This window comes from Mesoplodon densirostris, chromosome 19 (genome assembly GCF_025265405.1).
Source record: "Mesoplodon densirostris isolate mMesDen1 chromosome 19, mMesDen1 primary haplotype, whole genome shotgun sequence".
NCBI classification, from domain to species: domain Eukaryota; kingdom Metazoa; phylum Chordata; class Mammalia; order Artiodactyla; family Ziphiidae; genus Mesoplodon; species Mesoplodon densirostris.
Window position 1 is genome coordinate 46330116 of NC_082679.1, and position 59262 is coordinate 46389377.

The 59262-nt window shown below is 48.6% G+C and overlaps 2 protein-coding genes across 5 annotated transcripts; one reads left to right on the top strand and one right to left on the bottom strand.

The window, feature by feature from the left end:
* Window positions 1-3484: 3484 nt before the first annotated feature.
* On the bottom strand, window positions 3485-34251 carry TK2 (thymidine kinase 2). Of its 3 annotated transcripts, XR_009530584.1 has the most exons (11): window positions 34092-34251; window positions 32866-32903; window positions 26598-26672; window positions 24419-24472; window positions 21780-21869; window positions 19466-19539; window positions 10486-10574; window positions 9831-9910; window positions 6467-6547; window positions 6015-6083; window positions 5254-5339 (listed from the first exon to the last, which is right to left on the bottom strand). XR_009530584.1 is itself a non-coding variant. In XM_060083503.1 (10 exons), the coding sequence occupies exons 1-10, from the start codon at window positions 34204-34206 to the stop codon at window positions 5241-5243; spliced, it is 795 nt and encodes a 264-aa protein (XP_059939486.1). In that variant the 5' UTR covers window positions 34207-34251; the 3' UTR covers window positions 3485-5240. The 3 variants fall into 3 exon arrangements, 2 of the variants coding, with proteins under 2 accessions (XP_059939486.1, XP_059939487.1); XM_060083503.1 differs by lacking the exon at window positions 6015-6083 and having other exon boundaries at window positions 3485-5339; XM_060083504.1 differs by lacking the exons at window positions 6015-6083; window positions 21780-21869 and having other exon boundaries at window positions 3485-5339.
* A 1762-nt stretch (window positions 34252-36013) lies between these two features.
* On the top strand, window positions 36014-48932 carry CKLF (chemokine like factor). 2 transcript variants are annotated; one of them, XM_060084201.1, is made up of 4 exons: window positions 36014-36209; window positions 41593-41751; window positions 46166-46261; window positions 48816-48932. In XM_060084201.1, the coding sequence occupies exons 1-4, from the start codon at window positions 36132-36134 to the stop codon at window positions 48930-48932; spliced, it is 450 nt and encodes a 149-aa protein (XP_059940184.1). In that variant the 5' UTR covers window positions 36014-36131. The 2 variants fall into 2 exon arrangements, with proteins under 2 accessions (XP_059940184.1, XP_059940185.1); XM_060084202.1 differs by lacking the exon at window positions 48816-48932 and adding an exon at window positions 46504-46626.
* Window positions 48933-59262: the final 10330 nt, after the last annotated feature.

Consider the following 59262-nt stretch of genomic DNA (forward strand, 5'->3'; position numbering starts at 1 on the left):
TTTAACCACTCTCTTGTATATGGGTCTTTAGGTTGTTTTCAATTATTTTGCAATTACAAATAATGCTGCCATAAATAACCTTGTACATATATACACTTTCATGTCCTAGAAGTGGGGTTGCTGGATTGCGATGTAAGTATGTATGTAGTGTGTCAGGTGTTATCCTATTTCCCTCCAGAAGGGGTAAACGAATTTGCATGCCCACCAGTAAGAGTGACTGTTTCCCCACAGCCTCAGGATGTGTTTCGATATATATCTTTGTGTGTTTGCCAGTCTGCTAAGTATCTCAGTGTTCTTTTATTTGCTTAGTCTGTTTGGGCTGCTGTTAACAAAATACCACAGACTGGGTGGCTTATAAACAAAAGAAATTTATATCTCACAGTTCTGGCGGCTGGAAGTCCAAGATCCTGGTGCCAGCATGGCTGGGGTCTGGTGAAGGCCCTCTTCCGGACTGCAGACTGCCAACATCCCCCCGTGTCCTCACATGGTAGAAGGGGCTTGGGAGCTCTGTGAGGTCTCTTTTATCAGAGCACTAATCCCATTCATGAAGGGTCCACCCTCATGACCTAATCACCCCACTGCAAAGGTCCCACCTCCTCACGCCACTACCTTGGACATTAGGTTTTCAACATATGGATTTGGGGGAGATACAAATATTTAGATCATAGCATCTGCATTTCTCTAATTGAGTGGATTTGAGTATTTTTCATATAAGGGCCATTTTTATTATCTTTTTTGTAAATTTTGTTTGGATATTTTTCTCATTTTTCTATTGGAGTTTTGGTTCTTTGTCCATTTTTAAGAATTCTTCACAAATATTAGCCCTTTGTGATATACATTGTGAATATTTTTTCCCACTTTGTCCACTGTCTTTTAACTTTGTTTCCACATGAGTTTTGTCATACACATTTTTTAGTCAGATTTATCAATCTTTTATTGTTCCTAGATTTTGAATTATAGTTACAAAGTTTTCCCTACATCAAGGTTTTAAAGAAGAAGAATTCATTCTTCTAGTACTTGCATGGTTTCATTTTTTACATTTAGATCCCTAACCACTTGGAATTTATTCTTGGGTATGATGTGAGATATGGATCTATTTTTATCTTTTTCCAAATGGCTACTCAGTCATCTCAGCACCATTTATTTAAAAATCCATCTTTACCCCCAATAATCATTGAGATGTCACCTTTATCATGTACTTGGATCTATTTCCGGGCTCTCTATTCTATTCCACTGGTCTACTTGTCTATTCATGCACCAGTACCATACTGTTTTAATTATAGAAGTTTTATAGTATGTTTCAACACCTGGATCCCAAAGGTAAGATTTATTTAAAACTTAGCAACTGGTCCTGCTCTGGGCCCCTTCCTCATGCCAGGCTGGTTATCCTCACCGCCCTAGGAAGTGAGCAATGCTCCCATTCAACAGATAAGACAGCCAACACTCACGAGGTGCGACAACACTCAACAACATGCCAAGTTTTCTTGGAACTCCTGGATATCCACTTCTAGAAAACATCAAGCTAACAGAAGTGGTCCCCAAAGGGTGGTTCCTGGACCAGCAGACCCATCATCACCTAGAAAGTCATTAGAAAACAAATTCTCAGGCCCATCCCAGATCTACTGAATTAGAAACTCTGGGGGTAGGCCCTGCAGTCCGTGTTTTAACACACCCACCGGAGGACTCAGATACTCTGAAGTTAGAGAACCATGAGCTAGAGCATCCCAAAGGACACAGAACCAGGAGTCATCAGCAGCTGCAGGCCCCCTAAAACAGTGCTTCCCAATGTGCTTCCAAGGAACATTAGCACATCTGGAGATCATTGATGTATACTCCCCAAATGGGAGGCTCTACTGTCAAGTGAGTTTGAGAGTCCCTGGCTAAAACAAAGTTTAGAAGGTGTTTTTATTGCAGGACTTCTTGACTTTATCTAGGCTAATGTAACTTGTGCATCTCAGAGAGAGTACCCAGGTGGTGTTTCCCAAATTTTCTGGACTACGGAACCCTCTTTTCTCAGAGCACCTATTACTATCTCCCAGGACACCTGTGTTCCACGGACCCCTGTCTTGGAGAAGAAAAAGCCAAAAAATGCAGAAATTCAAGAAAAGAGCAGTAAATGCCAATACCCATTCTGATTCCACGAGCTTGGCTTTCTCCTAGCTTCTGTTTAATGACAGCTTTTGCCAAGTTCACCATCTTACAGAAACTAGAGGAACACAGAGCTCACCCCAGCCTTAGGGGAGCCACAAGGTTGGGGTTATTAGGAAAAGAAAGCATGTGCCAGTGACCCTGGGGCCTCTGGTAAATAAGTAATCCACTGCCAAAGCCCAGAGACACTGGGCACAATATTATTGTTATTAGATTCTCAACAGTGGAGGGCTGACGTCTCCAAGAGCTTGTCAATTATTTTAATAACTGTAACTCTTCAGGGTGAAGAGGCCAAGAGGATGAGGTTACTCATTCCGCAGATGTGTGAGCATTTGAAGTGAGCTCCCCCATCCGGCCCCAGGCTCTAAGAAAAACGAGGGCGATGCAGATTCCATAGCACCCAGGGGTAGACAGGTTTTGGAAACATCTCCTACCTGCTCTCAGAGCAATAAATACCTCAATCCTTCCTTCCACAGGTCAGATGGTGGGAGCCTGCGGGAGTCCCAGGAAGGGTCTCTGACTGATGCATTCCCCAGGCAGGGGGGCACTTCTCATCTAGGTGAGGGGCTCAGGTGGAAAGGAAGAAAAGAGGCAGGAAGAGAAAAAGAAAGGGAAAAACAAGCTGGGTGACAGCACTTCCCAGGGTCCACGTTTAGCAAGGGCCTGCCAAGCCCTGCCACACTCCTCACGGCCATTCCTGGGAGTCCCTGGGGAGTGCCTCCCTCTGCTCGAAGAACTGGGCCCCGTGCCTACCACATGCCATCTGCCCTTTCCCTGCCCTGGTTCTCAGCAGTGTTCATAACTGCTCTGTGACCCCTGCCACCACCAGCCCTGCCTGCCACATCGGGGAGAGCAACCCTTGGTGCGCTGGGCTCTAGCCATTTCCTGTGGCACCTCTGGGCTGCGAGATTTTTGCGACAAGCCCCAGTCACTGTGGGTACATATAGCATCCTCTCCAAGATGCCGGGGTGGGAGGACAGACAGCTCTTATGAACCCGGACATCCTCTGTTAGGAACACGGTGTTTAAAAATTAAAACATTACCTTGCTGGTACAAGGATGCTGCAGGGACCTAAAATCACTGGCATAGGAAGCACTCCAAAATTATCACCAGGTTTTTTTGTTTTTGTTTTTTGCTGTACGCCGGCCTCTCACTGTTGTGGCCTCTCCCGTTGCGGAGCACAGGCTCCGGACGCGCAGGTTCAGCGGCCATGGCTCATGGGCCCAGCCGCTCCGCGGCACGTGGGATCTTCCCAGACCGGGGCACGAACCCGTGTCCCCTGCATCGGCAGGCGAATTCTCAACCACTGCGCCACCAGGGAAGCCCAATCACCAGGTTTTAAGTGAAGGATTTATTGGCTATCACAGAGCAAGATTTTTTTTTAAAATCACATTTCCCCCAAAACAGATGCTCAAATTGAGGGGAAATTGGACTGTTTGTTTGCAAAGGCCCAAAGATGGTCCCAGCATGTCCAGATGCCTGGCAGCAGAGGCGCTGCCTCCCCCAGGTTTCTAGTCCATCACCAACATCTGGGCTGAGAGACACATCCCCACCTGACTGCCACCCCCACCCTGTGCACACAGCCCAGGAGTCAGTCCAGCCAGAAAGGGCCAGAAGCCAGAGTGCTGCCCTCCTAGCGCTGCCTCTGGGCCCAGGCCACCAGGGGCACCTGTCACCTATGTAGCGTCAGAGAATTGCATGCACAGGTGCCACACTCACACAGAGGCTGGGACGAGGCCTTCCAACCTTCAGGTACACCAACCACCACTCGGGAAAGGCCAAGGCCTCTTTCCCCAAGTTCATAATCAATCCTTCCCCGTGTCTGCAACAGCCTTCTGGAAGCTCTCTCCACCCACCTCCAAAATTCAGGAGCTCCAGTGCTCCAAGAGCCTTTGCTTGCCAGCCCCAACTTTCCTGCCCAGACTGTCCCCGAAGAGAATGTTCTTCCTTTCTCTTGCTTCCTACTTGACTCAGGAGACAGCCGTCCTTCAGTGCATTGTTACAGCTGAGCGGAGATAAGATATTCTCTGAACTAATAAAGATGGTTCATGCCCTAGGGCCCATGGTGTCCCTTTGGATGGAAAAACATTTCAAAAAGACGTAAGGCCACTGTGTTTCTCCCCTGGGCCACAAACTCCCAGGAATTCCAAGGGTGAAGCTCCTCACACAGGCCACTATGGAGGAAGGGAGCCTCAGAAGCCAGGCTGGCAGCCCCTTGCCCAGCACAGCACTGGGCACACCAGCCTGGCGCCAAAGGCCATTGCCCTGCCACGGAATCGGCAGCAGCTCAAGCAGGACCTTCATCACCAAGGAGACCGAGCACCATTCAGGAGCCAAACCACGATTCTCCTAAGGACGGGGACGTCCCGGTGACGAGGTGGTAAGTACCACATCAGCCTCATGCTAGTGAACCACTGAACGCTGGGCTCGAGCCAAATACTGCACAATTTTGTGAAAGTCTAGAAATGCTAACTGTCCTCAGGAGCTGCTCAAATCAGGAGAAAATGATGCTGGCTGCATGCACCACTACCCCCCCCACACACACACACACTCCCACACACGTGTGGGGCTCTCCAGCAGGGAAGGCAGGGCTCTTGGGATGAGGCAGCCTGGGGCAAGAGATTGATGTTTGAGAGTCACCAGAAGTCTGAATGGTGCTGACTCCACTGTCACTGGCTGTGTGACCCCGGGGAGTCCCTTAGCCTGTCTGAGCTTCAACTTCCTCCCCTGGGATGTAACACCACTACCTCGCCGTCAAGGATGGTCTGAAGGGCTAGAGACCATGAGCCCAGGGTCAGTCAGGTGGCTCTTCCATAACTTAGAGGGATGCAGAGGTGGGAAACCACCGGGAGAAGCACCGGGGGAATGCAAGGCTGCGACACCAAAGGGCCGCGACAAACCCATGGGTCCCATCATGTCATTTACCCACGAGGGCCAGAATCCCAGGATAAAGACACTGGCAAAGGAGAGAAGACCATTAGGAAGACAAATGTGCCCAGATAGAAAGCCCTCCTGAGAGTGGATTGTTCCAAATTGCTCGTGAGAGCTAACTTGGCAGCAGCAGGCATTTCTCTGGCATGATCTTCCCCGTCCTATGGACCAAGCTTCCGATCCTCTGGAATTAGTATTCGGTGCCGGTTTTGTTCAAAGAGTTCTAACATTTTCTCCATGTCGTGGTCAGCCTCAATCACCTGGAAATTAAACACACAGGTCACAGGGCTGCCCCTGACCTCAACATCAGCCTCCCTTCACTGATGAAGAGAGAGAGACGGGGGCAGGCAGGATGAGGCAGGGAGAGGCAGGGAAGCCCAAGGTCACAGGCAGAGAAAAAGGAAGGTTAGGGCCAAACAGCTCCCGTTACTAGGTCAATCCACATTCTCAACTATATTTTCACTTAAGAATCCACGATAGTTGTCCCTGCGACAAGCTCATGAATGATTTTTTAATCATCATTTGATATCAATCATTTTTCTATAATGAGGGGAAAAAAATAAATTTTCTTTTAAAATCCAGTACAGTAGTATCTCACTTTCCAGCAACCTCACTGCCTGGAAGAGCCATGAGTACAGCGTTTGAGCAGCTCAGACAGATGTCTCCAAGGCCATGCACACAAGTTTGTGCACGGCCCTCCCTCAGATCCCACACCGTACACGCGTTCCTAACAGTCCGAGGGACCCAACGGCCTGCCTAAAGAAAGTCAGCAGCAGCAAATCAGAAAACGAGGGGACAAGGAAGTGGGGAAACACTGATGGGGCAGAAGCATCAACACAGTTAGAAATGGTGAGTGCCAGCAGGAGAAAGGAGGGTAAAAAGCAAACACGGGAATTCAAAGGCATTAGTAGTCTGGGGCAAACAGTCCTACACACCTCAGCACCTCCTAAGGGGGCATCATTGTGTGACAGACCAGAACAGCAACTGACGTTCCTTCAGATGCCCTGGGTCACCAAGAAAAGGTGCAATGAGGCTTTGGGCCTGCCACCCACTGGAGAAGGGACGGGCATGTCAGAAAGACCACCACCCCAAGCGGTTAAGGCCAAAACCCAGGTCCAGGGGCTCCAGCCATCTGGAACACTCCTTTGCTGACAATGCTGGATAAGTGAGATGCTACTGTGCCACCGGGGTAATGACATGGGGACAGGTCACCTTCTCTCAGTTCTGTCCAGCTCACTAAGGCTCAGTCCAGGATGGGGACTGTGAGACAGAGTCCCTTCCGCCCTCCCCGCTTCCTTCTTTCAAATTCTCCAGCTGCAGAGTGGCCGACATCCCCCGAGTCGCTCCTCCTTCTAGAAAAGTCTCCCGCCCTGTTAGGGGGGCTTACCAGAACAGGGGCCGCCACGGGGAAAAGGCTCCCTTTGATGAGCCACTCCTCGTACAGGTGGTGAATAGCATCCAGGTATTCCTGCCGGAGGGGGGAAAAATGCAAGGGCTGTCGGGAGAACATAGGGAGCAGACCTCTCCCCTCCAGGGGTCTCAGAGGCAGGTTAGGTGAATGTCAATGACCACAGGGCAGTGGCTTGGACTAAGGACCTACAACAGCCAACCTGGCTCGGGTGGACAATGATAAACGCGGCCAAGCACTCTGCCAGCCAGCCCAGGTGTCGCAACAGTCAGAAGCGTCCCTCTGGCCACCTGCCCAGCCCTCCAGCGCACTCTGCCCCTCTGGCGCTTTGGACGCATCCTCCCACCTGGCTGCTCTGGTTTCCTGCCCCTTCTCCATCAGCAGGGCCTCTGTTCCTTCACGGGGGCCTGGGAAGCCTCTGAACCTTCCCACCGTCCTTCCCACCAAGAGGACTGTGGCCCTCACTGGCCCAGGAGCCCCACTCGGCTGCTCTCACCCCAGCAGACAACTTGTAACCTATGGATCCTTGAAAGCTTAAGGGCCAACTTCAGAAGGAGGACAAGGTGCAACGCAAGGGAAAAGAGGCCCAGACCCGCCCCTAAGGCATCCATGCCTGCGTGTCCGGTAGGACTGGACGGCACTCTCCCACGAGCAGGCCCCGGCAAACGCTTCCTCAAGCAGCCATCTACCCCCAGCCCTGAGGCTCTCGGGTAAACCACACTGGTGCCTCTTTATCCACCACCACGTTCTCCCTTGGCAACAAGAGACTTGTCCTGGAGGCCTTGTCAGAACCATTAAGACAATGTCCTCAACAACGACTTGGACAACTCCAGATTTGTCCCTTCTTCCGAACATCTGGGTCACTGCACAGAGCTGCCGTGCCCCATCCCAGCTTGGTCCAGCCCCGCCCCATTTCACCCTTCCTCTAATCATTCCTGTCTCCAGATTTCAAAGCAGCTGCCCAGAACGAGGCCTGGGCCTTCACGGCTGGAATCCACCTTGCTAGTGCCTGGGGCAAACAAGGCTGGGTGGGCCTCAGGAGCTGGACTGGCCTTCTAGGACCCCAGTCCAGCCCATCCTGGGCTCAGACCCCCATGATATCCCAGTAAATGCTTGCCCAGCCTCTGTCTGTGTACTTCCAGTGGCATTCACATGGGGCATTCCGCTCAATATTAACTGAGCAACCCCTAGGTGCCAAGGCCTGGGACACATTCTAGGGATGCAGAGGGAATAAGATCTAATCTTAAAAAGTTCATGGTAGTTTTCTGAGGGGTGGGGAGCAAACACATAAAGAAATGTTTCAGAATATTTGTCCTAATGGCTGTGATCATAATAAGCACAGAGGTTGGGGGACCACAATAGAGGGAAGGTCAGAGAAAGCTTCTTGGAGGAGGTGACACCTGAGGCAAAAGAAACCACTAAGGCAAAGGTACATTTCTGTAACTCCCTGGTGAGGGGTGGGGGGAGGGGAGAGGGATCAGGAGGGGGGAGGAGGGGGAGGGGGAGGGGGGGAGGGGGGAGAGGGGAGAGGGGACGGGGAGAGTGGAGGGGGAGAGGGGAGAGGGGAGGGGGGAGAGGGGAGGGGGAGGGGGAGGGGGAAGAGGGGAGGGGGAGGGGAGGGGAGGGGGAGAGTGGAGAGGGAAGAGGGGAGAGGGGAGAGGGGAGAGGGAGGGGGAGGGGGGAGGGGGGAGAGGGGAGAGGGAAGAGGGGAGAGGGGAGAGGGGAGAGGGAGGGGAGGGGGGAGGGGGGAGAGGGGAGAGGGGAGGGGGAGAGGGGAGAGGGGAGGGGGAGAGGGGAGGGGGGAGAGGGAGGGGGAGAGGGATCAGGAGAGGGGAGAGGGGAGGGGGGAGAGGGGAGGGGGAGGGGAGGGGGAGGGGGGAGAGGGGAGGGGGGAGAGGGGAGGGGGAGGGGGAGGGGGAAGAGGGGAGGGGGAGGGGGAGAGTGGAGAGGGAAGAGGGGAGAGGGGAGAGGGGAGAGGGAGGGGGAGGGGGAGGGGGGAGAGGGGAGAGGGAAGAGGGGAGAGGGGAGAGGGGAGAGGGAGGGGGAGGGGGAGGGGGGAGAGGGGAGAGGGGAGGGGGAGAGGGGAGAGGGGTGGGGGAGAGGGGAGGGGGGAGAGGGGAGAGGGAAGAGGGGAGAGGGGAGAGGGGAGAGGAGGGGGAGGGGGAGGGGGGAGAGGGGAGAGGGAAGAGGGGAGAGGGGAGAGGGGAGAGGGAGGGGGAGGGGGGAGGGGGGAGAGGGGAGAGGGGAGGGGGGAGGGGGGAGAGGGGAGAGGGGAGGGGGAGAGGGGAGAGGGGTGGGGGAGAGGGGAGGGGGGAGAGGGGAGAGGGAAGAGGGGAGAGGGGAGAGGGGAGAGGGAGGGGGAGGGGGGAGGGGGGAGAGGGGAGAGGGGAGGGGGAGGGGGAGAGGGGAGGGGGAGAGGGGAGGGGGAGGGGGAGGGGAGGGGGAGGGGGAGAGTGGAGAGGGAAGAGGGGAGAGGGGAGAGGGAGGGGGAGAGGGGAGGGGGGAGAGGGAGGGGGAGAGGGGAGAGGGGAGGGGGAGAGGGGAGGGGGGAGAGGGAGGGGGGAGAGGGGAGGGGGAGAGGGGAGAGGGGAAGAGAGAAAGAGAGAGCATGTGTAGCCACAACTAGTTCTTTATGGCCAGAGCATGAAAGGCAGGGAGTGGAAGGGGATGAAGCCAATCATGCAGGATCTCGGATGGCATGCTACAAGTGGGGACTTTATCCTAGACAGTGGTGAGGCACTGAAGAGGGTGGGGTTAGGGAATTGCATGCGTGGTGCTCTGTACTGGGAACATCACCCAAGCAGCAGTGTGGAGGATGGATTTCTGAGGGGGATGTGGATAGTGAGGGACCAGGGCAAGGAGAGCAGTCCAAGCCTGTTAGACAGCCCTGACTAGAGTTGATGTGGTCCTGAGCCAAAACCCAGAAGGGTGAAGCACTGGGCAGACACTAGTGAGTTTCACCTCCCAGCCAGCCAGGCACTGTGCCAAGCACTGGCAATGCAGCAGCGAGCAAGTGGGCACGTCCTAGCGAGGATCCAGGGGACGGCACAAAGGCAAGCAATTTTCAGGAGGTGGACCAAACAAGCCCTGGGGACACCTGGGCGGGAACGGGAGAAGGGACGCCTCTGAGCCCCGGGGGTGCCCAGCATTGAGTCTGGGGCCACAGGAAGTAAAGCAGACCTGGACACCGCACAGGGTCTCCAGCTCAGAGGAAGTCAGAGTTCACCCTCCAACGTGCTCAGTTCCTGTTTCTCTCCCTGCAACAACAGCACAATGATCTCACAGAGGGTGGGGCCAGGATGGGATGAAGTTGCACCTTTCCCCGGGTTAAAGGGGCTCTTACCAGTGGAATGACCTTTTCCTCTTCCCTGCATCTCATTTTTAGCCTCTGGTAACAGGTCTCAGGAGTGGTCTGGAGATAAACTGAGATTTTAAAAAACATGTATGTGGCTTTAATTACTCTGTTCGTGGCTTGGAAGTGAAAGTGAGGGGTAGGGGGAAGGAAGGCGTGTGGGCAAGGCATGGAGAGAAACATCTGCCAGCAGCCCTGAGCAGGAGAGGCAGACCAGCTGTGTGGCCAAACAGGCATCTTGACCCTCATCCTGACTTTCATTCTCTTTCCATGTCACCAGCCCCACTGGGTCACTGTGAAGCTGAATAGGTTCCGTACATTGACAGAGCTTAGCACAGGGCCTGGCACCCGGCCTGTCTCAGTAACTGTCCAGGTTCTGTCCCTCCTCCCTCCTTTACAAACTAGAAAAAAACCCATCATATCACAATGGACCGAGGGGAAAGCAGTTTGAGGGACTGGCTAGGGTGCTTCTCCAGGAGGGACCAAAAGCCCCAGATTCTATCTGCCCTTTGGGAGAAGGCTGAGTCAAGGTAGGGGAAGAATCGCTCATGGTGAGGGCCCTGCCCACCACCCCCGCTGCTTGGGGCCCAGCCAACCACCTCCTCACTGGGCCCAGGGGAGGGAGGCCAGGGAGGGACTATCTCACCTATCAAGTCAACGGACACGTCGATGTTCCTCACAATCCAGTCAAACCATTCTGACAGGACCACATAGTCCACTTCAGGCATCTTCCCACTGTAACGAGAGTTGTAAGGGTTTTATTATCCCATGAGAAAGTTCCTGGGCTGTGCCATTCCCCCAAAACATCTGGGCACTGCTTTTATTGAAAGGGAACTGCCAAGGGCACCATGACATAGTGTGATCACATGATACTGGGCGGGTAGTGATGACAAGGACCCGAAACCTCCCGACCTCCTGCTGCCCAGGGACAGTTGATGGTATAATGCAGCAAGTATCTTGGCACTGCCCGAAGGGAGAATTCATTTGGGATTTGAACTCCAAGCCAAGGTAGGGGCTATGAAGCCTGTCCCCTGAGAACACGGACAGCGCTCAGGCTGGGAGGTGGAAGAGCAAACCTGTTTCACTTCTAGAAATTTATTTTGTGGAAATAATCGTGGATGTCCTCTGTAGCACTATTTAAAAAATAATGAAAAACTAAATCATGGTACATCTATCTAACAGAAAACCACACAGCAACTGAAAGATGATGCTATAAAATAAAATTTAATGACATGGAAAATGCTCATAATCAAATTCTCATTATTCAATGAAAACAGGAGGATATAAAACTGTGCATATAGCACGACCCAACCATACTTTCAAGAGTATTCATCCACACATTTTGAAAGGAGACTGGAAAGAAAACCACCAAAAGGTTAACAGTGCTTTTCTCTGAACTGTAGGACTACGGGAGACATTTTTTTCTTTATCTCTTTCTGTATTTTCCAAAATTTAACAACATACTAGTTCTCAATTCGGGGCGGGGGTGGGGGGAAAATGACTACATATTTAAAATGATAACTGAAAAAGAAAGAAAGGAAGAAGAAGCCCACAAGTGAGAGAGACCTGGCATCTGTCCTCTAACCTGGAGGAAATGAGCAGGGAAGAGCGGGAGGAGGGGCAGCAGCTGGAGGAAACAAACCAGGCAGCTGCGGGGTGACCCTCAAAGGCCCAGGGGAGGAACTCCTTTCAACATCCTCCACCCGTCTTGAATATCATCTTGGATCCACTCAGAACTGGGTTTGGCAAGGCGGGCTACGGGCGAGTGGAGGTGCCTGAGCTGTGTGCAGCTGGGGGTCTTCTGACTGTTGACTAAAGAAGGGGAGGCGGGGAAAAGAGGCCAGTGGAGCGGGTGGTTTGCAGCTGCCCCCGCCATGGGTGGTGAACTGACTCCCACCTGGGGGAGGGGGAAGGATGGGCGTGAAGGAAGGCGCTCTTAAGATGACAAGCTCAAGCAGCCCTGCCTGGGGGCCCAAACGATGGGGCGGGGCACAGACTGGAGGGGGACATCCTCCCCTAGTCCCTGAGACCACCAGACGCCCTCAGCGCAGAAGAGCTGTGCCTGGCAGAACCGCAGGAAAATGCACGGTGCCCGGGAGAACAGCAGGGGCAGACGGGCAGTTGTCGGCGCCTTGAGGGGTCTCAGGCATCAGACTTCAGCAGGGAGACCAGAGCAGACTAATGTGTGAGGACCAGCACCCGCCCCCACGAATAAGTGGGGGAGGCTTTGTAGGGGAGGGCAGAGGGAGGAAGTCCCAGGACACTGCAGAAGGGCCCAAAATTCAGATACTTAAGGTAACAACTTTGTGATCACACACAGCTCATGTGGTTGCCCATCCCCCAATTCTTTCCTCCTACCTCCTTAAAAGTAGCCCATGATCTATTCAGGGTCCATCCCACAGGCCTGAGTGTTCAGGGAAACCTGACCCCAGCCCAAGCTTCAGAGTAAACTACCTGGTCTGAGGGACGTCCTCTCCGCTGGCCAGGGTGAGTTGATCAGCCCAGGCCGAAGGGCCCAACCTGACCAGTGAGACATGAGAGAGGTTTGCTGGGGTTTATGGAAACCATGCTTCCTCATGCTTAGAAGAGAGAGCCACTGGCAAGACATCCACCCTCTGGCCAGCAATGAGAAGCCCGGTTCTGCCACAGGCATTGTGTCATCAAGAGGGAATCATATTGAGGACACCCACAAGACAGAGCAGGAAAACAGAGAGAAACAGCACTAGGGCCACCGAATGAAACCAACCCCAAAGCCTGCTGTTAAGACAGCCCGTAACAACCTCAGTGTTCAGGCCACTTTGAGCTGGGCTGCAGTTAGCTGCAGCTGAGAGTATTTGACATTCAGACACCAAACCACTCTTCTTGACATGTTTTCCTTCTCTGGAGCAAAGCTGACTCCGAGGGAATGAGGATTTGCCAAAAAGAAGCTGCTGATCAGCCCCACTCGCTCCACCAAACACGCAGCCTGGGCACGCAGCACAGACTGGCAACTCAAGGGTGTGGGCCGGTGAGCAGCACGCGTGGAGGGAAAGCTGCCCAACAGCCTCCTACGTCATGGACGCTGGACAGTTGGTGTGAGACTGCCCCTGAGGACTTCACCGGTGACGGTAAGGCTCAAGGGAGGTTCTGTCAAATCCCAGAGCTGGGAGGATACCCTTAGCTGTGGCCACCGAACTGAGTCACAATTCAGGACACAGGCAGCACAGTGTTAACTAAAACCAAACCAACTGACACCACACAAAGTGCTGGGGGCTGAAAGCCGCTGCTCTGCTGGAACTCGGCCCCAGGTGGTCTCAGGACACCTCCTGGGTGGCTCAGGAACCTCCCACTCCCACCTGGCCCAGGCAAACCTGGGAGGAAGCAGGTCCTCCCTTCCCAATGCTCTCCTTAGAGGTCCTCTAGGCGGCCCCGGGGCAGCCTCCTTGAGGGCAGGGTCGGCAGGCAGACCTCCAGAAAACCCTTCCAAGACTGCCAGGAGCCATGTGCTGGGGGGTCCAGGACAACTGGCCACCGGCTGAGCGGAGTGAGGAAACGGAAGCTGCCTTCCATGATTCTGAGGCATGTCAGGCAGCGGGCGCTGTTTTATCTGTATCTGCAGTTTTCCTCCTAGGAATCTGCCCGGCTCCTCCTGTGTCTGCCTCGAGAATGGGGCGCCCAGCACCACCACCAAGGCACTGCTTTTATTTCCACAAAACACACAGAGGGCAGCACCTCTCTGCAGACCCACCAACGGTGGACTGAGGGGGTTTCACGGTGCCTTCCCCTTATCCTAGGGGGGCAAAATTGAGGTCACGGGTCCACACGAATCCCGCTGTTTTGTCTGGCACGGTTTGCTGTTGCCTTCCCCCTGAGGCCCAGAGAGCATGGGTTAAAACTGAAATCACACACTCAAATGCCAGCCTCCTTGTACACATGACTTTCTTTTGTTTCTCACAAGACCTTGTGAGGTCAATTTTAGCCCCAACTTATAGATGAGGAAAACTGAGGCCCAGAGAAGCTCAGCCCAGCTCTGAGCCAGGGACCGAAGCCTGGCTCTCGGTGGCCCCCAAACCCATATGCTCCTGGCTGCACCACGTGCCCCAACCCCACCTGCCCCGTCTGTCAGCTGAGGGGGCTGCCCCTGGGCCCGTCCAGTGTCTCTCTAGCCTCAGCCTGAGGAAAGCCACCGCTCGCAGGCCCATGACACAGGCAGTGAGTCCCCAGTCCGGCCATGAGTGAGGAGGAGTCCAAGCCCCAGGGCCCATCAGGACAGCAGGAGGACCCGCCTGTTGTTCCAAACGCAGGGTCTTAATGGATGTCCGCAACCCGCTGCCCCAGGTGAGTCAGTGTGTCACTTCCCCAGCTGGGCCCCATGCAATTCCCTTCCTTCTATTCTTAGAAAACACCAACCAGGCAATCCTGTAAAACCTTTGTGTTCAATTAGCCCACAGGGTCGGGCCACACAGTGGCCTGCGTGGCCGCTTTAGCTGCCTGAGTCTTTGTCGCCACCTTCAGCTGTTCATTCCAGCACAGTGCCCACACCTCAGAAGTCCTTCAGGTTCTTTAAGTCTTTAAGGAGACTGTGGAACCAGAATCTTCCTTGGTGGCGATTAACCCCTGGTGGCATAATTGCATGTATGTTCTGCCCACCCCAAACTAGCTGGGGTGAGGATGGGGGCGGAAGAGGCGGGTCTCTCCCTGGAGGAGCTCCTCACTCGTCCGAGGCCCAAAAGGCAAGAAAGCCCTTCCAGAAATTTGGCTTTGGGGGATGCAGAATTGCAGAACGTGGGCTTTTCTGTGCACCCGAGCCTGCAACTGCAGGGAGCAAAGCCACGCCTACCGTCCTTCCTTCCATCCCAGTCCCTCCAGATTCCAAGCCAAGGCTGCAGGGGCTTCTGTGAAAGAGAAAAGGACCAACCCCCAGGCTGAAGGGGCAGCGGCCATGCAGCCCCTGCCTTGTGTAAGGGCTGTCCCCACACAAGCTCCCAGGCAAGAGCTGACACCCCACACAAGCCGTCTTGCGGTTCCCAGTACCCAGCCGAACTTCCACAGGTGGGAACCAAAACATCCTACTCTGGGTATGAGCAAAGGATCCAGCCAAACCCAGTTCAAGGCGTCATTTGGTTTAGGCTCAAAATGATGGTAATCCGTATTTGGGGGGCATGGAAACATCTACCTTGGCAGCACCACTTCACTGTGGAAGGCCCATTGCATGGAGAGGAGCTGGGTTTCTAACGAAAGTGACCAAGAAGAAAGCCCACGTCCCACCCTTCCTCCCACCTGTCACTTCTTTAGCTCTGGCTAGAAATGCTGTTTACTGCGCCTCCAAGAAGAAAACCTGTGGCCTACAGCTGCCTCACTCCTGACCTAGGGATACACCCGGAGACCCTGGAAACAAAGGTAATGCAACAAAACCCCCGACAACCGAAATCTGAAGCCACAAATGTGAAATGAAGAAACTGCAAGTGGTGCAGGAAGCTGAGGAAATCCTGCTCCATGAAGAACTTTCACTCTGGCTGGCCACCTGCCCCAATGCCCCCCAAGGTCTTGCTTTCAATGACCCCTAAGGCCCAGGTGAGGCCCCAAGGAAGCCACGGGGCAAAACTCCCAGGGGAAAGGACCATGACTGGCACAGACAGCCCCTTGCGGGCCACCTGGCTGCTGCCTTCTTCGGAGGCTGCCCCTCCAAGTGTGACGCCAACCAGCAGGATGATAGCTACCCGGGGTGCTTGTCTGCTAGAAATGCAGGCTCTCGGGCCCCACCCGGGAAGCAGCATGGGTGCATTAACAAGACGCACGGAGTCTGTGGGAGAAGCTGAGTGTAGGGCCTGGGTGGAAAGGGGCAGAGGCCTGGTCCCCCGGAGCCAGCACACTGGGGGCTCCCCTGGGCCTGAAGCCTCTGGCCTTACAGAGAGAAATCTAGATGTCTCACCATTTCCTCCTTCACCGCTGCCCCACAGAGCAGTGTGCAGGTCAGCCCCCCGGTCAGTTTCCTGCCCAACCAGGAAGGAGCAAGGCCTTCGAACCCCACGTGGTTCCTGATCTGCCAATCACGGTCAACAGTGCCCCCCTCAGTGCTGCCTGGAGGGTTCAAACGGAAGGACAGTAACTGCAGCTCCTGCCCACGGGTCCCTGCCCTGCCCCTCAACCACATGAGCCATGCCTACTCTCAGATAAGCTGCACCAGTCCCACAAGTGAATGGCCTGCACTGGGAAGGTGCCTCTTGGTGTCCCTGCCCTTGGATCTCTGCCGCCCAAAACTCAGGCTCTCTGGGGAGTATGGCTGAGTGAGGGGGACTCCCAGCCACGTGCTGAACACACCAGTTGTTACAATCACAAGGATATGTTATGGGATAGAATGCAAAGACTTCGCAGAGAAGTCTTCAAAGAAATTTCCAGTTAGTTAGCCGGCTGCTTCGGGTACGCAGGCTGGGAAAACCTGCAGGGAAGCGGCCGCCTGGGTGAGCGTTTCTCTGCCTTTGGAGACTTCAGGGAAAGGGTTTGAGGAGCACTGCCTTCTCCCATCTCCCTGAAACCAAAGTGGCGGATGGCCTGGCCCCCCAGGGTGCCACAGTGATCCCTCGGGCCAACCCACAGCCTTTGGGCTCCAACAAGTGATACCAGAGATCAGTCTCGAGGCTCCAACAACATCTTCAAGGAAATCCGTGCCCTCTGGAGGCTGTGTGAACTTAAAACAATTAGGTCCCGGGAACAGAAACAAGGATGCTGTGAATTTCTTCTGTGGTTCACTGTCCCACAGAAATCCTACCCACAGATGCCAGGCATTCTGGGAGGGCCAATGGGAGGTGTAAATATGAAGGAAAAGAGCCCCCCAAAATGAAAAGCTACAGCCTTTTCCTACCCACGAAACAGCCCAGGGCAAGGCCCCATTAAATGGACCAGTGACCTGGACCACAGCCACGGAGGTCAGGGAACAGAGAACCACCCATCAGAAGTGCTGAAATGAAGGACCATAGGTGTGAGGAACCAAAGCCCGGGACATCAGCTAAAATTTAAAACTGCGCCCGGAACAAGCAACACAAGCAGCTCCTGGGCAAGCTCACCAGACGTTAGGCAGCCTATGTGGGGAGGGGGGTCCAACTGGCAAATTTCGTGAAGACCACGGTGGGCAAGGGACACAAACCTTAACCAGGCAACCACTCCAAAGGCTTTCCAGAGATGGACAACAGAATCAGAGAGGAGACGGGCTCAGAGAGGTTCAGGAACCTGGTTGTGCTCACAATGTCTCCAGAGCCAGGATGGAACTGAAGTGCACTTAAGTCCACCCTCCACTCTCTCCCCTTGACTTCCAGTCATTCCATTCCAGGTCACCCTCTTCAAAAAGAGCCACTGGCTGCCACACAGAACTAGCCAGGCTGACTGCGACTAGAAAACAGAGACAGCCCAGCTACGCGAGGGTCACAGGGAATCCCACCCACTGCCGGGGTCCGCAGTAAATGAACACCGGAGGGGTTCCCTCGTCCTCCTCTCTCCTCTCCTCTGACCGTCCTCCCTGTGGCAGAGGCACTAATGAGCAGGAGCAAGGGAGGGCGAAGGGCTGTGTAAACCTAGCAGTGGGCACACCAGCCCCACTAGACACGCAGGCAGCCAGGTGCGGATGGGGCTCCAGCATCAGGAATGCTGCCTGCTGGAAGGGTAGAGCCCACAAGGAAGTTCTGAGGTCAAAGGACAAAGCTACAGTCAGGACTCGCCCTGGCTGCCAACCCCGACCCCATAGCACTGGGGATGCTTGGAGTGGGTAGGGGCAGAGGCTCTCACCCTGGGACCACACAGGCTCTAGGTCACGACCCTTGGCAGCTCAGGACCCAGGGAGAAGCCTTTTTGTGGCACCCTCAGAGGAAGGGGTATGAAACAGCTGGGGGCCAAGTTGGGCTGGAGACCAAAGACCAGCCACAGGTCCTGACACTCAGCAATAGCTAACAAGTATCACCCAGGTGCCAGCTCTGTGCTGGGTACCAGCTAGGCCAGCAAACCAGACATGCTCCCTTGCCTTCAAGGAGCTTATGGTCCAGTTGGTGGGACATGCAATAGACAAACAAGTAAATAGATACTAAGTTAAACCACATAAAACTGCCATTTTTGTAGGTCAAAATTGGTCAAGTGTTAACAATTTCATATGGTTCAACCTAATTAGAAGTTGTCTTGAATACCACAAGAAAATCAACAGAAAGAATTAGAAGTTGTCTTGAATACCACGAAGAAAACCAACAGAAAGAAGTAATTAAGAATAACAAGAGGGGCTTCCCTGGTGGCACAGTGGTTGAGAGTCTGCCTGCCAATGCAGGGGACATGGGTTCGTGCCCCGGTCCGGGAAGATCCCACATGCCGCGGAGCGGCTGGGCCCGTGAGCCATGGCCACTGAGCCTGCGCGTCCGGAGCCTGTGCTCCGCAACGGGAGAGGCCACAACAGTGAGAGGCCCGCGTACCGCCAAAAAAAAAAAAAAAAAGGATCCACCTGCCAACACAGGGGACGTGGGTTTGAGCCCTGGTCCAGGAAGATCCCATGTGCCACAGAGCAACTAAGCCCATGCGCCACAACTACTGAGACTGAGTTCTAGAGCCCATGAGCCACAACTACTAAAGCCCGTGCGCCCCAGAACCAGTGCTCCACAACAAAGAGAAGCCACCGCAATGAGAAGCCCACACACCGCAACCAAGAGTAGCCCCCGCTCACCACAACTACAGAAAGTCCGAGCACAGCAGCGAAGACCCAACGCAGCCAAAAATAAAGAAAAGAAAAGAAAAAAAAAGAATGAGAGGCTCAACCCACCTAGACAGGGAGGCTGGGACCACAGCTGCAGATGGGAGGGAACGGGGAGCCAGGGTGTAGAGAGTGGAAGGCAGATATCAGGACCAGCTCTGTGAGGGAGTGAAGCTCAAAGCTACCAAGAAGGGAGAGGCAGAGAAGAAGCTGCAGCCCATTCCCCAAGACCCCCAAACATCAGCAGTCAACTGAGCGCAGGAGTGGAGGACCCCACACCTCTGAGGCCACAGCACTGAGGGCCACCAGAAGCCCCCCCACCTAGGTCTGTGTGACAGAGTCTGCTCCCATGAGGGCAGAAGACAGCTGTGAGTGAAACCACAACAAATATCATGCACACTGCTGGACGGATTGCTCTAGTCGATCTGAATCTTCACCCCTCCCTGTCTCCTCCCACTTTTCCATGTAACCCACAGGGCCCTGCCCCCTCTCAGACTGGGGTGGGCTGGTGTGACCTGCTTTGGCCAATGGATGTTAGCGAACATGAAGCAGAGACCTGAGAAAGAACTACGGTGCTTTTGATCTGCCATCACCACGAGACGTGAATGCCCAGGCCAGCTTGCCCGTCCCAGGAGGAGGATCAGCAAGCAGATGAGAGATGAGTCACCCCAGTCACCCTCACCGGGCCACCCTAGACCAGCCAACCCCTGGTCATATCATTGAGCCAGCCAAGGTCAGCAGAGCCGTTGGGTCGACCGCCCTGGACGGCCAAGCCATCAGTGCAGACAGCTGTCTGTCACTGAGGTTTCGTGGTTGGTTGTTACACAGTAGGTACTCAGTATGTGTCAATTAGATAAAGAAGTTCCAATTTCATTTCTAAAAATTTAATAGCTTAAAAAATTATCGATTGTGCAAACTACGGTACCTTCTATACAAGTTTTCTACAAAAACGTATCTTGCGCTGTGAATCGACCGCTCCATCAACCGTACAGGCAATGTCTACAAGAAAACAAAAAGTGATTCACTAACTCAGGCAAAGAGGAAGGGGTCAGGAAGCCTTGAAGAATGCCTGTTGCTCCCCCTGCCTATGGTCTATGCTGAATACGAGAACTGAGAAGCCTCTGGAGAGGGAGGTGGACACCAGAGAACCGTGTGTCCCACGTTAGGCTCCCTGGGCCCTGGACCCTCCCCATACCATACCCTGAAGCTCAGTGGTCAGTGCAGCAAGGCCGGGTGGAGGGCCTGTCAGCAGCAGCCTCCTTCACAGGAGGGGTGAGGCTCCACTGGACTGTGGGTTTGGGGAAGTGCTAGAAAAACTGCCAAGTGCCCCCCGGGAAAGTGGTGGCAAGCACGAAGTGTGGTGATTATCATGGACCTAAATAGGATGCATTTGCTTAAGCAGAGGCAGAGCTCCGAGAGGGCTGGGCTGTGGCTTTAGGGAACCCCACCAGCATGCCTGCCAACTTCACCGCCTCCTCACAGGGCTGGCTGGGGATCACTGCAGCCCTCCAAAGCTGGAAAGGACTGTGCCCAGGAAGAGGGAGGACGGCACTGACGTGGCCCCTCTCTGCCAGCATGCACACACCCTCCACAGAAGGCCTTTTCCCTTTGTCCACAGTGTCCCATTGGGAAGCCGGAGGTGCTCTTACTCTTGACACCAAGTGGGCAAACACTGCTCTCACTCCGCCTGGCCCACAGCACCCAATGGGACCTGGACCAGCAAATCAGAGGCTGATGTAAAGCCATAACCCAGGAATTTCCGGACTCTCCTATTTGTCTATCTGTCCCTCTGCCTTCTTTTCTATTTTTCAGTCCTCTCCTTACTTATGACTCTCTGCTGCCCATCTTTTGCTAGGTCCCCATTTATCCCTCTCTCCTTCTCCTCCTCTTTCCTAGTCCGTCCATCTCTCTTTCTCTGCCTCCTTCCTGATAGATTTCCTTAAACAAAAGAACACACATACAGCCCATTATATTCAGATATACTAGATACAATTTACATTTGCAATCGAGTGCCCACTCAGGAAAAGTAGGGAGCATGCCAACCTCAGACCATACTCTGACATCTATCTTTTAGACAGATTTTTGGGGAGACAGAAATTCATATGGTTCTGCTCATATCTTTTTCTATTATTAAAAGACACAGATTTGTAGAAGAATGATAGCTATGGTTGCAAGTGCCCAGCCTTGCATCAAACCACTGAATGGCTGTGTCAGAGAAACTGGCTGATGGATCTCCCGTCTCCTTCAAGGAGAGCCTCCAAAGCCAGTCTCTTAGGTGGTACTTGCCATTCTGAACCACAGGTGCCAATCGGATCTCTCAGCCAGCCTTTCTTCTAAGAGACTCTGCCCCTATTCACACCCTGCTGATGGAAGGGGCCTAAGTGGACGTGTTTGCGACCTGCCTCAATACCTGACTGGACCAGGGCTGGACACCTGACCCAAGCTGAGCCAATCAGATTCTTTCTCTCAAGAACCTGAACTGAGAATGTGAACAAGCCTTGTGAAGGTTAGATCAGCAGTTCTCATGCAAACGAATTTGCAAATAAATAAGGGATGTGTTAAAATCACCTGGAGAGCTTGATAAAACCCAGATTGCTGGGCCTCACCTCAGAATTTCTGATTCAGCAGGTCCAGGATGGGGCCAGAAAATGTGCATTTCTAACAAGTTTCCAGGCGCTGCCGCTGCTCCTAGTCCAGGGACCACACTTTGAGAAGAGCTGAGTTAAAGGGAGTTGAGCCCAGGAGCGGTCGGGTCATGAAGACTCGGGCTTACATGGCATCAAAGCAAGTTCTTGGCTAGCTGAAGTTGGTGGGTGGGGGCACTGGAGGCTGGTCCTCAGAGAGCTGTAGGAACAGAGACCTTGGCCCCAGAGACAGAGGAGGTTGAGCAGCTCTGAAGGCCCAGCAGGGCTTCCTTGTGAGGTTTCCCTTCCTGGCAACCACATGCCACTCATGTGAAGAAAACTGTGTTTAAGAAGGTTGAAACCATGGGCTTCCCTGGTGGTGCAGTGGTTGAGAGTCCACCTGCCGATGCAGGGACACGAGTTCATGCCCCAGTCCGGGAAGATCCCACATGCCGCAGAGCGGCTGGGCCTGTGAGCCATGGCCGCTGAGCCTGCGCGTCCAGAGCCTGTGCTCCACAACGGAAGAGGCCACAACAGTGAGAGGCCCGCGTACCACAAAAAAAAAAAAAAAAAAAAAAAAAAAAAGAAGGTTGAAACCAAGCATCTGAAATGTACCTGAGGACGAGTGTGCTGGTCCAGCATGGTGAGCTGCACGTATGTCTGCAGCGTGAGGCCCCATCGACAGGCGTCCCGGTACATCAGACCCTAAAGAGGGGAGAATGCAGTGCTCTATCTGTAGGACTCCCAGCCCGGTCACAGAGTGGACAGAGACAGACAATGGAGCAGTTACAGGACAGCCTGGGAGCAGCTATAATAGAATCCTATATAAAGTCCCAGGGAGCATTCATTCAGGCATTCAATCATGTTCACTGAGCCCCTGCAGCCTGCTCTCTATCCGGCAGCCAGTGAGCCTGTTATACTACAGGAGCCAGTTATCATCACTCCCCTGTTCAGGACCCTCCCTGGCTTCCCACCGCATTCACAATGAAATCGAAAGCCCTTACCAAGGCCCACAGGGCCCTAGACAATCACTTCCATCTTCTCTTGTCTCTAACCATTCTTCCTTTGGCTCTGTGAGCTTCCAACCACATGAGCTTCCTTAGTGTTACCCAAACACCCAAGTGCGATTTCAACGCAGTGCCTTTGCTGTGCCTTCTGTCTGAACACTCTCCCCCAGATACCTGCACTGCTCCCTCCCACGCTTTCTTTAGGTTTCTGCTCAAATGTCACTTTGTCAGAGACGCCTTCCCAACCATCCTCTCTAAAACAGAATCCACCCCCTCAATCGCTCTCTACTGCCTGTAGATACAAAATACTTCCTGCTCCATGTTCCACTTGCTAATAATCCTATTCTGCTCTTTTCCACATTTTTGCTTCTTTTTCTCTTGGTGCTAACTAATGAAACTCCGGGGCTCTGCATTGAAAACTGCAAACTCCTAACTGCAGGTGAAAGAATCTCAGAAAAGTTAGGAGAAACACTCCCTCTTGCCTGACAGCTGCAGGAAAAAAGACCTTTCTGCATCAGAAAACCGATTCAGATCAAGTGATGAACTGAGACTTTTCACAAAACTATCAATCTTGCTCCTCTGTCTAGAGTGGAAACTTGTGTAAAAATATCTAATTCTGTTGTTTTTTTTATTATAAAACTGTCATTGGGGCTTCCCTGGTGGCACAGTGGTTGAGAGTCTGCCTGCCGATGCAGGGGACACGGGTTCGTGCCCCGGTCCAGGAAGATCCCACATGCCGTGGAGCGGCTGGGCACGTGAGCCATGGCCGCTGAGCCTGTGCATCCGGAGCCTGTGCTCCACAATGGGAGAGGCCACAACAGTGAGAGGCCCGCGAACCACACACAAAAAAAAAAAAAAAAAAAAAAACCTGTCATTGGCGATGCTCTTTGTGCCACGGATGCTCAGACTTCTGAGACTGGGACTGGGTCCTGTGAATGTCACCTCTAACCCCTAACGTCTGCAACTCTAGTTGTCTTACATAACGATCCAGCCCTGGTTCCTCCCGGTTTCCTAGAAGACAGGAATGTTTCTGAGCTTCCTTGTATGCCCACGACTGGCATTCCATCTTCTCCCCCTTGCTGAGAGGTGAAACTCTTTTCCCGTCTCTGGGATTCTTTATTCAAAAGCTCTGAGAGGTTTTGTCTTATTTAAATAATATCCTTTTACCTGCTTTAGATGCCTTCTTGGCTCCTGTCACCACCCACCGTATCACACACTTTTTAATTGCCTTCTGCCTCCCCACACTGGGATATTAGGGCCAGCAGAGCAGAAGCTTCAAGGCGTTCACCGCCCCAGCATCTAGAATAGTGTCTGGCACATGGCAGGCATGCAACGAATACTGGCTGAATCAATCAGTGAACAAGCAGCTACTAAGTGCTCAGCACTGTGCTATGTTCTAGCAAAAAAACGGTGAGCCAAATCAGACACAGTCCCTGCCCTTAGCGGAACTCAGAGTCTAAAGAACCACACAAGGAGATGCCAGTTGTGTTGCTAGAAATGAGGGGACAGCACAGCCTCCCCCTAGTCCAAGGTTCAAACCTAGATCTGTCATTTACCAGCTGTGTGACCTTGGGCAACCTATTTCAGCCACGGTTTCCTTACCTGAAAAACGAAACTAATCGTTCCTCCATCATGGGACAGGAGCCCAGAACCAACATCCCTTTCTTGAGCTCACTCTTACAGGACCCAGACTCCACCCACCTCTTTCAAGCAGCCAGAGTTGAGCCTTCTGAACGGGGAACGAGGTGGGGGGGGCACAGGCACATTACAGCCCCTACTTGCTAGGTCCACCCTTGGGAAAGCGGACTGGTAGCTTCAGGGTGAGCCTGAGGCCGCCCCTGGGCATTGGCAAGTGCAAACCCCAATCAGAGGTTTACCAAGGAAGCTAGTTACTTAGGGACAGGTCCTGGAGGGCTAGGCCTGAGGAGACCTGGGTTTCTTCTAGGAGAGGGTGGGGTAAGAATGAGCAGCAGGAGAAGGACCACCCGGTAGCTGGGGCCGACCACTTGGGATAGTTTGGGATAGCTGAGAGGAGGTCCCTGGGCTCCTTACATGCCCAGCCAGGCCTCAAAGAACCCTGGCCTCAGACCATCGACATGCTGCCATTTTCCCTTTGTCCCCTCCCTCTCCCCCACCACCCACCGAAGAGCAAGGACACGTCTGGACAGGGTGCAGGCTCAGGCACCAGCAGCGCTGTGCCTGTGCACTTAAGGGGCAGCTGGCGGTTCACACATAGAACACACTCACCAGAGGATTATGGCCTCGGACATTTCTCCACTTGGGCACGGGCTCCGTTAACACCTGTCAGGAAAGAAACCATCAGAAAGTTGCTGCTCCTCAGTTCTGAGCTCTGTGAAGGCTCGTGTTAGGGGTGGGATGGGGGAGAGAGTCAAGATTTGGGCGCCCAGGGTGGGCCAAAATAGTGGAGCAACCCTCCCTGCGAGGCCACAACTCCATGCAGACGTGGCTCCAGGCGCAGCTTCAAGAAATGACTTGAGAACCACTCTGTCCACCCCTGTATACGAGCATATGCACACGCCACTTCTCCTGCTGCCACGGGAGCTCCCCGGGGGCAAGTGGGTTCTCCCAATCCCCCCTCCATGTGTTCCACCCTGCCCCTTACTGCCCACCACATCAGGAAGGCAGGGAGGTGAGAGAAGCCAAGAGGGAGGCTGCTTCTTGCACTTCAGGCTGCAGCTTGCACCCAGCTTCCGGCCTGGGGGCCTCCAGTGACCTTGGCAGCGTGCTCCGCCTCCCCTTCCTCCCTCTGAGCTCTGTGTTGGGCACACTGCCGGCAAAGAGTCCTGTTTCTTTAGTAGCCTCCCTAAGCTGTGCAGGTGTGTGCTGGAAAGGATTTAAATGGTGCCCTTGGGACTTCCCTGGTGGTCCAGTGGGTAAGACCCTGCGCTCGCAATGCAGGGAGTCCGGGATCGATCCCTGGTCGGGGAACTAGATCCTGCATGCATGCCGCAACTAAGGAGTCCGCCTGCCGCAACTAAGACCCGGCACAGCCAAAATAAATAAATAAGTAAATGGTGCTCTTGGGGCCAAGCTTTGGAGAATATCCGGATCCCTCTGGGGACCTTCAAGTCCATGGGAGTAGGTGCCACAGGTCACAAGAGACCAAAGGAAAGCAAGGCATGAGCCCCCTGAAGAGTAACCTCCCCCCACCTTTTACCCCTCTGTGCCTTTGCTCATGCTGTTGTTCTGCCCAGTATGCCCACCTCACCTCATTTCACCTCAACTTTCATTACATGCAAAACTCCTATACATCCTTCAGAATCCAGTTCAAATATCCCTTCCTCTGTGAATCATTCCCTGCTCCTCCCAACCTCCCTCTCCTTCTTCTGCGTCTTCAGCACTCTGGTCCTATCCGCTGAGTAGCATATGCTGTACCACTCAGGCCCACCAGAGGCTGGGACACAGGCAGCCTTGACCTGTGCCCCATCTGCGGCACTGTCACTCAACAAATACTGAGCACCCACTGTGCCAGGTGCCACGCTAGGTACCAAGGATTCAGCAAGAGAAAAACCACCCCAGCCCTGCCTTCATGCTTTCAACTTTAAACTTACTGGGGAAGCAGACATTAATCAGGTCATCACAGAAAGCAACACATATTTTCAAACCCCGAGTAGTAGTACAAAATAAGGGTACAGAGGAGCCAGAAGAACCTACACCATGGAGGGTAACCTAGCAGGGGAGGTCAGAGAGCAGAGCTGAGATCTGAAGGCTGGGTGGTTTTCCTAAAGCCAAAAAAGCTCTGCATACTATAGAGCCAAACAAGGGCATGGCCCCTGGAGCAGACAGCCTGGGCTGGGACATGGCACCACATGCACTAGCCGTGCGACCCCGGCCAAGCCATGTCACCTCACTGAGCCTCAGTTTCCTCCTCTGCAACTGAAGTAATAACAGGACCTGTCTCATAGCGACTACTCCTGTAAGAATGAAATCAATTAGATAATATAACGACGTCTCAACACAGTGCCTGGCATAGAGTATTACCCTCATTAGCTGTTCACTCTCCTTGCTGATGGTATTGTTGTTGTACATTGGCTCCAAGGTGTTCAGTGAGAATACATGTGCTTCTGAAGTGTCAGGGAGAGTTACACAGCTCAGGACAGGTGTGTCGGGAGTCCCCCAGACGCCCGCCTCCCCGGGTTGGAGGACTCACAGGACTCAGCATATAGTCATACTCATAGCTAAGGTTTATTACAGTGAGAGGTTACAAAGCAGAATCAGCCAAAGAAAAGGGTGTGTGGAGCAAAATCTGGGGGGAAACCAGGCACAAGCTTCCAAGGGGCCTCTCCCTCCTCTCACACAGGACGCACTCCCCCAGCAGCATTTCTATAGGGCAGGTCCAGTTTGCACCCTTTATAAACGCACCAAGCTTTTGCAGGTTCCTTCAAACCTGGTGTGGAAGCCATACCTCGATGTCAGTTGTGTTGGAGAAGAACTCCAGGCATGTCGTCTTCCCGCTTGCAATATTACCCTCGACACATATCTAGCAAAAGACAAACGCATGTTAGGACCAGAAATCGACTGTCTGGGGGAATACCAGGAAGAATTTCTAGGGAAGGGGTCAGGTGAACAGCATAATTGGTTCAGCCCAAGACTTCAGTGTGTACACAAAAATCCCTCTGGAGGAAACCCCCAGGGTCCTGTTGTTAGTAATAGCAACCACCCGATCCTTCCCCTCAGTGGCAGGCTCCAGGCCCACCGCTGCTGGCCACCAGGCCACTGCCCTCCGGGACAGACACTCCCTTAGGTCAACCCCTAGACCCCACACAGCTTGCCCTCGGCCGCGCTAGCTCCGCCCTTCCCTAGCTCAACTCCTCAGACTGTTAGATTTTAGGCCTAAATGTCCTGCCTCCTTCACCAGAACCTAATGGCTTTAAGGATGGGAAGCATGTGTACGTTACCTTGAATCTGCACTGCTCTGTGCAGAAAAACATGCTTGGCCTGGACTGGAAGGTATGAGGACAGGAGAAAAGGACTAAGATGGGCAACATACAGCAATCCTGCACTTAACCTTGCCAGAACCTGAGAAGCGGGTTCTAACATTTTCACAGAAGAGAAAAATGAGGCTCTAGAAGGGCACAAGGCAAGGAGCAGAGCTTGAACGCTCACTCTGCTCACACCAAGTGTACTGGGGCGAAGGGGCTGTCTGGGCACTGGTGGGAGGAGTCTACCCATAAGAAAGACAAGGAGCCTCCTACACGGACCCCACTGCAGGGAAAGAAAGCTACTGAAGCTGTGGTTCAGTCTTACGTATGTGCTAGAATCACCTGGGAACTTTTAAGAATCCACAAAAGGAAGCCACAACCCAGGCCAATTCTGGCATGATCTCAGGGTGGGACTCAGGCCTCAGTACCTTGGAAAGCTCTCCAGGTGATTTCAACATGGAGGAAGCTGAGTACCACGGACCCATGGCAGGGTTTCTCAATGAATGGTCCGCAGACACCCTGCTCCAGAAGCACCAGCGGAGCACCCAGACCCTCTGAATCAGACTCTGGGTTGGGACCCTTGAACCTGCTGCCCAGCAATTCTGACAAGACGCTGCTCAGCCAGGACTGCTGGTGACATGGGCCAAATGGCTTTGGTTCCATCAGACCACGAGAGGAAATGGGCAGTTCCACATATGTGAGAAGACAAACTTGCCCTTGACAACACATATTACATGTCCCCTGGGGTACACACAGCCAGGGGGGACCTGTCCTGCTGCACAGTGACCTTTACACCCAGGTTGGAAGCACCCACAGAGAAACATGGGCCACTTAAGTGACTTGCCCCAGGTGCCAGGGTTGGCAGGGGAAAGAGCTGGAATTCACACCTAGGCCTGGCAACTCCCTTCTCATGACCCCAGTGGAGCCTCAGTCACACCCTGCATAAAACACAGGGGCACAGTGGGCTGTCTCACCTTGCCCCACCTCTACAAACTCTCGCCAGCAACTGGACTCTTTCTCAGTTGGCTGAGAAGATTTCCTCCTGCCTTGATCCTAACGGCTACCTAGGAGAGCTAAACAGACAATCGCAGTTCCAAGAGGCCTGGCCCTCCAATCCGGGCTCCCTGTCAGCTTACTCCTTCAGCACAAGAAAACACAGTGAATGTGCAAAAAGGGAGACCCCGTCAGGGCACCAGTGGCTTTTATTTTTATCGTTGTTCTTTAAAGGAAACAACTTTTCCTAGATATTTAAAAAGAGCTCAACCTAGACATCATTCTGCACAGAATGTTTCTTTCCTGTTCATTGCAAGGAACGTGTTGTTCAGATGAGACATTCTTCCAAAAATACATGTTCCTATTCCCACCACGAAATCCTGAAAGTTGGTAAATCTAGGGCCTTGGATTACCAACTGGTTTTCTCGTTAGACCAGGCAAGGCATGGAGAATCTCACCAAGTTCCCCTGTCATGGAGGGAAGAAAGAGGAGTCAAGCAAAGGAAGTCTTTAACATTTTTTAAAAGTGATGTCTGAAAATATTATAACAGGAGTACACGCCCAATGAAAAAGATTGAGAAAATCATAAAGCAGAAAATACTGCCCATATTCCCACCACTGGGAGACAAACATCACTACATTTTGGTATATTTCAGGCAAGTAGTTTTCTCTACACATTTCTCATCTTTGAGAGTCTTTCAACTGCTCATTGAAGAGAAGGCCTTGCACGTGCCAGGCAATGTGGATTCAGGAGCCAGTCCCAGCACCCACCGAGTTCATGAGCGTGAAGATGGGGAGGAAAGTAAGAGGCAATTACAAGAAAAGATGCTCACCATGCCATGGGAGCTCACGGCCAGCCAGGCCCACCACTCTGCTATTAGGCCTTGATTCCAACGTCCCATGATTAAAACTGATGCTGTGATGCACCATCTATCCTTATTTTTAAATAATAACATTTCATCTTTCCTGAAAATAGACTTTAAGCATTCTTACAGTAAGAAATATGGAGAACTAAAGGAAGATAATAAAAATCACTCATAATTCCAGAGATAACCATCATTTAAATGTTTAATCAGAACCAAACTTTCCAGAGGCAAATAGGTTAGAGCTCCAAAGCCCCCACTGGAAGAATCAAAATATATATTGTCCTATTAAAGACCCTGAGAAATCTGCCATAAAAAGGAAACTTGCCCAATGGCCAAAAAAGTGGGGTACGTGCACAAAACGGAACACTATAGTATCGCTATTTGGCAATAAAAAGAAATGAAGTGCTGACACATGCTACAATGTGGGCGCACCTCAAAAACATTTCACAAAGTGAAAAAAGCTAGACACAAAGACCAAATGCTATATGATTCCATTTTATAGGAAATATCCAGAAAAGGCAAATCCATAGAGACAGGAAGCATAGTAGTGATTGCCTGGATCTGGGGGAGTGACTGCAAATGGGCACGAGGTTTCTTTTCTGAATGACGGAAATGTTCTAAAATTAGACTGTGATGTTGCACAACTCCATAAATTTACTAAAAAAATCATTAAATTGTAAACTTAAAATTAAGTGAATTTGGGGGTATGTAAATCATAACTCAATAAAGCCATTTGTTAAAAAAAGGAACCCAGTTTAATTTTATCTAACATTCAAAGAACTAAGAGAATCTGACTTCCCACCCTCACCCCCCAAATTCTCTCTCCCTCTCCCTCATACACACCCACTCTTATGACCTCCCAACTTTCCCTTAACCAGACTGACAATTTCTTTCCTTTCCCCTATGAACAGTTATAATTTCATTTGGATCATACTTTATATTTTTTTATTCTTTTCTTTTTCATCTCTTACATACTGAGTACCTTCCTATGTCATTATTTTTCAAAAACATGATTTTGAATGGCTGAATGATATTCCATCATATAAGATATACCATGAATTATTGAAATCCCTGCTGTTGGATGTTACATTCTGTCCAGTTACTTTTATTTTATTATAAAACTGTGTTGTGACACCCATTTTTTTGATATGATAAGCTGTGTTGTGGTATACATTCCTGTACATAAATCCTTGTCATTGGCTCTGATTATCCCCTTCAACAGACTTCTAGAAATATAATCATTGCATCAAAGGATAAGTGAGTTTTTACAGCTGTTGATGCATGATGCCAAATTACCCTCTAAAATGCTGACCCAATTCACACCCCTTTTAGAAGGATGAGAGTGAGCCTATTACCATACTGTGCCAATACTGGGCATATCCCATCCCAAATCTTCGTTAATTTCATTGTTAATAATGTCTATAAAATTAGCCCCTGTGGGTTCTGTACTTTGCAAACATTGTCACATTGATCCTCACAACAATCACAGCTACGAATATTTGCACAGATGGGGAAACTGAGGCTCTAAGAGGTTAAGGACTTATCCACCTCCACTAAAGAGCAGAGCTGGGACTGGAACCCAGGTCTGAGGTCTGATCCACAGCTTTCATCCTTCCATCTCCCAAAGCATTCTTTCTCTGTTAGGGAGGTTGAGCACTTTCTTCTGTTTATTAGTCATTAATAAACTCACTCAGGAAATGTCTGTTCAGACTTTGCTCACCTGAAAACATTAGTCATTACTTTTTAACCCGACTTTGGAATTTATTTTGTAATTCTGTGGCGGTGACTCACTTCACACCTGCAGCTCAGCCCAGATATTCCCTGTCCTGTCCAATCCCATGGGATGTCCCATGGGCATCTCAATTTATCACCCCCCAACACCCACATATGGCTTCTCTTCCCATTCCTGTCCTCAGGAAAGGCTGCACCATCCACCCAGACACCCTCAAGGCCCTGGACATCTTCTCTCCTCACCCAGCAACTCAGCAAAACCTCTGGGCCCCACTTCCTACTCACCTGCAGAACCTGGCCTGTCTCCTTGGCCCCTAGTTAAGGTCTCTAACCCTCCCTGTGGGAGCAGCCTCACTGCTGGCCTCTCCCCCTCCAGTCCAGCCCAGCCAGGTCCCTCATCCCCTATCCATGGTCCACCACCTCTTCCTGAGACGCAAACCAGATCACAGCTGGTAAAGTCTTTCAGGGGCTCCGGGCGCTGGGATCTGTCTCCGGTCCTGCTTCCCAGCCCCCAGGCCCTCCCCAGCCACCTCTCTGGGACTGGCCACAAGCCTCAGTCTCTCATCCCTCTGTGACTTATCCCTGCAGTTCCCTCTGCTCCAACACTCCTGCCTCGCCCTCTCCTCCTTCTCCCAGGAGGCCTCAAGTCTCCCCTCAGTCATCATCCTCTAGAAGCCCTGCCCCTACTCCCTGTTGTTCCAGATCCACCATTGTCCTATTCACTGCCATCCCGCGCATCCAACCACAGGCTCACTAACAACAGGGGCTGTTGGATTCCCAGGTCGCCAGGTCCACACAGGAACTCAAAGGATTTGAATGACTAAGAGCAGCCCTGGGCCTGAACATAGGCTCCACACCACTTCCCATGGACCACTTACTGTGTGTCTGGGGGATAACAGACCACACCCAGAAAGCACCTAGGACAGGCCCGGCTCACAACAATGCTAGCTCAATAATTAACAGTACAATACTGCATCCATTCCCATCCAGCTCAACTTACCAACCCCTTCCCCCTGCTATGATGCCTATGCCATACCCCACCCCACCTCTAGTTGCAACAAACTTCCATAAATCTCAAGCATTTTCATCACCAGTCCTCTCCGTGTGACTTCACTCCTTCCCAGGCCCTCTCCACCACCCCAAATACCCCAGGGGGCCTCCCCACACCTCCTGCCTTCTGCATATCCCAGCCAAGGTACTCCTGCCCACACCCTCCAAGCAAGTCCCTTTCCAGCCATATCTACCAACTTCCAGTTCCCTTAAGGAACTGAGCCTCTGGGTCAACGGTGACTGAAATACTGCTCCCCACCGCAGCCAGCTAAAGTCTTAAACATCCCATGGGCATGTCCAGTTTGACCTCCTTTGACCTTCAACCTCACACCAGCCACAGTCCCACCCCAGAGCTAGCACCTCCAAGTCACTGCACTGGTAGAACCCTTGTCTGTGGACCCCCATGAATTCTTTTTTTTTTTTTTTTTTTTTTTTTTTTTGGTTTTTTTTTTTTTTTTTTTCCTTTGCTGTACACGGGCCTCTCACTGCTGTGGCCCCTCCCGTCGCGGAGCACAGGCTCCGGACACACAGGCCCCGCGGCCATGGCTCGCGGGCCCAGCCGCCCCGCGGCATGTGGGATCCTCCGGGATCGGGGCACGAACCCGTGTCCCCCGCATCGGCAGGCGGACTCCCAACCACTGCGCCACCAGGGAGGCCCCCCCCATGAATTCTGTTATCCCTCCCCCACCCACCGGTCTCAGCATTGGTATTCTGGGGGCAGCAGTCAGCAGACCTGCCCTCACAGCCAGGCTGCCACCCACTAACCCAGTCAAACTAGACTTCCACTTTTCAAATCCCTTTGTAATCATTCATCAAGCTAATAGTCCAAATCCACCTAAAGGCTATGAATACATGTGTTCTCCCACCTGTGTAGATTCTCAGGAAGGACATACCAGAAACTAGTAACAGAGGTGGTCTCTGGGGAGGGAGTCTGGGGCCCAGGAGTGGAGACAGACTTCCTTATCCCTGGAGATACTCTTGTATTCGTTTTTTTAACTATGTGCACATATTCCTTCACTCCCCTCCTCCAAACACGTGTGTATTATGCATGTGTGTTTATTACACATATATAATCCTACACTGGAAAGAGTGCACATAAGAGGGAGACTTACCACAGATTTTTTCTCTTTTTCATTTTCTCTACGTTTATCTAGAAAAGAAAGGAAATCAATTTTTTAACTTAGTTTTAAATAGCTCACTCTTGGGCTTCCCTGGTGGCGCAGTGGTTGAGAATCTGCCTGCCAATTCAGGGAACACGGGTTCGGGCCGTGGTCTGGGAGGATCCCACATGCCGCGGAGCAACTAGGCCCGTGAGCCACAACTACTGAGCCTGTGCGTCTGGAGCTTGGGCTCCGCAATGAGAGGCCACGACAGTGAGAGGCCCGCGCACCGCGATGAAGAGTGGCCCCCGCTTGCCACAACTAGAGAAGAAACGAAGACCCAACACAGCCAAAAATAAACAAATAATTTTTTTAAAAAATAGCTCACTTTGTCCTAATTTTCTAAGCCACGACAAAAACAGTAATTTTTATGCTTGCTCCCTGGCCTAAAAATGTTTTCCAGTGACACCTGGGACCCTCCCTAGGTGGACGGAGGCAGGCCCACCGCTGCTATCTATCTGTGTGACACTGAAACTGCCGCCGGGGTCCTGTTGGCACGTCAGGGCCCCAACTGTGCTTAGTATATTCTGCTTTCCATTTTCCACACATTTTATATTTATGATCCTCACTGATGGGTGCCCAGCTAGTTAAAACGCAGTGACCTCCACTGGTAGCTCCGGGGTAAGAGTGGTTGGCGGGTGGGCCACTGAAACCCAGGGGTGGGTTTCAGCACAGGACTCAGGCTTTTCCTGCAGGCCTGGGGCTGACATTGCGGCCCACCCACCCCACAGGGGTTCTCAGGTGCCACTGAACACCCCGAGGCCAAAGAACGCCAGAACTTGGCCACAACAGGGGCTCTCACTTCTGAAGGGGAGGGTTTCCACTCCCAGCGGGACAAAGAGCGCACCGAGCCTAACCCACCCACCGCTCGCCAGCATCTCCCCCAAGGCCAAAAGAATGGGCCCAGGAACCTTGGGGGAGGGGGGTTCTTTCCGCTCTTTTGAGGGCTCCCCAGCTCCGAACAAGAGCTGGGCCCGGAGCCCCAAGGCCCCACCCTCTCCCTGCCGGCTGGCGTCTGCGACACCAGCCCCGCCCCTCCCCCCAGGCCGACCGAGGAAATCCTGGCGCCTCGGAAAAGGGGTTTCGGGTTCAGGCAGGTTCCGCGATCTGAGGGGGCGCGGAGCGGGGCTGAGGGCCGCCTCCGGGACGCCAGCGAGGGGAACTGAGAGACGCGTTACCCCGAGGCCAGGCCCAACGCTGCGCCTTTGGCAATCCCGGGCTGGAGGCGGGGCTCCCGGGCCTGTCGCGGCGCAGCACCCACGAAGCCCAGCTCCGCAGCGGCCGCAGCAGCATCGCCCCGCGGGCGAATCCAGCGGGCCCAACCTTCCTCCCGGCACACTTCGGCGCGAGCGCGGCCCAGCGACTGGGCCCGCCTCCGCGCACCGCCTCCAGCCCCGCGCCCGCCCCGCCCTGCCGGCTCTTAAAGAGACCCCGTCTCATTTCACCCTGTCTCCGAGAAGGTGAGGGGTTCGCCCTTTGCAGCCTGGAAATCTTCCCGCCAACGAGACGCTGGCAGAATGAACCCATGATTTGGCAAGACTCGGGGCATGGGTGGCCAATAACACCAGCGACTGATTGGTTAATTAACTATTGGAGATTAGTTAATTGAGCATCTGTTGTATCCAGGCACCTGGCACGCAAGGTGTCATTTATTCTTCCCAACAACCGTATAGGTGGATATTCTCAATCCCATTCTCCGGGCTGAGCTGATCCTTGGAAATTTAGGTAACTCGTAAAAAGTGATCAGAAGCATTCATTAAGGGGGGGAGCTGGAATTCAAGCTCATCTATCTTGCTTCACAGCAGCACTCTTTCCTCTGAACTTTGACATTTCCAGGGTCTGGACTGTAAATATATTAGATCCTTCGGGAAGTTATTAAAAAACAAAAAAGACAACAGGCCCCAAATGGAGTCGCTTATGCTAAGCCCCACTCACCAAACCAAGACTTAATTATAGTTTTGGCTCTCCAGTCAATCAGGCTTCGTCTGATCAGCACTAGTTAGGTGACCTGCCTGATAGACCCCCTGCCATCCCCTAAAGAAAAGTAACCTTGCAATAACCAACTTCCTTGTTCTCGCTCCCTTCTGTCTATAAAAGTCTTTCATTTTGTACAGCTCTTCAGAGCTCCTTTCTATGTTAGATTGGGTGCGATACTGAGCAGGATCCTGTGGGGTTCCTGGGCACAAAAGCCTTTCTATGTGCCCCATCTCTTTGATTATAGGAAATAGGCTTCATTCAGCCTCTATGACCTTCCCTAAATTCTATCTGGCATATTCAAGCAGCTGCTAATTAGGGAAGGGAGGGGATGCAAGACAAAGGAGAAACAAACAGTCAAGAGAAACAATAAAAGAGAGAGAGAGAGAGAGAGAGAGAGAAACAATACTGCAGACTTCGGGCAAGGTCCTGGCTCCCCATCAAGCAATATACACAACAATATGTTTGAGCTGTTTTGCAGATACTGAAACCCCCATCAGATGGGAGAAGTCAATGGTTAAGGACGGTATGCTGCCCACAAGCACGCAGACCCCAGACACCTTGGAACCAGAAGGTTGATGATGCTGACTGCCACTTACCTCACCACCAACCAATCAGAAGAATGTCCAGGAGCTGATCACGCCCTCTTTGAACAATTACTGTAAACCTTCTGACTAACCTCTCCAAGCTGGGACACACAGTTTTGAGGGCATTAGTGTGCTGTGGCCCCCTTTGCCTGGCAAAGCAATAAAACTTTTCTACTTCACCCAAAACTCTGTCTCCGAGATTAATTTCGGTGGCAGGGTACAGAGGCCGGATTCAAGTTCAGATGCCACCGATTTGAATCCATTTTTGTTCAAATAAAATCTTAAAATTTTCAATATGCCTCAATTTATCTTTTAACAAAGGCACAACCAACGTTCCCACTGGACAGACGACTAGGGGGTGGGGAGAAGCTGGCTTGCTTGGCTCCCCTCTAGGTCTGAGGGAACGCTGCGCGCGAACCCTGGCTTTCCGCATAGCGGGGCCCACCAGTAGGTGGCGGCGGACAGGGTCTGGGTGGCTGCCGCATGTACCCTAGTGCGGGCCGAGGTGACCTGCGCATGCGCGCCGCGAAGGAGGGCCGCCTTCAAGAGCGGCTCGAGGCAGCAGCGGCCGTTGCAGCTGTGGCGCGAGGCCCGGCAGAGCGGTCCGCTGAGGAGGGGGACTGACGGAGAAGTGCTGCTTCTGGGTCTTTAGGCGAGATGCCGACGGTGAAGCTGAAACCGAAGCACCGGCCCTTCTGCTTCAGCGTGAAAGGCCAAGTGAAGATGCTGCGGCTGGTGAGGGCGGGGCCTCGGGGTGAGGGCCGGTGTCCCTGCGCGCTCCCCCGCAGGGAGGTAGGGCTGCAAAGCACGAAGCCAAGCCGATGCCCTGTCCTCTCTTTCAACCTTGTTGAACCTCTGTTAAGGCCTTCCTAGAGGCAAGGCATTTCGCTCTGCACCCTGAGGGTAGAAGGAGAGAAACAGGACGCTGTCCTCCCCCATCAGGGGCTTTACGGACCCACTCATAAAGCAAAATCCGCACACCTACATGAATGGCCCACACTTGGACCCACAAACCAGGTACCCAGGTTACCGGGGGAGGCAGCTGCAGTTGTACCACTCAGATGCCAACAAGATTAAAAACAAAAACAAAAGCACCGAGGGGTTTCAGTGGATGCTGTGTTTACTTGCTAGAACTCAGTAGTTTTGATGTGAGTGAGCTCAAGGCTGATACAGTCCAGAGCGAGGACGATGGAACTCCTGGTTCCTGGGGTGTCAGACATGCCAGGAGCATTGCAGCCAGTTCTGGCAGAGGTTGGGAGAGAATGCGTCGTCATTTGGAGGAAGGCGACCTGGCTAGTTAGAGAAGTGGAAATTATCATAAGAGAATATGTTGAAGGAATTCAAGAAGAGAAAAGGGGAAGGAAAAAAATAATTCTTAAAATTTAAAGAGGCGACATATAAGGAGAGGAGGTGGAAAGTGAAAGGTTACAGGGAAACAGTCCTGCTTATTATGAGGAAGAAATTTTTTTATTGGGAAAGTTGCCAAAATTAAGTGGCCACTTGGGAAGGCAGTACATTCCCAGACAGAAAAGGTAGCAGGCGCAGACGAGCACTTAGCATGTTGTGATGGCGATTTCAGCTTCCGGTGAGTGGGCAGAACAAACTGCGTGCAAGGTCCTTCTCACACCGAAGTCTGTGATTCTGAGAAATAACTATGACGTAATGCAAGTCAGAACGCATGAAAGAAGTTGGGAAAACTACTCTGGAGTTCAAAAAACGGAGAGATTAGCTTGGGTTGGCAGTAAATAATCAGGAAAGAAGGGACCTGAGGGTCTGGGGTTTTATGCCAGGTACTGAAAGCTTTGGAACACTGGAGGAGACATGGGATTTTGTGAGAAAGGTTCCATTTTTAAAAATATAATTATAAATCTTCATTATCATTCGTATATGCTTCAAAGTATTCTATAGTGTGAATGAAACACATTTATCATTCCTCTATTTCTGGTTTGATAGTCTCCAGAAAGGTTTCATTTTTGATATATTAATTCCCTCAACAAAATTTTGAACATTTAATGTATTCCCAGCCCTGAGTTAGGACTTGAAACAACAAAGACACCCAAGACAAAAGTCCCTGACTATGGAGTCTTTCAGTATAGTCAGAGAGAGGCACACAAGCAGATAGCTGTGATGTGTGACAGGATGAAGTTAGAGCACAGAGTGAGGCATCTAACCAAGGAGGTGTCAGGAAACTTCCTAGGGGGACATTGGGTAGGGTTTAAGGGACAGCCACCTGAGCAAAGGCGTGGAGGCCAAAAAAAAAAAAAAAAACCCAGCATGATTTATGAGCAAACCATAAGAAGTTGAGTTTTGCCTTATTTTTTTCAGCCAACAGATATTTATTGAAAGCCTGCCATGTGCCAGGCACTGTTCCAGGCTCTTGAGAGATATCAGGGGACAAAGCAAAGATCCCTGTCCACATGGAGTTTACATATTGGGGTGAGAGGGCAGGGAAGACAAACAAACAAACAAACAATAAATAAATAAAAAATAAATAAAAAATGAATGAATGAATGAATGAATGAATGGTGTAATAGTCTAAAAGGGGGTAAGTGCTGTGGTACAAGAGAAAACTAAAGCCAGGTAAGAGAGTGTAAGGGAAGGTAGGGTTGGAGAGGAAGATTGCAGGAATAGAATGGTCAAGTTAGGCCTTGTTGAGGTGACTTCTGAGCAAAGCGTTGAGTAAGATGAGGGAGTTAAGCTATGAATATCTGAAGGAAGAGTGTTTTAGGCAAAGGAAAATCGAGTACAATGGCCCTATGGCAGGAATGTACCTGAAGGGTTCAAGGAAAAGCAAGGAAGCCAGTATAGCGGGAGTGGACTGACATAGGGACACAGTGGGAGATGAAGAAGGTTTTGAGTAAAGTTGTATATGATCTGACTAACATTTTTAAAAACTACACCAGCTGATATGTTGACAATAGATTGGGAGGTGGGGGCTGGTGGGGACAGGAGGTTTCCTGCAGAGGCAAGGGTAGAAAAAAAGGAGATGAGTTGGGGCTATTGCAGTAATCTGGGCAAGAGATGATAGTGGCTCAGACCAGGTTGTTAGCAGAGTAGGCTATAAGAAATGATCACATTTCGGATGTATTTTGAAAGTAACCCCAACAAGATTTGCTGATGAACCAGATGCGGTGCGAGAGAGAGAGGAGTCCAACATCACTCCAAAGTTTTTGGCCTAAGCAGCTGGAAGAATGGAGTTGCCATCCACTGAAAGCCTGTGGGTGAAGTAAATGTAGGCAGAGGATCAGAAGTTCAATTTTGGATTTCACTTTAGAGATGTCTATTAGACATCCAAGTGGCAATACTGAACAGGCATTTGGAACATACAAGACTGGATTTTAGGAGAGATTGGCACTGCAGAAATAGAAGTATTTAAAGTCACAAGACTGATGAGATCATCAAGAGATGAGTGTACATAGAGCGGAGAAGAGGACCATGGATGGAGCCCCAGAACACTTCAACATTAAGAGATTGGGGAGGAACTTCCCTGGTGGCGCAGTAGAGAAAGCCCGTGCGCAGCCAAAAATATAAATAAATTAATTTTTTTAAAAAAGGGATTGGGTAGAGGAGGAAGAACCAGCGAAGAAGAATGAGAAAGCACAATTAGGGAGGTAGGAGAAACTAAAAGTATGGTGTCCTAGAAGCCAAATGAAAACTTTATGGAATGACCAACTGTGTCAAATACTGATGACAGTTCAAGTAAGGTGAGGACTGAGAATTGAACATTGGAATTATCCTGTGGATAAATTGTGAACAACTCTTTGCTAGAGAAGTAGACAGGAGCTGAGTCATGGAAGACTTTGAATACCATGGTGAAGGTAGACTGTATTCTAAAAACCATGGGGAGGGCTTCCCTGGTGGCGCAGTGGTTGAGAGTCCGCCTGCCAAGGCAGGGAACACGGGTTCGTGCCCCGGTCCGGGAGGATCCCACATGCCGCGGAGCGGCTGGGCCCGTGAGCCATGGCCGCTGGGCCTGCGCGTCCGGAGCCTGTGCTCCGCAACGGGAGGGGCCGCAGCGGTGAGAGGCCCGCGTAACGCCAAAAAAATAAATAAATAAAAAATAAAAACCATGGGGAGCCATTGAAGGGTTTTAAATAGGTGAAGAATTGCACACATTTTTATTTTAGAAATTTTACTGTAGTATCTTTGTCACGGTAATTCAAGGAAAATATACTGAAGGGCAGTAGTTTTAGGGACAAAGTGGATTCCCAAAATGCTTAGGCATTAAGTCAGCAGGACCCGATGATTGGTCAGTTGTGAGGAGTAAGCTGGAGCAGTGATCTTAGGTTTCCAGGGGCAGGTGAAAAGATAGATGGTCATATCACCAATTAAGATAGTGAATACAGGAGGAAGGAGCAAGGTGACAGTTTTGCACACGGTGAATTAAAGATTCTAAATGGCTATTTCTGTGTGAGATGTTGAGGATAGACCTGGGACAGAGACCCAGATTTGTTGAGTGGGTTGTGGACAGAATCTAAAGGAATGCCATCATTTTAAAGAGATGGGCAAAAGGAAAGCCCACCAAGAGAATAGTTTCAGAGGTATAAGAACTAGAAAAGGTGACATGGGAGCCAAGGAGTGGAAAAGTAGGAAAAAGCCAATGGCAAATAAGTCATGGGGGTCCAGTAGGATAAGGATTGGAAAATGTTTGTTAAATTTAGTAATTTTGCAATCATTGATGATCTTGGCAAAAGCAGTCTACATAGAGTGGTGAAGAAATGTTTGAGGTATTAGTGGAATACTTAAAAGCTAACTGAAAACAAAGGCCAGGAGTTAGGAAAGATATGAGCTGTTAGTATGGATTAGGGGAGAACCCAGTGTGACTGAAAGCATGGGAACTGTTAAGAAAATGGATTAATCACCAGTGCCAAATTCCAAGGTTACAGAAGATGGGGACTGAAAAAGTGACCCTTGATTTCATAACCCATGAACTCAAGACCCTGGTTCAGTAGAGTAAATGAAGTGATTTGAGATGACATGTTGCTGATCGTAATTATATTAATTATAAAGAATGAGTTATTTAGTAACTAGTTACATTTACTGTGTAAGCAAACTGACCAATTTAGAAGTTTAAAGGTAAACTACTTTTACACTAATAAAGTAATTGAAAGAATTATGAATAAGTAGCCTATATAGATCTAAGGTTAAAAAGAGAATGTGGATGCTGACAGACTGATCATAAAAGTCTAGCCACGGAAGAGTCTTGACAAAACCATTTTCCAAGAACACAGAGACTTTGGATAGAGCTGTATCTCCTAAGAACATCATGACATTGACAGACTCTCAGCTTATTTTTTCCTTTAAGTCACTTTTCATTTCTGTTTTCTATATCTTCATTTGGAAATGAGGAAATTGGATTAGATTAATAATCTTCAAGGGTTTTTTTTCCACTTAAGTTTTGTTAATTCTGATTGCATTATGTTTAGATAAGAGGAAGTGTGTTAAAAAGCGAAGCATCAGAATTGTTGGGGTTTTTTTTTCCTTTTCTTCCTCACAGGATTCTTTAGAGAATTGTTTTTCTCTGACAATTTGTTTTCAACCTTCCTCCCCAGCATTTTTCATGGCAACATTCTAAGTTTAAATTTGACAGCAGATTCCAGATTGTTAAGAGTTAAGGAGTGATGAGTGGATGATAAGGAATTATATCAGCCAGTATACAGAATTTTTTGAGAAGCATTACAGGGAGAAGTAGAAAATGGGAATTTCTGTGGGGAGCAGGGTGAAAGGAAGGTATGTGTGTTTTAAGAGAAGATAACCTTAGATATGTTTAGAGGATGATGAGGAAAGGAACTAGTGGAGGAGGAGAGATTGAAGGTACGAGAGGGAAAAGGAGATATTTAGTGGAAAAAGATCAAGGGAACAGATGTGGGAAGTGATGGTATTAGGTATACAAGTGGAGCAATTAATTAGACTTAAAACAGAGAGGGATACCTAGTTCTCTAAAACACGAAAAGACATCAACATCCATACATTTTAGTCTTCCTCTTTTAGATGTGTGTGTATATGGAAGAAACCCATTTATTTCGTTATTTTAGAAATGATCATTTTTACAGCTTAAACTTGTATTCAATAATCACTGAATAAATCATGTTTTTTTTCCTTTCATGTTTTTTTATAGGCGCTAACTGTGACATCTATGACCCTTTTTATCATCGCACAAGCCCCAGAGCCATACATTGTTGTCACTGGATTTGAAGTCACTGATACTTTCTTTTTCATAGTTTTATATATACTCAGACTTAATCGATTCATTGACTGTATATTTCGGCCTTTGCTTGTAAGTGTTCAGTTTCACTGTTAAACTTAACTACTTTTTCCTGCCATAGAGAGACATTTTAATAAACTCTGTTCTTTAGTTTTCTTAAGCCTTTAAGGAATCTCTGACAGGCTTAGGAAGGAGGAACTCCACCCACTGCTAATGTGCTCTGGAGAGATTCTCAGGGAACCAGCGCAGCCACGGAGCATAAATTCTCCTCTGAGCTCTATCTATCAGTAGATGTGGCTGACCTTTCAGACCTTTCTTTCTAAGGAGAATTCACGTAGGTGTAGATCTTCAAAAGAAATTTAAATTTAAGATCATGGTTAATGAAATTATACAGCATTCTTAATCTTTACCTCCTTTTTAAATGCATGTTGATATGACCTCAAAATTGGGGAATAGAAATGGAGACAGATACACAAGTATCTACATCTTACACATCCCTGATCACTAAATGGAAAATCAAAATAATTTAGAGGCTAAAGCACAACATTTTCTTACTTCAAAATGTCTGTAATCATTAATGCTACATAATTTTTAACTCATCTTGTAGAACCTTATTTAGTAGCATATGGACTTTACCTGCCATACTCACAGCATTAGGAATAACTGCCCAGTGGAATGCCCAGGTGGTCTGGAAACTTTCAAAATAGGCAAGTTGAAGATACTAACTAAGGGATACTTGGCCCTTCAGCCTGGACCATAAGCTGGTTCTAGGAAGAACTGAGTGACTTCACTGCTCCTCTTTCAAGTCTTAGCCCCAGAATCCTATCTCCATAGGTCTCCTTTCTGAGACCCCTACTGCCCTTCCACCCTTTGGCTGGACTGGTAGCAGCATTTGTCTCATCCTCTTGGATTCCAGAGTGCTGATATCCAAGCTAATAACCCGTATTAAGAAGAGAGGACTTTAGAGCTATTCTCAAGCCATAAGCATCCCTTAAAGTGGTGCCTTCTGGAACCACTTTTGAAGACCAATGATGAGCATTTCAGACTAATCACAAGCTGAGAAAGCCCCCAAAGTGGAAAGCTGGGAAATAGATAGGATCTTCATGGCATCTCTCCAAAATCCTCCTTGACCTACACTTTGGAGCTGGACCTGACTGAAGTATAAGGTCTGGGACAAGAGACTACAAAGCCTTCCTCAGTTGGCCCTCAGGGTACGTAAATGTGGCAGAAAGGACTAAGCTAAATTATCCCAAGGATTTCTTCAAGGAGATGATGAACATGGTCCACATCCTGTTAATCTTGTACCCAAAAAGTCATATAGTTGCTCTTCACACTCTGCTTTTCCAAAGTTAATGAAACTAACACATTTTAGCATTTATTTCTCCTCAAACTGTAGTAATTCTCTGGAGCTTCTTACACGTCCCAGTAATAAACTTGGAGTCCTAAAGTTAACAGAACACACTGAGAAGGAGCGTGGCCTATGTATAGCACACTGAAAGTAGTCTCCAAATCTCTGAGGCTCACACTTGGCTGATACTGTACTCTTAGAAATGGTGCTATATTGGTCAACTAAGTTATTACTCCATCATGAAACCCAGATTCCTCTCTGCTCTTGATCTCATGAAATCATTTATTCAACAAATATTAAGTATCTGCTAATCCCAGATTCTATACTAGCTTCTTTGATAAAACAAGACACAAATCCTGCACCTGAGAAACTTTCAATGTGGCCAGAAAGTCAGATAGGTGAGCAATCCAGTATAACAGGTGCTGTGATAGGTGTATACCCACATGGTATGGAAGGGAAGGGGACCAAGTCATAACAGGCTTGCCTGAGGAAAACTACGCCTGCGTTGAGGGCTGGAGGATGAAAAGTTAGCCAACTGATATGGGGCTGAGAGAGCTTTCCCAGTACAGGGAGCAGTGTGTGTGAGGGTCTAGGGGAAGAAAGAGCTGGACCCTCAAGGACCTGCAGGAGTTCTGAGTGGCTGTGAAGAAGAGAGGGGCAAGAGTGGAGGTTTGAAAGGCAGTAGGAGGTCAGAGCATGCAAGGCTTTTGAATGCCCTGAGTTTTAATCCAAAGGCCGCTGGAAGCTTTGGGAGGTTTTTAAGTAGGAGAGTGACATGATTAGCTCATATCTGAGGAGATCGCTGGTGGCAGTGTCGATAACGGCTTGAAGAGGAGCAAAACTAGAGGTAGGTCTCAGAGACTGCTTAACAGTCTCTTATCATAATCCAGACATGCAAATGAGAAAGGCCTAAATTAAGGTTAAAATGGTAGCTGGTGAAAAAAAGTGTTGATGAAAACTGATAGGACTGGGTAACAGGAAACTCAAGGATAGCTGCCATTTAAAGAACTGTCTTAAGAGGGTAATGAGACAGGAACTATAGGAGGAAGGACAGCTTTAAGGAAGGGCCAAGGAGAGTGGTATGTAATGAGTTCAGTTTGAGAAATAGAAGGTTTTAGTTGCTTATGGGGTATTCAGATGGAAATGTTCAGGTCTGAAGCTTAGGAGAGAGAAGTCAGAGCTGCAGCTTTGGGAGTCATCACCTCGTGATGGTAAATGAGCTCTGGGAAAATGGCTCGGAGGGACAGTAGAGCAAGATAAGGCAAGACTGAGAAATACCAACATCTGGCGTGAAAAGGAGGAGTGGTCTGAGAAGGACAGGAGAGGACCCAAGGGAGACCCATGTCCCAGAAGCCAAGAGAGGAGAGCATTTCAAGAAGAAAGAAGTGGTGAATAATGTCACAGGTAAAGGAAGAAAGCCCAGAAAAAAAAAAAAATCTATATTCACTGACTGTATTAATAGAGGCCCCCAGTGACCTTTCCCAGAGTGGTTTGCCTTGAATGGACAGGTGACAGTAAAGCAGTGGGATTGTTAGACTAAGCAGGGAAGGACACAGCTGTAACTAGAGGGGCCACCACTGAGTTGAGGAAACCTGGCCAGCGACAAAGGAGGGTAATAAACAGTGAGGTCCCAGCAGAGTGGTTGACGGGAATGGGGCCAGAGCACGGCTGGAGAAGTTGTCTGTGGTTCTAACAAAAGTGAAGGACACAAAGATGGCTGAAGATTCCAATTAATCTGTAGGTGGGGAAAAGGTAACCTGTAAATACTTCTATCTGATGGCCACTGTCTTCACTGATTAGGAAAGAGCTTGGTTGTCTGCACACAGATTTGTGATATGTGTCGTTGTCCCAAAGTTGCAGTAACTAACACAGTTTGTAGAGCAGGCTTCCTCAGTTCCCCTCAAGTGCTCCAGTGACAGAAAACACACAAAGTGAGCCAACCCAGGGCTTTGTGGTGATATGTAAGTACAGGCTCAAAATTTCTGTGAAATCTCCATTTTTGTAATTAAATTTATATTCTACTCCATGGCATACTGATGTTTGGTTTTAAAAGAAAAGCAATGCTTTCAACCACCATTAAGGATCGCTGATGTTCTGGGACAGGTGCAACCTTTTTTTCCCCCCCTGTGATTCTCTGCGCTCCCTAGAACACCATTTTTATCTGAAGCCATTCATATACACTTAGCTGAATGACTAACAGGAGGCAGGGCTGCCTGTCTGAGGCAGAGGTGTGGTCTATTGCCTTGAAGCGGAGCAAAATACCCAGCGCAGAGGAGCACTAACCTAGAACTCAATATCTCCTGCTAATGAGGACTTTTTTTCTGCCTGAATGTATCTAAGCTTACCCTGTCCCTGTTGAACCTCTTCCTATTTTCTTTGTAATAACTACTTTTCTAAGTTTCCAGAGTTTTGAAGTTTGATATTTCTGTGTTAACAATTCCTTCTTGCTACCGTTATCTGCAAATATACATAAACTTTTCCAGAATAAAGACAATTTAACTTTCCCCCAGTTTACATCCATTCAAGATGTAAGTTGCACCTCTTAAAGCCACAGTTCAGAATGAAAATGCATCATTTCAAGAAATTATTAAATGAATGAGCTACATCATCAAAAAATAATTGCATAATTGGCCAGCTGTTGCATACAGATATGTGGGAGCTTTTTCCTGAAAATTACCACTTTCTCCAGCTCTGTTTTATGAATTGCATTTGGAGTAACATTCTAAAGTTGTTTATTTTATGCTGTAGAGTACTCCACACTTTCTCTTAGATTATTAAAATTGAGCATCCTGACTTCCCAGTGTACCATTCTACTTTAAATGTTCTGCATAATACATCATCCACTCCTAACCAGATGAGTTCTCCCTCCAACTACATTTAAATTAAAAAGACATAAGCCTGTTAAGGAGTTAAATGATTGGTGTATCATAGGTTAAGAGACCCATTAGGCATCATTATAGGCCAAATACAATATATGTGTCATTTTACTGCAGCAGTTTGATTTCCTAAAACTAAATAAAACTATTTAAACTAAATAACTTTGTTTTAATAAAATGGAACTTTCGAAATCTTTAGGGAGCTGATTCATTTTGTTGGTGATCTTCATGTAAAGCTGACCTTTCTATTCTGTGTTTTCAGGATATTATCAACTCAGTGGTTACAGCAGTATTCATGATAGTTATATCTGTGTTGGCACTGATCCCAGAAACCACAACATATATAGTCCTTGGAGGGGTAAGTGGAGGTCTTTCTGGTTTCTTCCTTCAGGTTTGATCAGAATTCAAATATACTTGAAAAATAAATACAAGAACAGAAAGCTAGACTCTATTCATCCTGAGGCTTCTATGCCAGTACACAGTACCTAATGGCTTAATACTTTTGTGTATGAACACGTGCCCTGATTAATGTCAAGGAATATGATTTCACACTAAAATTGAAGTTAACCAAATAAAGAGATTCCTCCATATTTCTCATAGATATGTAGGGCTAGACTAGACTGAGAAAAGCTACTGGAATCAGTTACAGTACTGAACTCTCAGAAACCTGATGTCAAGAAAAAAACAAACCATGGATGAATTTCAGAGCTCTCCCTTTTCAAGAAAAGGATACATCCCACTTGCTAAGGTGAGACAGACTGTTCTGAGCTCAGTTATTTCTTGTCCAGATCCTGCTTCAGACGGAATTTAATAGAGGATGTGTCATCGTAAGGGAATGGTGGTAGGAAGCCTTGTAACTAAAGGATTATTTTGAACACTGCTTGAAGAGAAGCAAATCAGTTTAATTTGGAAGGCAAGCCAAAACAAACGAAGAGTCAAGTAATTTAGTTAAAGTTCCATCTGATATTCTTCTTAGATTTCTTATAGGGGGTTCAAAATCATTTGGCTTTTCTAGGTTCTGATTTAGAGAAGTGAATTATTAAGTTCTTCTTAAATACATCTCCCTCCTACTTCCTTGTCTTTTCATAGTATGGGCCACTTAGGAGAACTGGCCACATATGTCAGAATCCATGGCTTTTCAACTCCTTCATTAGGCCCAAAGCAACTTCACAAGGGATGGGAATTACTCTAGAAATGACATAGTGCTGTAATAGCAATTTCTCCTAGTTGTCTTTAAAGATAATTATGGAGAAAGGGGAATGAGGCATAGGGTTTACTTTCACTCACTTATTTACTCATTCACTCATTGATTCATTCTTTAAGTGCACTTCGGTAGGTGCTGACAAAGTATACAGCCACAAGCCACAGTTGGCTGTTGAGCACTGGAAATGTGGCCGGTCTGAATTGAGATGAGCTGTAAGTGTAAAATACACACTGGATTTCAAAGACTTACTATCCCCAAAAGAGAGTGTAGAATTTATAATTTTATTATATTGATGACATGTTAAAATTACATTCTTTTTTTTTTTTTTTTTTTTCGGTATGCAGGCCTCTCACTGTTGTGGCCTCTCCCGTTGCGGAGCACAGGCTCCGGACGCGCAGGCTCCGGACGCGCAGGCTCAGCGGCCATGGCTCACGGGCCCAGCCGCTCCGCGGCACATGGGATCCTCCCAGACCGGGGCACGAACCCGCATCCCCTGCATCGGCAGGCGGACTCTCAACCACTGCGCCACCAGGGAGGCCCTAAAATTACATTCTTTTGGATGTATTAGGCTAAATAAAATATATTATTAAAATTAATTTCACTTGTTTTTTCTTTACTTTTTAATGTGGCAATTAGAAAATTTTAAATTAATTATGTGGCTTACATTGGTGACTCACATTATATTTCATTTAGACAGCTCTGGACTAGAATGTGAGCCCTATCCTCAAGTTGCTTAGAGCCTAATACAGGAGACAAAAGTGCAAACAGCTGTGTCTGGGCTGTTAACAGAGTACTGTGGGGCACAGAGAAGAGGAAGCAGCTACTTCTCTCCAGCAGTGGAATTGTGGTTTGCCAGAACTAAAGGGGAGGAAACGGGGATGGTTCCAAGTGGAGGAACCAGCAACATGCTGTGTACCAGAGTCATGAAAGCACCAGTAGGAGGTACTTATCGTGGTCAGAACCTAGGAAGCTGCGTTTGAGATTCAGGATGGAAAAGGGACAGTGTCTTAAGCCAGAAAGCCAGATTTCTTGGCAGTTGGATGGAGCTGGTGAAATAACACTGACATCCCATTTCTCCAGCCCCGGCACCAGTTCTCAAATAGCCATCAGAGTACCTAAAGACCAAGTTCTAGTTTATTCCCTTTACTTCAGTTTGTTTTCCTGAGGCCTATTTAGAATCCCACTCCTTAAGTGGATGTAGCCCACTTAAGTAGCCCAGCCTTTGAGAGTTCACTTTGGGTCATCTTATCACTCCAGTTCTCCAAATCTCTTATCACAGCTACTATCACCATGGTTAAAGCTTGCGCTGGTGTTAACCTGACCTTTTCTCCAGTACAGTTTGCAATAGAAAGTCAAACAGTTGATCATTGGGTATAGAAATGTTGATTAGTAACTAAATATCACCGGCAGGGCTTTAAACAGTATATCCAGGAGCCAGTCAAGAGATCCAGACAAGTATTTGTTTCAGAGCCCACACCACCTCAATATTGTTTCTGCTCACTTATATTATCTTTCCCTTTCTCTAGGAAGGTACTGGGAAAACTTGGGAATGAGAAGAAAATGATCTCTGAAGTCTCTTCCCATTTTACTATTAAGTGACAGCGTAGGGAGCAATCCTGGTGCCCTCGCAGGAGAGGAAGCCAGTGGGCAGACCACTTAAAACCTGTGTGACCATGGCCACAGCAGTGACACTGTGTCTTTGTTTCAGGTGTTTGGACTCCTGGCCTCGGTGGTCTGTATTGCCGACGCGGCCCTTATTTACCGGAAGCTGCTATTTAATCCAAGTGGTCCTTGTCAGAAAAGTGCTGTTCATGACAAACTATAAGTTTTGTAAATTTATATTCCTTTTTAGTTGATGCTAATTATTAAACGTATCTCTTTATTCTAACACATATTTTCTGCAGTTCTCATTTTAATCTCTATATGGGAGCTAGAAGAAGACACTTAGGAACTGTGGGCCCAGCGCTGTAACTTCCAAGGGAGCGCTCGAGCGCCTGAATCTTATGGGATCTGGTTTTCCCGTTCCTGGGCCCGGGAGGCAGAGGAGAAAGCGCCGCGAGCGCCCGAAATGGTCTTCAGAGCCCGCTCCCCGGCTGGCTGGCAGCACGGAGGTGGTGGCGCTGAGGGGACCTTGAGTTCCCAGGCTAGGCGGCGGCGTCGCATCCCAGTGGCTACGAGGGCGGCTGAAGGGCTTGGTTTGTCGGCCGGCAGCCAGAGCTGAGTGCGCGCGAGGGAGAGCCGGCCGCCGCCGTGCAGGCTCAGAGCCGAGGGGCCCGTCAGACACCACCAGGCCCGGGGGTCCACCATGAATCCTGAAGACGACAACGCACGTTCGGGGGACTCGAAATCCGGGGGGCGTCCCTCCCGCTCAGTAAACGTCGCCCGTGCGGCGCATCCCGAGCGCTCGGCGCCATCCGCAAGCTCGGTGCGGGACACCAGCGCGGCGCCCTCAGCATCCCGGGGGCGCACTGCACCCACACTCAAGCCCACTGCACAACCCGCGATCCCCAGCCAGCGGGAGAAGAAGGCCATACAAAAGCGCGCTGAGGGCCGCGCCAAAGTCCCGCCCAAATTCAGGGACAGCCTCAAGCGTTTTCTCTTCTCGCCCACAGGAATCTTGAAGATCATTAGGCTGGTGAGCAGAGAGAGCTGGTGGCCCGCTGGGCGGATGCGAGGGCGGATATAGGCCGGCTTCGGCCTCAGGGAGTGAGTGATTCCCAGGGGCGCCACCTGGGGGAAACTTCCCTAATTCCCTTTGCCGGTCCACGTTGTTTCGCCTCCCCTTTCTTCCTCCTCTCCCTTTGCTCCTCCCACACACTCTACCCTTGCTACTAAATTTGGCACGCTTCCCTCCACCCCTCACTTTTATATTCCTCAGGTTTCCCCTCACAAAGGGAATTAGGGAAGCAATGGAGATAATAACAGCAATGTGTACATTAGCAAACAAGAATAATAGACTTGACCAATAAAGTTGATAAACCACTGGCCAATATAACAGGAAAAAATGGGGTAAAAGAGGACATATATTTAAAGTTAGAAACCAGAAAGGGAAAATAATGCAAACCCCGAAGAAACTGAAAGGATTCACAAGGGCACTTTGTAAAACAAATAAATGTGAATAATTGGATCAAAGAGTTGATTTTCTGGGAAACTATAAATTACCAAAACTGATCCCAGAACAGAGAAAAACCTAAACAGACCAATATAAGCACGGGGGAAAATGAGAGTATCTTTCAGAAATGTGTTAGGCCCAGGCTTTTTCACAAGTTAACTCTTTTCAAACCTTCATGGGATGCAATTCTGATACTATTCAAACTTTTTCAAAGAACAGAGAAAGAAGAAACATTTCTGAGCTATTTTTACAAAGTCAGTGTAACACTGATATCAAAACCTGACCAAGGTCAGAAAAAGAAAACTAAATAGAAATCTCACTGTATCAAAGCAGCAGTATTCATATATTAACAGAAAATACTCCTCAGTGCTTCTTCAAAACACACCATGAAGAAGAAACATAAGGATGATTCAATATTAGGACTCTATTAAACTAATCCACCGTAAGTAAAAGAAGAAAAAATTAGGACACTCTATCAAATAGGGTACAGAACACATTTGGCAAAATTCAACATTCATCTCTGAGTGAAAAAAAAGTGAGCAAGGGAAGAAGAGAGAGACCAGTTAAATAGGAATACACAGATATTTCACCGACATTATAAAAATAAACCCAAAAGTCAGCATCATATATAATTAAACCTCAGAAGTATTCCCATTAAAATGAGGAACAAAGAGGATGCCCACTAGTCACCACAATCAGACAGGAAAAAGGAATAAGTATGAATATTTGAAAAGAAGAGGCAAAATATATCATTTCTTACAGCTGATATGATCAAAGATCTAAAAAATAAAATCAACTGGGAAACAATTTAGAACAAGATAAATCCTACTAACTCATTAGTAGAAATGAGCAAACAAGAACTTAAAATAGAAGAAAATATTTCTCTTTACAATAGCAATCAAGATGACAAAATATCTAAGATTAAATGAAATAAATTTGAAAGACCTATATGAAGAAAACTTTAGAACTCTATTGAGAGATATTTTTAAAACCACTAAAATAACTGTAAAGATATACTTTGTTCTTGAAGAGTTAAGACTAAATTTTGTAATCTTTCCATATTATAAGTTAAAGGAAATCCCAATTAAAATACCAATAGGCTTAGCTTCGGGAACTTGACCAAGACAAAAATGAGAAACATAAACAACCTGTGAATGAGTACCGAAAGGGGGACTAAGTCAGACAATAATACAACATAAAATGAGTTGCTTGTAATTTCAGAAGTACTAGAAAAGAAATCAGCAACTCAATAGAAGAAAAGAGTTTCAAAAGCATCCCGAATACACACGAAAATTTAGTATATGATAAAGGTTGGATTTCAGATCAGTGGTGTTTCCCAGTAAATGATGTTGGGATAATCAACAGCTGTTCAGAAAGAAAGAAAGCTGGGACTCTACCTCACTCTTTCTATCAAAATCAATATAGGGCCTCCCTGGTGGCACAGTGGTTAAGAGTCCGCCTGCCGATGCAGGGGATACGGGTTCGTGCCCCGGTCTGGGAGGATGCCATATGCCGCGGAGCGGCTGGGCCCGTGAGCCATGGCCGCTGGGCCTGCGCATCCGGAGCCTGTGCTCCGCAACGGGAGAGGCCACAACAGTGAGAGGCCCGCATACCGCAAAAAGAAAAAAAAAAAAAAAAAATCAATATATATTTACTTTACTTGACCTGTATATACACAATTCTTTCTGGTATGAAATATACACTGTTAACAGTGATTACTTTTAAGGAGATAGACTAGGGTTGGGATGAGGGAGGAGAAAGAAATTTCTGTACTGTGTGCAATTTTTGTGTGTGTTATTTCATTACTTAAACATGTAAGGAATTTAAAAAATAATATGTATGTGCAAAACAATACAGGCAACTGCAATATAATCAGATTTACAGTCTGACCGTTTATGATTTTATTTTGTTTTTTTAATAGCCCATTTGCATTAAAACAAATCCTGTTTCTTTTACTGCAGGGCCTTCTCATAGGGGCACTAGTTAGTTTCATCATTGCTGAAGCCCAGGAGTCCTATATAGCAATCACAGTCCTGGAAACCTGCATCGTTCTTTTTTTCATTCTAATATATATGCTAACCCTTCACCACTTGATGACTTATTTACATTGGCCCTTACTTGTCAGTGTTTATTTTCATAATTTTCATATAAGCTTTGCCCTCAGCCCCACAGTAAAGGCTCTCCTCAAGGGAGCGCAACAGAGAGATCTCTCTGGACAAGGACATAGCTGAGCTATGACAGAGTGTCACCCTAATCCCAGAGAGGAAACCAGCCTAAAGCTCAGAAAGATTCCTTGAACCCCTCTGTCTATAGGACAACCAACACACACACCTGCTTCCATCTCATTACTGCCCTAAACACGTGGTAATTTTCAGCTGGTCCTAAAGAAAATTTTACTCAGTATATTCAGTAGTATATTGCTTGTAAAACGGCACATGCTTCTTCTACTTGTCAAACAGCACCCTCTCTAACAGATTACAAATGTCCCTCCGAAAAAGCATGTTTCTACAACATGGCTAAGTGGCAGAAAACTGTCACGTATGCCCTGAAAGAGCGCAAGAGTCAAACTTTTCATGTGTCAAGGGCCCACCTTTTCCAAAGGGGTGCTGTATGGTGGAGTATTCAGGAAAAGACACTGCATAGCCTTCTTCAATAGCTTTTTCCAGAATTTCATACTCTTTACGAACTGAAAAATTCCCAAAGCTAATTCTTCAGGTCTCAGAAAAATCCTTTTTATTCCGGAGTCTGAGGCTCGGTATCCTCACAGACTGGAGAGGAAACATAGTTTTGTCCAGATACAGACATGGGCCCAGTTCCTGGCCCTACCACCTTACTAGCTGTGAGAACTTTAGCCTCAGTTTCCCCATCCGGGAAATTCAGAGAAGGAAAAGTGTGATGATAAGAGCTGTCTATAGGGGTCCTGTAACATTTAAATGTGTTTAAAGCAAAGATCACAAAAGGCTTGCCACAAAGAAAGTATTTGCTACCAAGTGTGGGTCAGACCCCCTGTGGCAGTTGGGTGGCTTTTACCCTTTTATCTTTTGCACCGCGAACCATCCTAACTCCGAGCCCATGCATCTTCCACATCGTACATTTTTATGGTACCTTTTTTAAACTGTAAGGTAGGATTGGTTGCTATTGAACTAAAACTCAAAATACTTTCTTCAAGCGTCTGAGGGATTTTCTGAAAAGGCTACTAAGCTCTCTCTGTCCCACAGAGTGCTGAGCAGCAGAAAGCACACGAAGCAAACTCTGAGCAGCTTTAATTGGACACGTGGAAGACCCTCTCAGTTATGGAGAGCTATAACCATGGAGAGGTTTCTGAGGGAAAACTAAAATGGAAATTTTTAAATGAAATTTTAAATGCAATTTAAAATTTTTAAATTTTAAAATGAAAATTTCCGTGGAAATTTTCAAGAGGGGAAGGTAAAATAACTGTTTTTGAGCACATGCCACGTACCAGATACTTCTTCATATAGATTACCTCATTTAATCCTCACAACAACCCAGTGAGGTTGTGGTCATCCCACTCCCCCTTTAACAGATGAGAACATTGGATTAAAGAGACTGTGTTGCCCATGGTTGTATTTAGGCACATGGAAACTCAGATTTGAGCCCAGGTCTGTCTGACTCTAAAGCCCAGACTCTTTCCAGACTTTATGCCCTATAGCCTTGTGCTGGTTTATCTTCACCCTCCCTACATCTTTGTCTTCCTCACATTCTCAAAATCTTACCTTGTCTGAATCCTCTCCCATTTTCTCATGGTTTCCTTAAAATGTGCGACGAACGGTGACTTGATTTTCCTGGAGTGGAGGACAGGGTACAAGCCTTTGGGGGTCGGTGACTGAGGGCTGCACCAAGGTCAGCAGCTGTGGTCAGGAGGACCGGAGCCCTCTAAAGGTCCACGGCCATAAAGCTGGAGAGCTGGAGAGAGCCTCAAGGCCCCGTGCTTTGCTGGAGGGTCCGGGGGAGCGTCCAGGAAGAGTCTCAGGAAGAGGCAGGAGCCAGTGTCTCCTAAGCATAAAGTAGGTGCTGTGAGGGGAGCTGTTCCCACATTCATGGGCAGCTCAGGCCAGCTTGTGGAGAGCTGCAGGCCTCTAGGCAACTCTGGTAAAGCCAGGCCCCCTTTTGCTACCTCTCTCCTTGGGGGAGAGCATCCTCTTTTCTTTGGATAGCTATGGGAGCCCAGAGCGTGATACAAAGCCCCTGCCTTTTTCTTGCTCCTGTCCTCCAGGGTGTGGCCAGCTTTCCTCACCCAACCTGTGGTGGGGTCACTGTCTTCATTGCTAGATTTCATTATCAACTTTACCCACCCTAGTCTTATGTCACCAATCAGTGTACCCAAGAAAAGTATGAAGTATAATTATTGTCTTCTGAATAGCCCATATTTTAAACACTTCTACATTGTAAAAAAAGGTATTTCTGGGCTTCCCTGGTAGCGCAGTGATTGAGAGTCCGCCTGCCGATGCAGGGGACACAGGTTCATGCCCCGGTCCAGGAAGATCCCACATGCTGCGGAGCGGCTAGGCCCGTGAGCCATGGCCGCTGAGCCTGCGTGTCCGGAGCCTGTGCTCTGCAACGGGAGAGGCCACAACAGCGAGAGCATGCGTACTGAAAAAAAAAAAAAAAAAAAAAAAAAAGGTATTTCCCCATACAGTCCGAGAAACTGAGTTCTGGTCAAGCTGATGTTTTTTCCAATAGAAAGCAATTTAGAAAAAAGAGCATAATAAACATATTTAACTAGAACTCTACTGAAGGGATGATTCCAAGACTACCAGCAATATCTTTACATTTATAAGTAAAAGGTATCAGCTTCAGAATGTTCCCTTCAAATTCTGGTGATGACTGATCAGATTCTGCCATGTGTTTGGAGAACTCCAAGGCACAAATACCGCATAATGTTTATTGTATATACATCCTTACAAATACCACATTTTGTGAAACAAAGTGTAAGTGTTTGACTTCTTCCTAATATTCAGTGATTTTTTTTAAAAAAAAGCATTCACCATCAAAGCATCTTTTTCTTTCCCAATTTTAATTCTATACAATTTTGTTTATCTCAGGGAACGGTTTGGGGGCTTTACAGAAAAATAATAGTCAAGTCACAAACCCATCTCTCACTGTGTCAGAAGCAGCTACTTAAGTCAATAAGGTATTTAGTCAAAGGGAGAAAGAAAAAGATGATGAGTAAGGATGACATTTAAGGGGAAACCAGAAGTGCTTTTGCACATGGCAAGACTCAGCTGTAGTTTTACCCCATCTGGGAGAACATATCTTTCTCTCTGTCAAAGATGAGGCCAACAAGAGGGTCTGTGTCTAAGGCAAAAGGGAGTGGGTGTTAGTCAGGAGAAGACTCTTGGGCTCTCAAGTCAGACTGAGGAGGGTCATAGCCACTTACTGGCTGAGCAACCCCAGGCAAGTTGCTTACCCATCTGTAAATTGGGGATAATGAGAGTTTGTTGTGAGAATCAAATGAGATCACATATGAACACCTTGGCACCGTACGTGACAGACAGTAAGTGCTCAAGATATGTGAGCTACGATAGAAATGTTATGTACAAAGAAAGCATTACTTCCAAGGGACAGTTCAGAAGAGCACTTCCTTGCAAGTAAGGACCACAGTAAACTATAATGTCCAATAGTCTGGCGAGGAGATGGAATTCTGACAGGGAGTCAACAATTGGCTAGGGAGACCGAGTCTGCATTTGTTTTGTTACTGTTATCATTATTAGTGTGCATTCGTCCAAATTCTCAATGATCTAGACCGCAGTTAGTTAATTTTTAATTTTATAAGTTTACACTCCGCTTGAGTCCTTGTTCACATTTTTTGATATCTTGGTTTACACAATCCTCAGATCCTATGCTTCCTGCAAAGCTGAAAACCACTGTACCTGCCCCAGTGTGGGCAGACCTCTCACTCAGCCTACAGAACCCAATTGGAACTGACTTCCAACCCTCACCAGCCCTGCACCATGTGCCCCCTCCGGTGTTACTCACCAGGTGCCCAAATAACAGACATTAGTGCCTTTCCAAGAGGCAAGTCCCGTTCCACAACAGGGCCCCTTGCTCAACAGTCTCAACAGGAAGAACACCTGAAGTTCACAGAAAAGTTTACTATCTTGAAGGCAGATATCAGGAATCTACACTTTGATGCATTCCCACTACACCTCATCTGATGCTTTCAGATTCATTGTGCCATTTAATCCTCAGATGAGCCCAATGAATCCCAATCATTATCCCCATATTAAAAATTAGCCTGTTGGGGGAATTCCCTGGTGGTCCAGTGGTTAAGACTCTGCACTTCCACTGCAGGGGGCACAGATTCATTCACTGGTCAGGGAACTAAGATCCTAGCCTGTTGGCACAGAGGGGTGATAAAACATGCCCCAGGTCATACATCTAGGAATTGGCAGGCCAATTATTTGTCCCATACCATTTTGACCCTCCATTACCCATTCCACAGAAAATGCCAAAGATGGATGCTGCACTTCCGACCTTGGGGGATAGATCATTTCCTCCTTATTTGGTTGTCCCTGATGGGAGGCAACAGTGAGTTGAGTTCTGGCTCCACTCCTTGGCAGATATTCAATCATAGTCAATTTAATGAACTTCTCTAAGCCTCTGTCACATCTTCTTAAAATGGGGATCCTAGCCACACTGACTTTGGAGGGTGTTTGTGAGGGTTAAATGAGGTAATAACAGGGGAAACGCTGGGCATGCTGAGGAGCTCCACGTAGACCCATTATGATCAGACAGCAGGGCTCTTCACTGTGTTTGGGCAAGTGCACCGGGCAAGCTGACACTACCAAGTCATGCCACCAAGACGTAAAAACTTAAAATGTTCAGATTAGTTACCTGGGCCATATGGAGGTTAAAGGACCCCGGGGTTTTACTCATCCTCCAACACTGGTGCCACTGACTCAGTGAGTACCTTCTCTTTCATTATCACTGTGCTACCAAAGCCCAGGCTCTGCTTATCCACAGGAGTGTGCCCCCTCCCACTCATCCTCATCCTTTATTTAGCACATGAAAAACAGATTGGGCCAGCATTTGAAGAACCCAGTATCAATGTCCAAAAAAGAAGGACACAGATAGCCTATAGATGTCAGGGCAGACTCAATTCTGGCCATGTTTTAGGAAAGAGAGAAAGGCACTTTCACTCCAGAACATCAGGCTAGCTCCTCAGATGGGTTCCTTCTTCTTGGGATGTGGGACCCTAAAGAATAAATATGATCCAACTTCCAAAGTATCAGTTCTACTGATTTGCAGATTTGGAAGTAGAATTAAATCAGTAAAGTGTTCATCTAAATTTCTATTTTTATATTAAAACAAATGTATTATGGAATAGAATGCAGAATTTACATTAATTTAAAATACAAAACTTCAATAAGATCATATTTATGGAGGGTCAATATGGGTGAGGCCCCTAGACCTCTAGGTTTTTTTCTTGCCCATTTTCTCATGACCTTTAAAAAGTCTGATGGAAAAGTTGTCAGCTTTTTTTTTTTAAGAGTGTTCTTTAATGAAGTTAAACCCATTTCTGCTGACGATCCTATCTAGAACCTTATAATCACATAAACTCATGTCTCTGGAAGATATAAGAATTATGCTGCTGAGAGTTCCTCTTAATATTAATCAAAGGGAACATTTTTTTTGATTTTTTTTTAAATAGATCTTTACTGGAGCATAATTGTTTCACAATACTGTGTTAGTTTCTGTTGCACAACAAAGCAAATCAGCCATATGCATACACATGTCCCCATATCCCCTCCCTCTTTAGCCTCCCTCCCATCCTCCCTATCCCACCCGTCTAGGTCATCGCAAAGCACGGAATCTCCCTGTGCTATGCGGCTGCTTCCCACTAGCTATCTATTTTACATTTGGTAGTGTATATATGTCGATGCCACTCTCACTTCGCCCCCCTCCCACCCCAAGTCCTCAAGTCCATTCTCTATGTCTACATCTTTATTCCTGCCCTGCAACCAGGTTCATCAGAACCTTTTGGGTTTTTTTTAGATTCCATATATATGTGTTAGCATACGGTATTTATTTTTCTATTTCTGACTTACTTCACTCTGTATGACAGTCTCTAGGTCCATCCACATCTCTACAAATGACCCAATTTCGTTCCTTTTTATGGCTGAGTAATATTCCATTGTATATATGTACCACCGTCTTTATCCATTCGTCTGTTGATGGGCATTTAGGTTGCTTCCATGTCCTTGCTACTGTAAATAGTGCTGCAGTGAATATTGTGGTGCATGTCTCTTTCTGAATTATGGTTTTCTCAGGGTATATGCCCAGTAGTGGGATTGCTGGGTCATATGGTAGTTCTATTTTTAGTTTTTTAAGGAATCTCCATACTGTTCTCCATAGTGGCTGTATCAATTTACATTCCCACCAACAGTGTAGGAGGGTTCCTCAAAGGGAAAGTTTTTAAAAGGCATCCATCCTTAGATGGGTAACTGACCAATTTAAATATTTTATGAAATTACATTTTCATGTAAAGTTGACAATTTTCAATTCTGTATTGCAGGATCTTATCAACAGTTTCATTACTGCTGTGTTCCTTTTCATAGTTGCCATCTTGGCGATGCAAGAAAAGGAAAGAAGTCATTTATTCTATGTTGGAGGGGTAAGTAGAGGCCTTCATGACTCCATTTAAGATCAGTATTTCAAGACTCTTTGAAAAAGGGAAACTGGCAGACTATCATTATTTCATTTATAGAACACCATCCCCACCACCACCCTTTCTCTTTCTTGCGCTGACTTCTTCAGAAGATTTGAAGTTGCACAAACTCTAAGCTCATTCTCCAAATAGGTACGAAAACAAATCTACAGACCTCTTTTTTTTTTTTTTTTTTTTTTTTTTTTTTTGCGGTACGCGGGCCTCTCACTGTTGTGGCCTCTCCCGTTGCGGAGCACAGGCTCCGGACGCGCAGGCTCAGCGGTCATGGCTCACGGGCCCAGCCGCTCCGCGGCATGTGGGATCCTCCGGGACCAGGGCACAAACCCGTGTCCCCTGCATCGGCAGGCGGACTCT

What these genes read in the sequence shown, in the direction of transcription:
- TK2 (XM_060083503.1), bottom strand. Translation starts at nt 34,206, where the DNA reads ATGCTGCTGCGGCCGCTGCGGAGCTGGGCTTCGTGGGTGCTGCGCCGC. An exon ending in GCGTTGGGCCTGGCCTCGGG is followed by an intron (nt 32,904 to 34,091) that starts GTAACGCGTCTC and finishes TTTCTTTTCTAG; the next exon opens with ATAAACGTAGAGAAAATGAA. An exon ending in AAAAAGAGAAAAAATCTGTG is followed by an intron (nt 26,673 to 32,865) that starts GTAAGTCTCCCT and finishes GTCTTTTGCTAG; the next exon opens with ATATGTGTCGAGGGTAATAT.
- CKLF (XM_060084201.1), top strand. Translation starts at nt 36,132, where the DNA reads ATGCCGACGGTGAAGCTGAAACCGAAGCACCGGCCCTTCTGCTTCAGC. An exon ending in AAGTGAAGATGCTGCGGCTG is followed by an intron (nt 36,210 to 41,592) that starts GTGAGGGCGGGG and finishes GTTTTTTTATAG; the next exon opens with GCGCTAACTGTGACATCTAT. An exon ending in GTATATTTCGGCCTTTGCTT is followed by an intron (nt 41,752 to 46,165) that starts GTAAGTGTTCAG and finishes CTGTGTTTTCAG; the next exon opens with GATATTATCAACTCAGTGGT.